This window comes from Apium graveolens, chromosome 9, assembly GCF_009905375.1.
Source record: "Apium graveolens cultivar Ventura chromosome 9, ASM990537v1, whole genome shotgun sequence".
Lineage (NCBI taxonomy): Eukaryota > Viridiplantae > Streptophyta > Magnoliopsida > Apiales > Apiaceae > Apium > Apium graveolens.
In genome coordinates this window covers 143,015,605-143,087,693 of record NC_133655.1, presented here as the reverse complement: position 1 = coordinate 143,087,693, position 72,089 = coordinate 143,015,605, and the positions used below count along the sequence as shown (strand labels likewise).

Here is a 72,089-nt window from a genome sequence, read left to right as displayed (position 1 = left end):
GTGAAAAATACGTTATTAAAAAAATAAATTCAAAAGTGAAAAATACGTATATGATATGGTGCAGATTTTCAATCATTATATAGATGATCAATTCTTGTAGAAAAAGTTATTTTAATCAAATAAGGTTCGGATGGTTTGAGTTCTTAAAGAAGAAGTTTCTTGCAGTGCGAGAAGCTGTATAAATTTTAGCATAATAAATTTTGGAGAATACAAGATATTGTAGTTTTTGAAATTTATTAATTCAAAAAATTGAGAAAAACAGAAAATTAGAATGAGGTGATTTGAGGGGCGCCACATAAACACCGCCTTCTTATTCTTTATATAAGTACTAGTCGATAAAGCCGCGGCGCTAAAAAAATATTTTTGAAAAATTTCACATGAAGATTATTTAAGAAAAATATAAACTATAATAAATAAAAAATTAATTATTCATAATTATTGACCATTTTGTGTCATGTTTTGTTAGGTCGACACCCGTTATAATATACATAATAAAGCAAAACTGCGTACATAATTTTTTATGATACCAATTTATATCACGTTTTCTAAAGTCAATAATAATTGTAGTAATTGTGATGTTTTGTTAGCCTAACGCACGTTATAATAAAAAAAGAGTAATTAGATAAATTCTAATATGAACTAATATTATAATTTAGATAAAAATTAGTTTGAGCCGCTCTGGAGTCAAAAATAATAATTAAAATTTATTATGATTCCGATAAATTAGTTTGAGCCACCCTCCCGTCAAACACAATACTAAAAAATATTAAAATTTAGATAAGATTTAGTTTGAGACGCCTACCCATCAAACACTATACTAATAAAATAAAATTTTATAATTTAGATAAAATTAGTTTGATCTGCCTACCATCAAATACAATACTATTAAAAAAATTATTATAATTTAGATAAAATTTAGTTTGAGCCGTTCTGTTGTCAAATACAATACTAATAAAAAATTATTACACTTTAGACAAAAAATATTTAAATATTGAAACAATAAATGAATGCAAACCCTTACAAATAAAGAATATTGTGTTAAATATCTTTATATACACTCGCGAGCCGACGGCCTGCAAAATTTTGAAAAAAAAAACATTATAATAAACAATATTAATTAAGATTTGTACATGGAGGGTCTATGGACTATTTGCATGCAGAGAATGGTGGGTCCCTCCTGACTTTTTTTTCACGCAGATAATTGTTAAAATATCATATATTTTCGAAAACTTTTCATTTATATATAGTTGTTGTAATTTATTTGTTTAAAAAATATTATATGAAGTTTAATTTGATTTAAATTTGAATTTTATAGGCCACTTGCATAGTATACACTATTTGGGCCATATCTGAAATTCTAGAAGTCTGATTTTGACCATTAAACAGCCCACGAAAAGCTTGTGAGAAAAATTTTAATTTAGAAGTAGCTTTGAATTTAAAATCCAGTCGAATCACCTCTGAATTTGAGTCAAAAAGTCAACTACAAAATTTCACTTTCTCAGAATTCCGTTCTAATTGGTAATAAATATTATAAATCAGATTATGTGCTTTAGGTCCTAAATTTTAGGTAAGGAAAGACCTATAATAATTAAAATTTATTTTAACATATTCAAAATAGAAAAAAAAAATTACTATTAACATATTTGAAATGGAAAAAACTTATAATAATTAAAACTTATTTTAACTTATTCGAGATAGAATAGAAAAATAAGTTGATATTAACATATTCAAAATAGAAAAGAGCTCCATGTCTTTTTCATTATATCTCCTTCATACCTACAATAAAATATTAATATTTATTAAATAAAAATCCAAATTAGTGTAAAATAAAAAAATCAATATTATATCAAGATAAAGTGCATACCCATTTGTTCAAAAAAAACCCAAAAAAAGTACGTACCCATTTGTTAGTGTAGAAGTGTAGATGAGTTATAAAGAAGAAGCCTTGCAAGTAATGAATAAATTTAGATTTAGTTGTTTCTCGAAGCATAAGGGTTGGGAAACATTATAATGAAACCCATATCCAAACTTGTAGATGTTATTATACATATAGCTTAAAATAAATTACATTCTCTAATATATATCAGCATAGATTTTAACTAACCTTCAAATTGAGCTATTGCACCACCGAAACATCTATATAGAAACAAATTTATAGATAATAAACATATTTATGTTCATATATGTAAGTCCCTTATCATTTTAAAAAAAAGTAATTTCCTGTACCTGCAAAACGAAAAAACAAAAAGTTAATAAAAATATTGAAAGAATCATCAATCAACCAAAAGATTTTTTAAAACCTATTTATGTCCATATATATATATAGGATCTTAATAAAACTTTATTCTTGAATTGAATAGAATTTTAATTAAATTATATTTCTATATAAACTTGAATTTTATTTCTACTTCTATACGAATTTGGATTTTATTTTCTAAAATATAGGAGCTAAATAAGGATATTTTGTGACGCACTCAATCTCGGGGCTAGGAAAAGAGGATCCACACACCTTTAATCTACTAATTAAATAAAAATAAACCCCGATTAGCTACTAACAGGATCAAACAGGATAAAGTATGAGACAAGATTACAACTACCAACCATAAAATATAACTTACAACCCCAAAATAAATCCAAATAAACATAGTCGACCCCGGCTTGGAACCGACAGATAACCCATTGTATCTTTACAACTCTCTGGCTAAGCGCTTGCTCACTCAAAAACATTACTACCTGCTCTGGCAACCGGAAGCCCTCAACACGATAGGGACCACCAGGTACGCTCTTACGAGCAGTGCGCCAAAGTCTGGCCATCTTCTTGCTTAAATGCCATGTTAGATTAAAACAAAACATATGAGTATAAAACTCAGCAAGTAACTAAACAGCAGTTCTACGATATAAAATCCACAATATACTTTACTAATTTCAGGGCATTCTACTTTATCAATTCTAGGTGGCAGATTTCTATTTTTAGGTTATGCAAAGGGGCTATGAAGAAGATTTTTGGGCTTTCAAGGAACAAGGCTCAAGGCAGGGTGAAAGCCGACATTTATCACAAATCATTAACAGGATCACAAATGATCTTTCGAATGGAAAGCGACAATCTTTTCATTATAAAGAATCAATTATATGATCAACAGAATTAAAAATCAGGGTTCACGAGCTATAAGCTTCACAATATCACAATCAACTCTTTTCAAAGCAACATAAACCATTTTCATTTTCAAATAATCAATTACTGAGTAGGAAGTTTTAATTCCTTTTTAAAATCAATATGGAACCCTTGATTGGACCACTTTATCTTTCATTTCATAATAATAATACGGGTGATCAGCCCGTACCGACCTCCATCCGGTCTTTAAGGTACCAATGGCATAATTTCAGCCTTAAACTGGACTAGCCCCGCTAGCCTCTTACTATGACTGGACTAGTCCCACTAGCCTATTACGTCCCAATCCAATCCATCAGGAATTATTTGGAAAACCCTGAGTTGGAAAAAGGTAGGTTTTCTAAATTCATTTTATCATTACCAAGAATATGAAATCATTCAGACTCTTTCAAGTCGAAACTCTTTCTTAAATTCAATTTCGAGAATTTAAAGTTAAGGGAATGAATCAGGAATAAGTAAGGTTCAATTCTAAGGATCTTGATCAATGATAACATAGTACTCAAGTTAGGGAAACCAAAACCATTTCAAGGATCAATAAGGAATAGGGTAAACAAGGAATGAAGCATCATTACAAGGGGTTCGTAAATGTACTTATAGTGTTTATAACAGTTCATGGTATAACAAATAAGTAGAACAGGAAAAAGAGTTACCAAATGGGTGGAATCAATAAGCTTATCAATAACAATTTCACAGAATCAAAGACAGGGTATCTCAAATCAATAACAGGGGTTTATTACTTTAACAGTTCAATACTCTACATGGCATGAACAATATCCTCTCTATAACCATTTACACAAGTAATTAGAGTTACTTGCCTGAATTCGCTTTCCTGAAGGTTGAACTACTGCCACCTAGTATACCTTTCCCTTTCCTAGCCTAAATGTCCTCACGCTCTGAATCTACAATCAAAACCAAAATCTTAATCAGTTTCTCAACTCTCGTTCCCAGAACGTTCACTCAATACGATAGCTCGATTATACTCTTGACTCGAACTATACGAGTATAGTTAATACACACATACACATAGTACATAACACATTCCTTTTTTCAAAACCTTTATACCTGTATATACTCAATAATCAACTTATACTCGCTTAACCTTGACTATTCTTCAAATCAAATGATTATAACTCATACGAGTACACGATTCATACACAACTAAATCTTTACGACCATAACTATCACTTATAGCTTTTAAAATCAATCAACTTAGTTCCCTTTTCTATTATTCCTTAATTCGAACCACATACCACAATCAAACAATCAAATCCATAGATATTCACACATACACACCCAATCAATTTTTGATTACCATAAATCAAGTTTTAATTCTAAGTTCATATGGCCTATTCGGACTTACTGCAAATTCCAACTACAAAATCAATCAATTTCCACTTTAGCTCACATAAACATATAGCACATTTAAAAACCTTTAAAAGAATCACTTTCCTTTATTTTAACATCAAAATTCGAACCATAACCATATATATATATATATATACAATCAAATTTCTCAAAAATTACCTCATACAACTTTAGTTCTAGCATAATCCAACATTTAAACTAACATCATTTTCTTTATTAACAAAATTCGAACCAAATTATATGTATGCTTTTATGCAATTCAAATTCATTTCTTAATTAAATCAAACACTCATTTTAATCACAATTTCGAATTACTCATTAAAACACCGCTTAGTGACTAAATCCCTAATCGAACTTTCCAATTAACATACATGCATTCACTTGGCATCAAACCAATCCCTTTATACTCATTTTTCATTCGGCTATAACCATAAATCATATTTCAAAAATCAAACAATGACATGCATCACTAATTCCTCTTTTAAATCAACATGCAATCTCAATTCTTGCTAATTAACTTAGTTTATACCAAGAATCAAGTCACAAAATCCCATACCATTTCATTAGTATAAAACCCGAACCAAATCTTAGCATGCAACAACAATTTCACTTCTTTTAAACCACTAACCAATCTAATTTCTCACTATTATTCAAAAATAACAATCCACAATCACTTTATTCAACAAAAATCAAATCAATAACTTCGAAGATCAAAACCATTCGGTTTTTAGACAATCACCACATGCAAGTACCGAAACTAAGTTTTAAGTGTATTAGAGCTCAGTAATTACATCATCACTCACCACTGGTTCACCGGAGTTCATCACCGATGGCGGTGGCTTCACGGTGGTGCCCTCATTCGAGTGTGTCCAACCACGAAACCCCCGTTTTTCCATTAATTCCTCAAAATAACTAACATGCACATCTCATATATCATTCATTTTCAAAGAATCATGCTTAAACAAGATGATATCAACAAGAACAACAAGAACTGAGAGGTTCTCGGGTGAACACACACACACATCGAGCACACACAACACACACACATACCTACATGCAAGTGGATATACACACATGCACACTCTTCTATCTACATATCTGTGTTTATCAAGAGGATTTGGGAAGGATTGGTGAGATTTAGCAAAGGAAAAAGAGATATACCGAGAGAGAGAGAGAGAGAGAGAGAGAGAGAGAGAGAGAGAGAGAGAGAGAGAGAGAGAGAGAGAGAGAGAGAAGAAAGCCGAGAGGGAGAGAGAATGAGAAAGAAAGAGAGAGAGAGCCACGGAAAGAAAGAAAGAAAAAAGGGGGGGGAGAAATGAGCTTATATATAATAATGGGCAAGGGTTGTTTGGTAATTTACTAATCCTTTCTTTTGGTTAATTTATTCTCTCTTTTTACTCCAATAAAATAAAAATTGAATATTAAATATATCCCTCTCAGAAAGTTGAAAATTATTGCGAATGACAACTTTAAGACGTAGATCTCGAAATTAGCTTTCCAACCATTACTCATAATAGACGTTTGAGCGTACGGTTGATTTTATATGATTTTTACAAGTTTGTGCCAATAATAGCATTTTATCACATAAAAATCATTTTAAAAACAACGATCATGAAATAAATCAGTCTAACATTTTTAGAAAGTCTCTAGGTCTATTTCGAAGATAACAAAACAAATCTCATGCTTTTACCTTACTTAGAAAATTTTATAAAAATATACAAAGGTTAAATAAACCTTATTTATATCAAGTAATTCCTTTAAAAAAAATATCACAGATCACGTAATCACGCATACAGACAAGCAAGCACGTATACTCACACATCACAACTTATGTCTGATCATAAAATTTCCCTTTTTATCATTATTCCTCTTTTCGCGTACCGGGTCACGTTCAGCCTGACGGCCCGACGTTCAGCGTTTCAATTACGCTTCACAATATCATTACCGACCAACACGTCACTTAGAACACAATACTTTATTTAAACATTCATTTCACATAATAACACATATTTCACATTTTAAACACTTTAATCCCTTTTTAGGACGGGTTCCGTTTTACCTGACGGCCCATTAACACAGCTTAACTCCTAAACTGACTCTTTAAATTGGAACGCTTCTTTCTACGCTCCTAGATATTTATATACCATAAAGACAATTAATCAACACCTTAATCACATGATTTATAATCACATCACATAAATCATACTTTATTGACTTAATTATGTCGCAAAATTCTCAGTCGTCACATATTTTCTATTCTATATAAATTTGGATTTTAATTTATTTATCCTTTTATACGAACTTAGATTTTATTTTCTAAAATATAGGATCTAAATAAGGAATTTTTATTTTTTTGAATTAAAATTTAGGAGCTCTAAAGAAAAGATAAATATGATTGAAGTTATTTTTGAGGTCCCGAGGTTTCCTTTTATATATATATAAAAAATAGGTTACTAAACCGCGTTTCGCAGCGGCTATATAAAATGTCTTCTTAAATATTAAAATATAAGTTATCTAAAAAAATTTGGAAAACATTATCTATAATATCTGGAAAACATTATCTATATATACTTCACCTCTCTCTATGATGTTTCTGTTAATGTATCATGCAATGATTCTGCATCATATACTAACATGTGATCTAGCCAAATTTATGTAATTACTTCTTTAATCATTCTTTTATTGTATTTCACATTATGCATGAAAGTAGAGCTTCTGTATGGAACTCAGAGCAGGGTTCTGATAAAAGCAGCAAACAAAGCATGAATCTGATCTTGTTCTATCCTTACAAAAATTAAAACTTAAGTTGACTGCCATAACTATTATTATAACAGTTTAAAATTTTAGATTGGATAGTATCAAATACCATGTAGCCAGAGATTGACGGGTGCACATCATCAAAATACATCAATATGGGTTCCTGTGTCAAGACAAAAAAAAAAATCAATAAAAACAATAAACACGCATTGTTGAAAGATGAATACAAAACTATAAAATAGAGGCATGTGACTGTGATATGAAAATACTTTGATGCATGCGGTCATATTGGAGCTTCATAGATGAAAATCTGAATATATGGATGCAAAGAAGATAAAGACTTTATATACAACTATACTTGATCAAATCTGATTATGTTTATAATTTGTAATATGTAAGATCCAATGTAATAAAAAGAATCTTCATATCCTATCCAAAATATACAAGGTTTCAATTTGAATAATTGATTTAATTATATAAAAAGAGGGGTTCTACTTACGGGGATATATATATAGGGCGCCCTTCCACGGCCCCGGTGATTCTAGCAACCACGCATTGAGGTATTGCGGCAGCCCCCGCAATGCTACAATCATACTTGCAATACTCCATTCATACATTTCAGTTACTATCTTCGGTTTTTTATTTTTTTCATTAAAACTAATATTTTAATTATTTTTCCGATTATATATCTAATTTATTTTCAAATTTTTAACTCATTATATAATTGATATTAAATGGGAAGTAGTAATAAAATTAGAAAATATAGAACAAATGGTTATTAAAATTAATTATATATTTTCTAACTCTGTTATTATCGAAAAAAATATTAATTCATTAAAATATGATTTTTTGTTATTTTAGAAATTAAATAAAAACAGGTCTCCTGCCGCATTGTTTCATTGCGGCATACCTCCTGCAATGTCCAATTGCGGGAGGTACTTGTCGCAATGAAACAATGCGGGGCACCCGGTGGTTACTACAACCACCCGGGGTTGTAGTATATATATATATATATATATATATATATATATATATATATATATATATATATATATATATACTATTTGACAAAGCCGCGCTGTGCAGCGGCCCTAAAAAAATCTTAAAAAATTTAATAGGAAGATTATTTATGAAAAACATGAACTGTAATTAAAAATTATAATTATTCATAATTATTGCCCATTTTGTGTCATACTTTGTTAGGCCGACACATGTTGTAATATATATAGGGGGTTGTTCCAATAAAAACCAATCTAGAATAGAAACTAGAAACCAAATAATTTTTTTTCAAAAATTACTTGGAAATATAACACATGGTATGAAAATCGGTCGTTGAGAGATGTAAAAAAATACAGTGAAATCAGATTTTATAAAAACTTACGGCTTGACGGAAAAAATCAAATTAAAAAGGGAGGGGAAAAGTGTGGGAGGGTGAGTAGTAGGGTGGGTTATTTAAGACCCGGCAAATCGTTCATGTCGTATACTTTCGTGTCGTGTATTTTCGTATACTCGAAGGTAAAACACAAAACCAACATGTTTAAGTTTCGTGTACTTTCGTATTCGTGTACTTTCGTTTCGTGTTGTGTTTTTTGTGTAAAATTGAATATTAATATTAATTAAAAGAAATAAATTAATTAATTAAAATATAAGTTTTTAGGTAAAAATTTTATGAAATATATTAAAAATATATATTTAGGTTACATTTATATAGATATTATAAAATTAAATAATTATTTTAAAAATAAATATGCATATATCTATTATAAATATACATATATACATTAAAAATATTAATATTTAATTATAATATTTATTTATGTCGTATACATTGTGTCGTGTCGTGTACTCGAAGGTAAAACACAAAATCGACACTAAATTTAGGTCGTGTACGTTCGTGTTCGTGTATTTTCGTGTCGTATGCTAAAAAGGCAAACACAAACACTAAATTTTCGTGTCGTTTCGTGTCGTGTAAGTCGTGTCGTGTTCAAAATTGTCGGGTCTAGGGACCATTAAATTAGGTTGATCTAATGACTTAGATTAGTTCCTAATTTCTGTTTTAATTTTAATTTGTATTTGATCATTATATATAGCATAACAAAGTGGTGTACATTTTTTTCATGATACCAGTTTATATCAAGTCTTCATAATTCGATAATAATTATCGTACTAATTATGACGTTTTGTTAGGCCGACGCCTGTCATAATAAAAAAAATAATTACATAAATTCTAATATAAAATAATATTATAATTTAAATAAAAATTAGTTTGATCCACTCTCTCGTCGAACACAATACTATTAAAAATTTATTATAATTTAGATAAAAATTAGTTTAAGCCGTCCTCCCGTTAAACACATTTCTAATGAAAAAATTATTAAAATTTAGATAAAATTTATTTTGTGCCGCATTCACGTCAAACACAATACTAATGAAAAAATTATTTTAATTTAGATAAGATTTAGTTTGATCCGCACTCCCGGCAAACATAATACTAATAAAAAAATATATTATAATTTAGATAAAATTTTAGGTTGAGCCGTCCTCGTGTCAAATAGAATACTAATAAAAATTTATTATAATTTAGACAAAAAGAGTTTATTATATATATATATATTATAATTTATTTTTTCTTTAATATTTCGAATATGTTAATATTAACTTATTTTTCTTTTCTATTTCGAATAAGTTAAAATAAGTTTTAATTATTGTAAATCTTTCCGAATATGTTAATAACAATATTTTTTTATTTTCTATTTTAAATAAGTTGAAATAAGTTTTATTTATTATAAGTTTCGAATAAAATTTTAATAAAATTCTACTCTTGTATTAACTTGAATTTTATTTCTACTTCTACATGAACTTGGATTTTATTTTTTAAAATATAGAACCTAAATAGGAAAATTTTATACTCTATATAAACTTGGATTTTATTTCTACTTTTACATGAACTTGGATTTTATTTTCTAAAATATAGGACCTAAATAAGGAAATTCCATTTTTTTGGTGAACTTCAAATTTAAATAGAAAATTACAATTTAAGTTATTTGAGAAATAGGTAAAAAAATATATAAATAAATTCAAAATAGAATTGACTTCTAAATATTTATTATTTTTCCTATTCATAGATAAAAAGTATTTAAATATTGAAAAAAAAAATTAACAAACATGTACAACTAAAGATATTGTATGTGATATCTTTATATTCACTCAAGAGTCAACGTGCTACAAATTTAAATAAAAAAATAGGGTTACGATATATAATTTTAAATATGTTAGTAGCAACATATTTTTCTTTTGTATTTCTAATAAATTAAAATAAGTTTTAATTGTTATAAGTATTTTTCGTTTCGAATATGTCACTAGCAAATTTTTTTAATTTGAATAAATTTAAATAATTTTTAATAATTATAGCCTTACCCAAAATATAGGACTTTACACTCGAGAGCCAACGACCTGCAAAATTGAATAATTAAAAAAAAAGAACTTACGATAATTAGTATTAAAGATTTGTACACGGAAGTTCTACCGACTTCTTCTTAACTCCATGGTTATGGTCCTTTCTAGATGTTTGTATGGAGGGAATTGTTTAAATATCATCATTTTCGAAAAATCTTCATATATATATATATATTATAATTTATTTTTTCTTTTATATTTCGAATATGTTAGTATTAACTTATTTTTCTTTTCTATTTCGAATAAGTTAAAATAAGTTTTAATTATTATAAATCTTTCCATTTCGAATATGTTAGTAACAATGTTTTTTCTTTTCTATTTTGAATACGTTGAAATAAATTTTAATTATTATAAGTTTCTAATAGAATTTTAATAAAATTCAACTTCTGTATAAACTTGAATTTTATTTCTACTTGTACATTAACTTAGATTTTATTTTCTAAAATATAGAACCTAAATAAGGAAATTTTATAATCTATATAAACTTGGATTTTATTTCTACTTTTACATGAACTTGAATTTTATTTTCTAAAATATAGGACCTAAATAAGGAAGTTCCAAAATTTTAGTGAACTTCAAATTTAAATAGGAAATTACGATTTAAGTTATGTGAGAAAAAAGTAAAAATTTATTTAAATAAATTCAAAATAGGATTGACTTTTAAATATTTATTATCTTTTTCTATTAATTCTAAATGATTTGAATGAACAAATTCTAAATATGATTGATTTCTAAATTTTTATTATCTTCCCTATTATTTCGAAATAATTTGAATAAATAAATTCTAAATAGGGTTAACTTATTAATATTTATTAGCTTCCCTAATAATTTGAATATATAAAAGGAAATTTTATTTTATAAAATTAAAATTGAGGAGCTCTACAATAAATAATTTCAGACGATTCTCGAGATCTTGGGGGTTTCCCTTTATATATATTAAGATATATTTTTCTAGAGTTCCTCTATTATAATTCAATAAAATTAGATTTTCTTTTATATATTCAAATTAATAGAAAGATAATAAATATTTAGAAGTCAATCCTATTTAGAATTTGTTCATTCGAATCAATTCGAATTAGTAGGAAAAATAATAAATATTTAGAACTCAATCCTATTTAGAATTTATTTAAACAAATTTTTATCTTTTTCTCACATAACTTAAATCGTAATTTTCTATTTAAATTTGAAGTTCACTAAAAAAATTGGAACTTCCTTATTTAGGTTCCATAATTTAGAAAATAAAACCAAAGTTCATGTAGAAGTAGAAATAAAATCCAAGTTTATATAGAGTATAAGGTTTTCTTATTTAGTTTCTATATTTTAGAAAATAAAATACAAGTTCATGTAGCCGCGCTACCAGCGGCTAAAAAAATATTTTAAAAATTTTCATATGAAGAATATTTAAGAAAAACATGAACTATGATAAATAAAAAATTAATTATTCATAATTATTGGTCATTTTGTGACATGTTTGTTAGGCCGACACCCGTTATAATATACATAATAAAACAAAATTGTGTACATATTTTTTCAGTATAACAGTTTATATCACGTTTTTTTAAGTCGATAATAAATGTAGTAATTATGATGTTTTGTTAGTGTGACGCCTGTTGTAATAAAAAAAGACTAATTGGATAAATTCTATTATGAAGTAATATTATAATTTAGACAAAAATTAGTTTAATCCGCTCTTCCGTCAAACACAATATTAATAAAAATTTATCATGATTGAGATAAATTAGTTTGAGCCGACCTCCCGTCAAATACAACACTAATAAAAAAAATATTATAATTTAGATAAAATTAGTTAGATTCGCCTCCAATCAAACACAATACTCATAAAGAAATTATTATAATTTAGATACAATTTAGTTTGAGCCGTTATCCCGTGAAATACAATAATAATAATTAAAACTATTACAATCTAGAGAAAAAATATTTAAATATTAAAATAATAAACAGATGTGCAAATAAATAATATTGTGTTGAATATCTTTATATACACTCGAGAGCCGACGGTCTGCAAAACTAAAAAAAGGCATTATAGTAAACAATATTAAAGATTTGTACATGGAGTGTCTAGCGACCCCTTTTAATTCCCCTAGTCTTGGATCCCTTATGTTTTTTTTGCATGCAGAGAATTGTTGAAGTATCATACATTTTCGAAAAATTTTCATTTATGCATAGTTGTTGTAATTAATTTGTTTAAAAAATAATATATGAAGTTTAATTTGATTTAAATTCGAATTTTATGGGCCATTTGCGTAGTATACTCTTTTGAGCATATCTGGAATTCTAAAAGTCTGATTATGACGATTAAACAAACCACGAAAAACTTGTGAGCAAAACTTTAATTCAGAATTAGTTTTGAATTTAAAATCAAATCAGCTCAGAATCCGAGTCAAAAAGTCAACTACAAAATTTCACTTTCTAGGAATTCACTTCTAATTGGGAATAAATTTTAAAAATCATATTACCTACTTCAGGTCCTAAATTTTAGGTATGGAAATACCTATAATAATTAAAACTTATTTTAACATATTCAAAATAGAAAAGAAAAATAAATTGCTACTAATATATTCGAAATTGAAAAGACTTATAATACTTAAAACTTATTTTAACTTATTCGAGATAGAATAGAAAAATAAGTTGATGTTAACATATTCGAAATATAAAAGAACTCCATATCTTTTTCATCATATCTCTTTCATACCTACAATAAAATATTAATACTTATTAAATAAAAATTCAAATCAGTGTAAAATAACAAAAATATCAAGATAATATCAAGATAAAAGTGCATACTCGTTTATTAGTGTAGATGAGTTATAAAGAAAAATCTTTGCAAGTAATGAATAGATTTAGATTTAGTTGTGTCTCCAAGCATAGGGGTTGGGAAGCATAATGATGTTTAATATAAACCCATATCCAAACTTGTATATGTTATTATACACAGCTTAACATAAATTACGTCCACAAAGATATATCGGCACAGATTTTAACTAATCTCTATATTGAGGTATTGCACCACCAGAACGTCTATATAGGAACAAATATATAGATAATAAACATATTTATGTCCATATATGTAACTCGCTTATGATTTTTTATTTTTAAAAAAGTAGTAATTGCTTTTACAAGAAGACAAATAGTTAAAAAATTTGTTGAAAGAATCATCAATCGATCAAAAGTTTATTTTAAAACCTATTTATGTCTATATAGAGAGAGAGAGAATATTAATAAAACTTTATTATTGAATTGAATAGAATTTTAATTAAATTCTACTTCTTTATAAATTTGGAGTTTATTTCTACTTCTATATGAATTTGGATTTTATTTTCTAAAAATATAGGAGCTAAATAAGGAAGTTTTCTATTCTATATAAACTTGGATTTTATTTTATTTCTACTTTTATATGAATTTGGATTTTATTTTCTAAAATATAAGATCTAAATAAGGAAATTTTAATTTTTTGAATTAAAATTTGGGAGCTCTAAAAAAGATAAATATGATTGAAATGATTCTAGAGCTCCGGGATTTTCATATAATAATAAAGATTATTATATATATATTGTATATATATATTAAGATATTGATGATTTGTTATGTCTTTTATTATTAACATCCACTAATAAAAAACGCGTGATTCACATGAATCCCACTAATTAAAATAATCCAAATTATCAGGTACTAATTTCATGTTAGTTGGGAACGTTTTTTTGATAATGATAGGGATAAATAAATTATGATTGTATAATTAAATACTGCATTAATTGTACAAGCTGTGGGCTGCTAGGCCCAATAAAAAGATATATGAAACTCAGACCAGAAAGGTTAAGCCTGATGGACCAGATCAGACCTGGTGGAATAAAAAAGGCCCAAAAGCCCTGATTATTAATTAATTTCGTAATTAATTAATAAGGGAAAAATCAGCTGTTGAGAAGAGTCCCGATAAGGATATAAATCCTTATAGATTAGCCTCAAGGGGACCTAAAAGGATAAGGAATCAGCTTCCTACTTCCTAGGACTCCTAAGTCTATCCTAATTCAGAGGCTTGTCCACCAAATCTCCTATACCAAGTCCAATTCAAGGACTCCCACATCTATATAAGGGGCCTCACCCCACAAATCAGAACTACGTTTTTTGACTTGATCCTTGGCAATCAGCAAGGTACGTAGGCATCTTGTTAAGGCAGATTGAGTCACGAAACACAAGAGCAGTCAAATCGAGCCTCGAAGTTCACGTTCCTTAGTATTAAATACAGCAATTATATATATTAGTTTTTAACCCATAACATTTGGCGCCATCTGTGGGACAGCAACAACAACCATGGCGAGAACACGGAGAACAATTGGAGCTCTAGAGGAAGGAACACCATCAGAGGCAACCCAGGTGATTTCATCAACCGTGGAGGTTCCTCCCCATTCAACTTATGCATCTACTCAGGGGGAAGCCCAGACAGGGGCAACTCATCCTCAGCCACAAGGGACAACTCCCCCGACTATTCAAGGTACGAATCCTCAAGTTCAACAAATACATATACCTGTGAATTCTCGACCCGTCGGGTATGAATATTCAGCTATTGTTACTACTAACCCCCCTTATGGGATGCCCCTTCGCCCTGAGGTTGGAGAAAGCGGATATGCTAGGCGAGGCGAAGCACGAGGGCAGTCACCCCCCTATATACGAGGTTTGGGTCCTATTCCTGAGGATCGGGAATTTTCTGGTCCTTATACTGAGAGAGACTCCGAATCTTCGGATGATGAAGTGGCCCCGAGAAGGAGGCGTCCTGGAAAAGAGCCAATGACCGACGGAAGGCAACGCCCCCAAAGCACCCCAGGGGCGAATCCCCAAGAAGTGCAGGAAAAGATCAGGGCTCATGAGGCTGAAATCCAAAGGTTGAGGCGTGATTTGGAGGCTCACCAGGCCACCAGACCCGAGATATCTCCTAGGGGGAGAAATCCTCCTCCCGTCATAGACCTGGATGGTCCGGTAAGAAGAAGGGCTGCTGTCCCAAGAACTGATCCAAGCAATCTCCTTCCCCTTGGAGATCCTGATGATCCAACTCCACCCTTCACAGAAGAGATAATGAATGCCCATATCTCAAGGAAATTCAAGATGCCCACTATCAAAGCCTATGATGGCACGGAAGACCCCGCTAATCATGTTAGGACATTCTCTAATGCACTGTTGCTGCAACCCGTGAATGATGCTATAAAATGTCGGGCCTTCCCTCAAACCCTGTCAGGTATGGCTCAAAGATGGTACAGTCGCTTGCCCCCAAACTCTATTGGATCGTTCAGAGAGTTAAGTCAGGCTTTTATTAAGCAGTTCATCAGTGGAAAAGTTCATGAGAAAAGTTCAGCATCTCTTATGAGTATTGTGCAAGAAGCTAAGGAATCCTTGAGAGATTACCTGAATCGTTTTACAAAGGAGGCTTTAAAAGTCCCAGACCTTGATGATAAGGTAGCTATGATAGCACTGCAACAAGGAACTAGGGATGAGTTTTTCAAGATGTCCTTGGCCAAACGTCCCCCTGAAAATATGTTGCAGCTCCAAGAGAGGGCAGGGAAGTATATCAAGGTTGAAGAAAGCATGAGGAAGACCGTAGTAAGTAATGAGCCCACTGGAGGCAAGAAGCGGAAAACTGATCTGGAGTATATCGCTAAGGATAAGTATCCTAAAACCGAACAAAACCCTGATTCAACCCCCAAGAAGGGAGGACCTGGGCAAAAGTTCACCGAATACGCTAAGCTGAATGCTCCCAGAAGTCAGATTTTGATGGAGATTGAGAAAGATAGAGATATTCGCTGGCCTAAGCCCTTGAAGGCTGATCCCGCCAAGCTAGATAAGGGCAAGTATTGCAGGTTTCACAAAGATGTTGGCCATGACACCGATGAGTGTAGGCAGTTGAAAGATGAAATTGAGTTTTTGATTCGAAAAGGAAGATTGAACAAGTATACTGGAGATGGAGGAGACAGAAATAATAATGGAAGGAAGAACTTTGAAGATCGTAGGAGGGACCAAGATGATCAGGGGCGGAATCCCCAACCTAGAGGACCAGTTATAAACACCATTTATGGAGGGCCGAGACCTCGAGGGCCTGTGATAAACACGATCTTTGGAGGTCCAACTGCTGCTGGATTGTCCAAAAATTCCAGAAAGGCATATACTAGAGAGGTTATGCATATTGTTGGAGAAGCCCCGAAGAGGGCCAGGACAGAAGTAACATTGGCTTTTGATGATTCCGACCTAGAGGGTGTGAAGTTTCCCCATGACGACCCGCTGGTCATAACGCCGATAATAGGAAATAGCCCGGTTAAGAGGGTCCTTGTGGATAATGGTGCTTCTGTGGATATCTTGCTCCACGACACCTTTCTAAGGATGGGGTATAACGACTCCCAGTTGACACCAACCGACATGCCGATATATGGATTTGCTGGAGTAGAATGTCATGTGGAAGGGATAATTAAATTGCCAACCACCATAGGTACGGAGCCAAGGCAAGCAACGCAGATGCTGGATTTTGTGGTGGTAAAGGCTAGTTCAACTTATAATGCTATCATGGGGAGAACAGGGATACATGCCTTCAAGGCAGTCCCCTCTTCCTACCATTCAGTCATGAAGTTTCCCACCCGAAACGGGATTGGAGAAGAGAGAGGAGATCAAAAAATGGCTAGAAGCTGTTATGTGGCCTCTTTGAGGGCAGATGGAGTCGGGGGGCAGGTTCTTCCTATTGAAGATATGGATGTTCGAGAAAGTGATGAGAATAGAGGAAGGCCAGCAGAAGAATTGGTTTCGGTTCCTTTAGATCCCAAGAATCCTGAGAGGATGACTTTCATTGGAGCTACATTAGAGGAGCCCCTTAGAGGGAAGTTAGTGAAATTTTTGCAAGAAAATAGTGATGTGTTTGCATGGTCAGCAGCTGATATGCCAGGCATAGACCCGGAGTTAATTACCCACAAGTTAAACGTGGATCCAAGCCGGAAGACAGTGAAACAAAAGAAAAGAAATTTTGCCCCGGAAAGACAAGAGGCTATAAAGCAGGAAGTGGAAAAGCTCTTAGAGGCTGGTTTCATTGAGGAGATTTAATTTCCGGAGTGGTTAGCAAACCCTGTAATGGTGAAGAAGGCTAATGGAAAGTGGAGGATGTGTATAGACTTCACCGATCTGAATGATGCATGCCCCAAAGACTGTTTTCCGCTGCCTAGAATTGATACTTTGATTGATGCCACCGCTGGACATGAGATGCTGAGTTTCATGGATGGGTTTAGCGGATACAACCAGATCAAAATGCATAAGGATGACATTCCAAAGGTATCATTTATCACTGATTTTGGTGTTTATTGTTATCTTGTTATGGCGTTTGGTCTCAAGAATGCAGGAGCCACCTATCAAAGGTTGGTGAATAAAATTTTTAAGGATCTTATTGGGAAGACTATGGAAGTCTATGTTGATGACATGCTAGTCAAGAGTCTAGTAAAGACTGATCATATAACCCATTTGAGGGAAGCTTTTGAGGTCCTGAGGTACCACAAGATGATGTTGAATCCCATGAAGTGTGCTTTCGGAGTAGGATCTGGAAAATTCTTGGGATTGATGGTCTCAAAGAGGGGAATTGAGGCTAACCCCGATAAAATAAAGGCAATCCTGGACATGGAACCCCCAAAAACTGTCAAGGATGTTCAGAAACTCACAGGAAGGGTTGCTGCGCTAGGACGATTCATCTCCAAGTCAGGAGACAAGTGCTTGTCATTCTTCAAGTCATTAAAGAACATTAAAGACTTTGTATGGAGTGAGGAAAATCAGAAGGCATTTGAAGAGTTAAAGAAGTATATGGGCCAGGCCCCGTTGTTGGCCAAGCCAGTTCTGGGTGAAGTTTTATTCTTGTACTTGGCTGTTTCAGAAAGCGCCTTGAGCGCGGTGTTGGTTAAGGAGGAACTGAAAGTCCAGAAACCCGTATACTATGTCAGCAAAATTTTGCATGGTGCTGAGTTGAATTATTCAGCCATTGAGAAATTCGCTTTAGCCTTGGTAATGGCTTCAAGAAAGCTGCGTCCTTATTTTCAAGCTCACCAAATTGAAGTGCTAACAAATCAGCCACTGAGAAATATCATTCACAGTCCCAAGGCAAGTGGGAGACTGATTAAGTGGGCAATAGAGTTGGGAGAGTTCGATCTCAAGTATAAGCCACGTATGGCCATAAAAGCCCAGGCACTAGCTGACTTCGTGGTGGAATGTACCATACCCAACCAAGAAGTCGGGGGGCAGGAAGATACCATACCTCAAGACAAGGGAGTCAACAATGGGGACAAGGAGAAAGAATATTGGGTTCTCTATTTTGATGGAGCATCAAAAACAAATTCCAGTGGAGCAGGGTTGGTTTTGCAAAGCCCTGATGGATTCTTAATTGAGTATGCCATGAAGCTAGACTTCCCAACCACAAACAATGAGGCAGAGTATGAAGCCCTGATTGCTGGCCTTGGTCTAGCTGGGACACTTAGAGTCAAAAACTTAAAGGTCCGTGGAGACTCGAAGTTGATCATATCCCAGGTAAAGGGAGAATTTGAAGCAAGGGATGATACGATGGCAAAGTATGTTCGCCTAGTAAGGGCTGTGATGACCCAATTTAATGAATGCCATGTTGAACACATTCCAAGGGAAGAAAATGCTAAAGCAGATGCGCTATCAAAGTTTGCTTCATCTGAGATTGAAGAAAGTTCAGGAAGTGTGTACTTCCGTGTTTTGAAGACACGAAGCATAGATGTTAAGCTTGTGGCTCCCGTAGGCTTGGAGACGTCATGGATTGATCCCATCAAGGCTCACATTCAGACCGGTTGGTTGCCAAGCGATACAATTGAGGCACGGAAGTTAACTGTTCGAGCACTAAGGTACTCTTTGATAGATGGGATTCTATATAAAAGATCTTTCGTGGTTCCTTACTTGAGGTGTCTCAGGCCCGATGAGGCACGCTTAGCTCTTGAGGAAGTGCATGGAGGTATTTGTGGGCAACACTTGGGGGGCAGGGCCTTGGCTCATAAGATAACTCGTTTAGGCTTCTATTGGCCAGAAATGATGGCTGATGCCAAAGAATATGTAAAGAAGTGTGATCGTTGTCAGAAGCATGCACCAGTCGCCAGACAACCCCCCGAGATGCTGACCTCTATCAACTCACCTATTCCCTTTGCTATGTGGGGGATGGATATTCTAGGGCCTTTTCCTATGGCCACAGCACAAAGGAAGTTTCTGATTGTAGCCATTGATTATTTCACCAAGTGGATCGAAGCCAAACCTTTGGCCAAAATCACAACTAAGCAGGTTGCACAATTCCTGTGGGAAAACATTATGTGCCGATATGGAATTCCCCGTATCCTCGTCACTGACAATGGAACACAATTCAACAACGAGGAATTCAAGAAGTATTGCGAAGAAAATGAAATTGAGTTACGGTTCACCTCTGTGGCTCACCCGCAAGCCAATGGGCAAGCGGAGGTAGCAAATCGGATAATCCTGGATGGACTAAAGAAGAGGATCGAAAAGTCAAGAAATAACTGGGTGGATGAGATACTTCCCATATTGTGGGCCTATAGGACTACCTGTAGAGTCACGACAAATGCAACTCCTTTCATGTTGGCATATGGGGCGGAAGCAGTAGTTCCCGTGGAGATATCACATTCTTCTCCAAGGATTCAGGCTTTTGATGAAAAAGAAAATGAGGAAGGGCAGAAGTTAGCCCTGGATTTAATCGATGAAGTGCGAGATAAAGCACACGCAAAGATAGTAGAATATCAGAAAAAGACTTCATTCTACTACAACCTAAGGGTTAAAGAGAGGTTTTTCAAACAAGGTGACCTAGTCTTGAGAAAAATAGAGGCTTTTGGTGTCGGACAGAAAGGAAAGCTTGCCCCAAATTGGGAAGGGCCGTATAGAGTCAAGAGCGTTCAGGGTAGAGGAACCTACAAGCTGGAGACTATGGATGGTTTTGAAGTCCCGAGAACCTGGCACGCACAAAACCTGAAGGTTTACTACGTGTGAGATAATCGAAATACGATTCTCACTCGTCAGGATGGCGAGTAGGTTGAAAAGCACCTTGAAGCTTTGCTTGCTTAGGGTTTATATGTTTTAGTTTTATTACGAAATTTATTAAGACTTGTGTAAGGGATGAATCCCAAACAATTTTTGAAGCTCAGAGAATTTTTCGAAATATGTTTGAATCTCTATGGCATGGCAATTAAATTAGATGCATGATATGAAAGCCCTATAAAAAGGCCCAATTCAAAAAAAAAGGTTAAAACTTGTTGGGCCTGGAAGTATGTCAAGCCCAGATAAGGGCCCTAAATATTCAAAGCCCAGCACCCGGGGTCCAAAAATTGGAAGAAAATATATATGAGTATTATCTTCAAAAACCAGAAATAAGTCCCAAATCCAAAAAGGATTTGGATAAATGAAGGCCCAAAAATAAGGCCTAATCCTACTTGAGTTAGAAAAAAACCCAGTATAGGGATCAATAAATCAAGCCCAGGGTCAATACTAAGTGCCCAATTAAAGATCAAAGCCCAGAAGGGCCCAAGTTGAAACCCAATACAAGGTTTCATAAATCTAGCCCAGGTTTAGGGCAAAGATCAACCCAATAAGAGGTAAGCCCAGAAAAGGGCCCAATTAGCAGAAAATTAAATGACCCCAAATTAAAGACCAATTTAGGGTGGACCAAAGAAGCCCAGTTAAAAGTAAGGGGCCTAATACAAAAAGCCAGTCAAAAAAGGGGAAGGCCCAAGGTAAAGGCCTGGTTTGGAAAAGGCCCAGGGTCAAAAATAAAGTACCCATAAAAGAATTCAGGCCCAAATCTTAGGCTCAAATTTGAGATTGGAAAAAATCCAGCCCAGACTTAGGGCCCAAATCAAATATATGGAGTCACAGAAAGTAATATATCCCAAATCCCAGACCCAATTCGATCAGGTTTCATGTTGTATTCATTGTCGAATTAGTTGAGATCGAAAAGGCTTCGACCAAGGCTAGAAAAGGAGGTTAATTCGGTCAAAAATATTTATCAAGACCAAAATGTTCCTGAGGAAATAATAAAGCCCAGCTAAGGGCCCAAGTGTTTAAAATGCCCAGAAAAGGGCCCAGATATTTAAGGTTAACAGTCCATAACCCAAAATCCAGTCATAATGGGCCAAAAGAATGAAGGCCCAGCTAAGTGAAGGTGGCCCAAAAATAAAGTCCAGGGAGAAATGGATAAAAAGATCAGGAATATGACCCAATTCGACCAGGAATCATGGGGAAATCCTGGTCGAAATACAGGAGGTCGAAATTGCTTCGATCAAGGCACGAAATGGTACTTAAATCGGTCAAAATATTAGTTCCTGACCGAAATGGTCAGAATTCTGATCGAGAATGAATAAAACAGAAGAACTTTCGACCAGAAAGCAAGGCAAGATCCTGGTCGAATGGATCCTGCCCGAAATTGCTTCGACCAAGGCATCAAATGATGGCTAATTCGGTCAAAAACCAGGACTCCTGACCGAAAGGGACAAAAATCCTGGTCGAAAAATTTCTGGTCGAAAATTGTATAAAAAAAAAAAAAAAAAAAAAAGGGGGGGGGGAAATCCTGGCCGAAATTCGACCAGGACCTCTGCTCGAATATTCCTGCTCGAAAATCCTTCGACCAGGGCTGAAAGAAGGTTAATTCGACCAGGATCCTGGTCGAATGGATTCCTGGTCGAAAAATTGCATAAAAAAAAAGGAAGAAAAAGGGAAGAAAAAGCCTGGAAAATTACAAAAAATAATAATAAGGAAATTCCTTAAATAATTTCTGAAAAATGTTAATATTTTCAGAAATAAGGAATAAATCCAGAAAATTAAGGATAAATCCCAGAAATTAGGGAAAAAATCCAGAAAAATAAGGAAATTCCTTAAATTCCTTAAATAATTTCTGAAAAATGTTAATATTTTCAGAAAATTAAAGGAATAAATCCAGAAATTAAGGGAAAATCCCAGAAATTAAGGGAAAAATCCAGAAATTAAGGGAAAAATCCAGAAATTAAGGATAAATCCCAGAAATTAAGGGAAAATTCCAGAAATTAAGGATAAATCCCAGAAATTAAGGGAAAAATCCAGAAATTAAGGAATAAATCCAGAAATTAAGGATAAATCCCAGAAATTAAGGGAAAATTCCAGAAATTAAGGGAAAAATCCAGAAATTAAGGGAAAAATCCAGAAATTAAGGATAAATCCCAGAAATTAAGGGAAAATTCCAGAAATTAAGGATAAATCCCAGAAATTAAGGGAAAATCCCAGAAATTAAGGGAAAAATCCAGAAATTAAGGGAAAATCCAGAAATTAAGGATAAATCCCAGAAATTAAGGGAAAATTCCAGAGATTAAGGATAAATCCCAGAAATTAAGGGAAAAATCCAGAAATTAAGGAATAAATCCCAGAAAAATAAGGAAAAATCCCAGAAAAATTAGGGAAAATCCCAGAAAAATTAGGGAAAATTCCAGAAATTAGGGAAAAATCCCGGAAATAAGGGAAAAATTCCTGGAAATCAAAATAATTCCTAAATAAAAGGAAAAATTCGTTGTAAACGTGTAGGTCGCTCCACACTTTACGGAAAAACGAAACCCTGTAAGGAAACAAATAGACTTAACTTCTGGGAAACCTATTCAATGTTTCCCAAAAGTTGGGGGGCAAATGATAGGGATAAATAAATTATGATTGTATAATTAAATACTGCATTAATTGTACAAGCTGTGGGCTGCTAGGCCCAATAAAAAGATATATGAAACTCATACCAGAAAGGTTAAGCCTGATGGACCAGATCAGGCCTGGTGGAATAAAAAAGGCCCAAAAGCCCTGATTATTAATTAATTTCGTAATTAATTAATAAGGGAAAAATCAGCTGTTGAGAAGAGTCCCGATAAGGATATAAATCCTTATAGATTAGCCTCAAGGGGACCTAAAAGGATAAGGAATCAGCTTCCTACTTCCTAGGACTCCTAAGTCTATCCTAATTCAGAGGCTTGTCCACCAAGTCTCCTATACCAAGTCCAATTCAAGGACTCCCACATCTATATAAGGGGCCTCACCCCACAAATCAGAACTACGTTTTTTGACTTGATCCTTGGCAATCAGCAAGGTACGTAGGCATCTTGTTAAGGCAGATTGAGTCACGAAACACAAGAGCAGTCAAATCGAGCCTCGAAGTTCACGTTTCTTAGTATTAAATACAGCAATTATATATATTAGTTTTTAACCCATAACAGATACCGATAAAAAATTATAACAAATTCTCTCTAAAAAATCGTGGTCATCTTTAAAATATCACGAGATTTTAAGAAGTTATATTATACCAAATTTCTTTTAAACAAAAGTGGAATAAATTTAATAATAAAAAATCATACGACATCTTTAAATATCATCGAATTTAACAAACGCTTAAAAAATATTGTTGTTGACTCTTTCATTCTTGAAGAAGAAATTAAACGATATTTTTTGAAGATTATAGACATATATATGTACTTGTTATGAAGTGTTTTGAGCAATCGATCATTTTTATGAGTGAAAACCTATATCAATGACTAAAATCCACGAAAAATTTATGATTCTGAATATGAAGAATGCCAAAACACACCAAAATAAAACAAACACAACTAAGGAGAGACTAAATAAAAATCAAATAAATTAGGAGAGTATTGAAGGAAAAAAAAAATTTAATAAAAAAACAAACAAGAAAGAAATGATTGAGACTTATCACTGATAAAAATTGATGAAATTCCCTCAAAATATTATGAGATGGCTAATTAGTGAATAGAGAAAATATTATGTTATGAAAAGATCGAGTTTGCCCAAGTTTTTTAGTATATAATTATAGAATATTATAATAAAATCAAATTTTAAAATATTTTTAAGAAAGTGGTGTTAGGTACCCATAAAACTTGCCCGCAAGAGTTGGATCAATTGGTTAAAGAGAAATTATCTTTTTAGTTGTATGTTCCAATCACACGGAAGGAAGGAAAATTTATGATTATGTACAGAGGTATTTATCTTGGTTCACGTGGTTGTATGCAAAATTTCGTATTATTATTAAAAAAATTGTTAACTACTCATGTGACAAATCATATTTGATAAAACAATTTGTGGAGTTTTTTTAAAAATTTCAAGCCTTTTCCTTTTTAAAATCCTGATATAATATCCCAAAATTTGAAAATCTGGATAAAATACTCAGGATTTTAATGAATTATTAAGATTCCAAATTAAACAATATCTAAATTTTCAATATCCAAAAAAATCTGTCAAAATTGAAAATTCTAATTCAATAGCAGAGTCTTTAAAGAGAGAGGGATAAACATTTCAGCATTTGACTGGGGCTAGGGTTTGAGAAGAGAAGCGAAATGAATAGCGAGTCAGAGAGGAGGAAGAAGAAAGCCAGACTCAAAATCGAACTTGATCATGAATACGAAGATGATTACGAAGGAGAAGATGATCGATACCAAGGAGAAGATAGACTCAGCACTTTACCTGATGAATTGCTTCATCGAATTCTCAAATTTGTTGATACAAAATTGAGTGTTTCAACCAGCGCTCTTTCGAAACGGTGGAAGCCTGTATGGACTACTCTCCCTTTTCTTAAATTTGAATGGGATCAACGCTTTTCTGCTGCCAACACCAGTAATTTAGCCCGTCATGTTTTGAAACATCGAAACCATGAATCTCAGATTTCGCGTTTGGAGATGACTTTGTTACCTGCAGGTTTAATTGCTAAGTTTGTCGATTATGCTATTTTGCATCGTGTTAAGTGTTTAAATGTTCAGTTTCGAACGGATCATAAGCCGTTTAGTTTATCAATTTTTAATTCTAGTACTATTAGGGAACTTGAATTGCATATGAAAGCTGATGATGATATGTCGGAATTTAACTGTTGGAATTTATGGGATTTACCTGCGTTATCAACTCTGCGCTTGATACGCTTGACAGGCTACTTTTATTATGAATCTCAGGGAATTGAGTTATCGGTACAAAATTTCACTTGCTTACCTTCCTTGAGAAATCTGTTGCTTGAAAGTTGGGATTTACTGTCCTCTGCTTTTAGTCTACCTGAATTAACGACTCTTGTTCTGCGTAAGTGCAAATTGCCCACTAATGTTTGGAATTTGCCAGCTCTAAAAACTCTAACTCTTGATGATATATCATTTCGCGACAATATGAAGGAATATTTTACTGCACTTGTCAATCTACAGAATCTCAAACTAATTTACAACAGCGGATATATACATGCTTGTTCTATACATTGTCCTAAATTGGTGAACCTGGAGATTGAGACCCGGTACAATGAGTACAAAGGGATTCCTGACAGTACGATTGTGGTGTTTGCTCCAGAACTCAGTACTTTCACTTCTGTTGGTATCTTTCCGATCACATTTGAAGATTCTAAGTTGGACATTGTAAATGTAAAACTGCGGGGTTGGATAGATGACAAGAACTTCTCTCGGGAGAAGTTGAAAGAATGTTATCAACAATTTACAGTTATGCTGCCAAAACTTGGTAGTGCCAAGATTCTTTATCTTGATTTGGAGACCATTGAGGTATCAAAATTTTCATTTAGTAAATATGACGTAGTCACCCTTTGTTTCCTTCTCTCAATTTATATGGCTTTGGTAAATCTAATTTTTTTTAACATGTATCGTACATCTTTAGCAAATTTAGTTATTCATTGGTAAGCTGTCCCACCCTCCCTAGTTCTTGTGTAATATGATCAGTCAAGTAATCATATTACCTTGTTCGTGTCCAAGAGACTTTGTGTTTAGGATTTTTAAGTTGGAAGTTTAGGAGGTATGAACTGAAAAATAGCTCTAAGAGACTCCTGGTACCTATTAAGAAGCTTCCCTTTGCTCTTCATGTTTAAGGAGTCTTCTCCCACTCCCAAGACATATTTAATAATAAATTAAATAGAAAACTCTCTTTAATGGTTTTGAAATGGTGAGCATCATTGTTCCATACCAAGTTTACAATCAAAATTGGACACGCATTTAGGCTATTTTGTTTGATGAAAACAAGTGTACATTTTGTCCTTTTTGAATTTATGCGGTTTACGGAGTTGCCCTTGTTTTACTTGCCCTTGCGGAAAGTGATTATGCCCCCTTGTCATGAGAAGGCTTCTCGTGAATCTTGCTTTCTGCAAAATATGAAACCCTGGGAAAGAAATACATAGCCCAATGAATTATTACATTCTTTTTTATGTTGTTTGACTTTAAATTACATATGTAAATTACAATTCATTCGACCGATGTTGTCTAAATAACTCTTTGTTATTTTATTATCGATGTTGTATATATAACTCTATATTTTATTATTTCGTAGGCACTTCTCTCGATTTTCGACTTTCTTTTAGGTTTCCCTTCTCCATTTTATGACTTGAAATATGTAAAGCTGCCGTGTGGATGTAACGAGGGAAGTATATCTAGTACTCTGAAAAGCTACTTACTTGGTGGCTCGCCAACAGCCACCATTGTCGCAGCACTGCCCCAGGTAATCATAATATTGATTATCCTTCTTGCTAACTTGATACATTCATTGTCTTTTTTCTTGTAGGCGTAAACAGTGTGTGTAGGCTGTAGCCTTTATATAGTAATACTCGATATTTTTTCTTCACATTAACTTCTATTGATGGGTGAGCATGAGCATAGAATGGTGGATCTACATGTTTTGATTATCAAGTTTCTGTAAAAGGAAATGAAGTTTTGTTTATTTGTGCCACTAATTCCAACAAACTTCCTCAGAAAAAAGTTGTATTTCATTTGATTAGCTTCTGGTATTATTATGAGTAAGCCTTAGCTTCAAATTAATGTACCTGTGAACAAATAGGTTTAGTGAAAACAATTATACTAGAAAAGTGGATAAGATAAACAATTGAAATGTATGAACTTAGGCATCAAACATTGTTTCCAGCTACTTCATGTCCATGTATATCTTAATAACAATTAGGTATTTGACAAATTCTTATCTCTTTTAGATTGAGGTCAAATTTTATTCACCTATTGGTCATGTATGCACACATACGAAAACAAAAGCGATTGAAAATTTCTTTTAGTTTAGGCCTAATTTGCAGTTACTTTGGGAACTTGCACTTCATGGATTTACATCAGATAGTTCCATGGATAATGAAATTACTATGTTTGGTTTGACATATGTAGCTTAAGTTACTTTGCTAATTTTGGGAACACTATGTAACTTGTGGGGACCACGGGGTACCTGGGTAACTAAGTTCCTCTGTTTTGGTGTAAATATAAGTACCTGGGAACTTGAATTTACTTTCTCTAACTGAAAATCTGTTGAACCAAACACATGGTCTAATTTGAGTTCCAGGGAAGTTGTAGTTGCATGGCTGGGTTATATCGAAACAAACAAGGCCTTAAAATATGAACTTGCAAATACATAAAACCATAATACTTTTACAAGGCATACTTTGATCTGAACGTTATTTATAGGAGATATTTCGTATCCTTACAATTTTGAGCTTTAATTGTTTGGGCCCTAATTATGGCTATTGATTTTCTTTTGTTTCATATTTACCAATGTTTTAGAGTATGGATTTAGCTGTGTCTGTATGTACCACAGAAGCTCACACATACAAACGCACATTTAGATATTAAAATTTGAATTAACGTAAACTTAGAACTAATTTCAATCATAGAAGAAGAGGAAGATGGAGGCAGTGGAGTCAAAATAAAAGGAGTACTAAAATGGAGAGGGTCGGCACAAGAATCTCTTGGGTTAGGTTAGAGCCGGAAAAACAATCTTTGAGTTCAGCTACCATATTTTTTCGCATCAACTATTAAAATGGAGAGTATGGTTTGAGTATTAAATATTTTTCGCATCAACTATTGACGTAATACCATCTTGCTAGGTGTTCTTGCTGTTATAAAACGAACGGCTGACTGTGGAAATTTTTAGCTAAAATATTCTTGTTTCACTTCATAGAAAAAGTTGACTATGGTAACTTCTCAGTCAGAATGTTTCTCTAAACTTTCTGGGTTTTTTTTTATTTTTCCAGAACACGACTCCTTATACAGTGGTGGCTACTGTAAAAGCTCCAAATGTGGTGCTACGAGAGCCCTTGGGAGTTTCTACCAAGGTGTTGGTTAATTGTCAACATATACATAGAACTGTGAGCGTTGACACTGCAGACACAGGAATGCAAGAAGAGCCCGTGGGGCAGGATTCCTTATCAGATGTTGACAGGGTTAGACAAATTCGTTCTCCAGTTGAAAGGACAGGCAATGATCGGGTAAGTTTTGCTGGGGGTAATAGTGAGTTTGGGTTATGGCGGGGGCATGAGGTTAACTGCGAGTTTGTATGCCTGCTCGATCTCATTATGGATAAATACCCGGAAACCTTTGAGCACTTTACTACCAAAAACAAGAAATTTTGTTCAGTTAAGCTGAATACGTTGTGCACCTTAGTGAATGACTTTACCAGAATCTCCATGACTGATGTTGATGCGGAGATGATTGCGGAGTACAGGGATGCATTTGCAGAGTTGCAGAAATTCGGATTTAATGTGAGTTGGCTTGTGAGCCGTTTGATCTATATAGAACAAGTGCGGTTTTCACGGCCCCTACTTTCAGAGCTTCATGAAATTGACTCTCATATTGCCGATGCCAAAAGTAAGTTACAAGAGTTTCAGGTTCATATTGATGATACTAAAACTAAATTAAGGGATTTAGAAACACTTCGTGCTGAAAAGATGCAAGAGATTCAGATTGCTTCTGGAACTATGGTTACAAACCTTGTTGTTGGCTACATAGGAGATGATCTCTTTTCAAGTCCTTAGTATTGAACTGTTCTCGTAGACTTTTTATTGAATTATTATCGTTTTTGAATTCCTAAAAATTGTCATGGAATGTTTGTATGATTTTTTGGCATCTTGTAAGATGTTTTACTTTCAAATAAGAATTTTCATGGATATGTTTTTTTTTGCTAAATATTCATGCATGTGTTATTGTGTTTTGCTAAACTGTAATTGTTGCATTACTTTCCCCACACTTTCTTCAGTTTCCAACTTGCGCTCCATTCTGTTACTCCAAGTCTGTTACTCTAATTACTCTAATTGTTGCATCTGAGTAGCTACTTGCTTGCCCTTTGCCATAGAAACTGAATGACCCCTTTAACCCGGTTCCTTTATTGTCTAATACGATTTATAATCCAAACAAGAAACCAAAATTAACCCAATACGCTTGAATTTAGCCGAGACAAAACATGTACCCTAAATTCATGCAGCTCCACAGAGCACCAAATTTCTTTAAAGCTTCCTATTATTTTGTGTTGCCACTAAAATTATCTAAAAAACTAATGCTTTGTATTACACATTTTGTTTCCTCTTCTCTGAAACTCATATTCTTCACTCTTAATTTTCCTCAAATTCATTGTACTCTGCATTTATTACTATATACTTCTGATCAAAATCTACAGCAAGTTCTTCAACAGATAATTAGATACATGCATGTAATTACATTTTCTTGAATGTTATTTAGCTACATTGCACACACAATCCATTCATCAACATATTGTTCAGAGGTGTTTTTTGGCCAAGTTATATTTTGTTTACAAAAAAAAAGAACACAAAATTTCTGCCTGTGTGACTAGTGAAAATTTGCAAGGATGCAAAACTCAGTTCAAGGCAGAAAAGGCTATGACAGAATGATCAAGGTAGATTCGACAGACGAAGAATTAGAATATTCATTTCGAATAAGCAACACCATGCATGATAGTGCTAATGATGCAAATCATTCGAATGAAGAAGTTACTTCTCCATTATCTGTTGATATTCATACATCTTCTTCATCACCTCCATCTACAACAACACCACCTTGGGATAAGTCATTGGCCACATCACCAATATCGAAATCTCCGTGGTCATCTCATGTTGAAGAATCTTCGAGTAGTCAAGAAGAAAGTTATAAATACACAGGCCTGATGGGGTCGCTCGTTCGCGAAGAAGGCCACATTTATTCATTGGCAGCAACAGGGGATTTGTTGTATACAGGATCTGACAGCAAGAACATTAGGGTGTGGAAAAATCAGAAGGAGTATTCGGGGTTTAAATCAAATAGTGGACTTGTTAAGGCGATTATTATTGCTGGTGAAAAGATTTTTACCGGTCATCAAGATGGTAAAATTCGTCTCTGGAAAGTGTCTTCCAAGAATCCAAGTATTCACAAACGAGTGGGATCTTTACCCACATTTAGAGCTGTGTTTAAAAGCTCGATGAATCCGAGTAGCTACAGGAGAAGCCGGAATGTGATATGGCTAAAACATTTCGATGCCATTTCGTCCCTTAGCTTGAATGAGGATAAAACACTTTTGTATTCAGCATCGTGGGACAGAACAATTAAAGTTTGGAGAGTTTCTAATTCAAAATGCTTGGAATCTGTTAATGCTCATGAAGATGCTGTCAACTCCGTGGTTGCAGGCTTTGATGGGCTCGTATTTACAGGATCAGCTGATGGAACTGTCAAAGTTTGGCGTCGGGAATTACAAGGAAAAGGCACCAAGCATTTTTTCTCACAGACATTGTTGAAACAAGAATGTGCCGTGACAGCATTGGCAGTGGATCCTCTGGCTTCATTTTTATATTGTGGATCATCAGACGGTGTTGTTAATTTTTGGGAACGTGCAAGCCTTTTGTCACACGGGGGAGTATTAAGGGGCCATAAGCTTGCAGTTCTGTGTTTAGCATCATCCAGTAACCTGATATTTAGTGGATCAGCTGATACAAATATATGTGTTTGGACTAGAGATGCAGAAGGCAAGCATTCATGCTTGTCTGTGTTAAGTGGTCATACTGGACCAGTGAAATGTTTAGCGGTTGAAGATGATAAAGAACAGCAAGTTGGTGGTGATAGGCGGTGGGTTGTTTACAGTGGGAGCTTGGATAAGTCGGTGAAGATCTGGAGGGTGTCAGCGAATATGGCTCCTATACAAACTCCCCAGCAAAAAGATCAACCACCATTCGTTCCGTCTGTTCAACACTTTAGCAAAAGCAGTCAAAAGAACTAGTTTGTAAGAAGGAAAATATCAATGCAGATGCTCCTAAAAGGCTATAAGTGAAGTCGTGTCATCTGATATATGTCCAGAAGTTGTAACTGTACATTGTAATGATCCACCTGAAACCCACAATTATTATGCGTGTTGTAATTTTGTCTTGGTTAATGTTCTGCAACAAACGGAAGTCCATTTGATCTTTTGAATACCACCTTATTGATATCATTTGAGGGGATGAGCGATGATGTTGTAGATTAACGCGAAATGAGCTTGTAGTGTGAGACTGTAAGATAGGTAGTACTTGCAGAAACTTTGTTCTCAGATGAAGAACGATAAATTCTTAGATATGTCCTTTTTATTTTGTGGTTATTTTCTCATTTTTAATTTTACTATTAGTGCACACATGATATGTGTCACTCTTACTGCATAAATAAACTACTCCTGGAAGCCAAAGGCTAAATACATAAAATCTTGGTGGCAAGAATTTGTACTGCAGAACTAAATATTTTCACTTCACATATTCTGCATAAATATCTCAAGGGTTCTTTAAAACATAAGCTGTTATAAATAGAATCAAGATATATCTTGAGTGAAGCAGTAGGCTTTAGCTTGTTATGTAATATATTAGTTTCTCTTAGCCTATGCATGTTTTGACATATACTACACATTATTAGTGTTGCTGACCTACCTTTCTTTAAATTCCTGAATTAATTTATACATAGTACTAACTTCCATGGATTCCAAATCCATTAGTTGTCGGAGTTAGAAGCCATGGCCACGGACAACTGTAACATTGCAGCTTCAGTAATTTTTTTGACAATTATTTATCTGGGCCTATTTGGGAAGGGAAATGATGAGGAACTCGAAAATGGAGCTTTATTCATTTTCGGTGATTCTTTGGTGGATGCAGGAAACAATAACTATCTGCCTACATTGTCTAAGGCTAATGTCAGACCAAATGGTATTGATTTCAAAGCATCCGGTGGAAATCCCACTGGCCGGTTCACCAATGGAAGAACCATCGGAGATATTGTTGGTAAGCCCATCTTACATACTACTGATATTTACATTTGGCTTCATCTACTTGGATATTATTGAGATTGTTTCTTTTTCTTCAATATCTATATACTTCAGGGGAAAATCTAGGGCTACCATACTATCCTGTGCCATTTCTGGAACCAAATTTTACCAGCAAAAATATATTGCATGGAGTAAATTATGCATCAGGAGGTGGTGGAATTTTGAATGCCACTGGATCTATATTTGTAAGCTTATACTTGTAACTCCATCATGTAAACTTGTAAAAATTACATCCAAGATTATACGATATATATTGCTAAAAATATTTGATTTTGCAGATAAAAAGGCTTTCAATGGATACCCAAATTGATTATTTCAACATTACCAGGAAGCATATTGATGAACTGTTGGGTACAACCCAAGCTAGAGAATTCATTATGAAAAAATCCATGTTCCCAATTGTAGTTGGTTCAAACGATATTCTCAACAATTATCTACTTCCGATCCTCTCAGCAGGCGAAAGAAAAGTAATAAGCCCAGATGCTTTCATAGCTAAACTTCATATTAAATTTTACCAACAACTTAGTGTGAGTACTACTGAAAATTTCCCAGCTTTCTAATATTTTGATCATTGAATCTGCTTTACATATCTGGTTTTTGTAACAGAGACTTTACCAGTTAGACGCAAGAAAGTTTATAATCGGGAACATCGCCCCACTAGGTTGCATCCCTTACCAGAAGACATTAAATCAGTTAGGTGAACTTCAGTGTGTGGGATTACCAAACAAAATGGCCCGTCACTACAATGCCGGATTAAAAACCCTTGTGCTTGACCTAAACAAAACTCTCCATGGAGCAACATTTGTTCTTGCAAATGTGTACGATCTAGTTATGGAAGTCATAACAAACCATGAAAAATATGGTAGGCATAATATTTTTTTATTGATAAAAGGACTTTGTAAGAAGAATCATAAAAATCAAATGAAGCAAATTTGCAGGTTTTGAAAGTGCAGGCAGCGCATGTTGCGGAAATGGTCAGCTTGGGGGAATCATGCCTTGCAGACCAGGGTCTAGCATGTGTTTGGATCGCGACAAGTATGTGTTCTGGGATCCTTACCACCCTAGTGAGGCTGCCAATCTTATTATTGCCAATCAATTGCTTGACGGAGACGGCAATTATACTTTTCCCATGAATATCAGGAAACTTAGAGATCTCTAGTCAACTGCAATATCTTTTGGTTGCATACATGTACATTTCAGGCTACACTTTGCTTTCTATGAAAATTTTGTTTACTTCTTCTCTCGTCCCCATCTCTATGCTTTTTATCCAACACCTCCTGTCGTTGCAGCCGACGCTGATCCTCCAATTATATTCGGATGGGTCACCACTCACTACCATATTTTATCAATACATCTTTATATTTTTTTAATTTTCAGGTACACTTTCATATATATTTTAACGGTAACAAAAGGTGAAATTTTGTTTCCAGATCCTCCCCTAATTGCAGCCATTTCAAAAATACTCTATTGCTGGTTGGTCCTTGTTGTACCATATATAGGGCTCAGTAAAAAACTGAAAAAAAAAACCGAAACCTGTAAAATTCGTAAAAAACCCAAACCGATTTGAAATCAAAAAGTTTAAAAACCGATCCGATTCAAGAAAAACAAAACCAAATTGATTATTTAAATACATATATATATATAAGTATTTAGAATTAACAAATACATATATATATATAAAAAATCAAATTAATTAACATTCAGGCAATAGAAATAGTATACAGTTAGTATTAGACCTTTTACAAAAAATAGAGACCGGACTATTGGGTCTTACAAAATATTAACAAGTCCAATAACATTGTTTAGTTACTACTTTAAAGCATTGTTTATTTAAACTATAGTGAAAGCTTGGCGATGGTTGTCGGTCCATGCCTGTATATTGCTTTTGCATTTCTACAGGCTTGAAGATATTCCCGTCCTATTTCCGTTATTGCTTCTAATTAATGTTTCCATGTAAAATTGTAAATAGGTGGGCACAAATATATGTAAAGAAAGTTAATTGGATCATATGTGAATCAATTTACTGTTTATTTATTTAGTTTTGTTTTTTATCATTTAATATATTTTTTTAACCGGTTTTACAATTGAAACTGAACCGATATAAACTGATCTAGAGTTTTTAAAACTAAAACCGATTCATGGATCAGTTGTGATTACGGTTTTTAATTTTAAAAACTGAAGACTTCCGATTCAGATTTCGATTTTATCTAAAACCGTTCTAAGATTTATTCCCCTAAACATATATGTCAAGGGTCGCTGCTCTAAAACATGTACACTAGGGTTTTTTTGCGTAAGAAGGGCTAAAAGTAAAACACATATAGGCTATAAGTGAAGATCACCTAATTTATTTATTTGATAATTTGGAATAGCATTACTTTCAAATCTCATTTTTATGATAAAATTAAGGTATTTTTTTAAAAATGACATATTTTTTTAGAAATATTTCAAAAATATTGTCATTTTTAAACTTATTTGTTATTTTTTAATTTATTTTCAAAAGTACATTTTTTTAAAATTTAATTTTCAAAAATACAATTTGTAATCCTTCAAAACGTTTATTTTATTTTTCATTAAAGTTTATTTTAAGATTGTAAATTTGAAAGGCAACAAATGCAATTTTGAAATCAATCTTTTCAAAATTGGAAATTAAGTTACATAACAGGTTGCACAGCAAACCGTTTTTCTAAAATGAAACTTTTAATTCTTTTCCTACACTAAATCAATTATTTTTTTCATTTAACTTCACCTTTTTCTAGTGTGATTATTCTTTTTATTTCAAAAGAAAATAATATTGTACGAATAAATAAGGAACAAATTTATATAACTGTTAGGTTAAATAAAAATAAACCATATTAAAGGATTATAACAAATACATACACAATAAATAAATGTGAACTGCATTATTTTAAAGTAAAAATACCATTAAATTTAGAAAAAAATATCCAAAATACTATGTTTTAAACCTATTTAAAAAATACCGTAGATTCTTAACATTTAAAATGGAGAGCTCGACACACATTTTAAAACTCTTATCTATTATAGTTCCATAACTTATTTTTAAGATTTTCTTTTTTTAATAAAATTTTGAACATTAAATTTTTGTTCAAACTGAAAAAGTTTTTAAAATAATTTATGTAACTATGGTAGAAAGAGTTTTAAAATACGTGCCGAACACTCAATTTCAAATGTTAAGAATTCATTGGTACGCAGGGAGTAACATTTTTGAAGTTATTTTCAAAAATACAATTTTTTATATAAAATTATAAATAATAAAGATCAAGGTATAATAAGAGTAAAGTTAACTAGTTTGCAAATTTTCAGGAACGTTATTTAATATTTAGTTAAGTTAATAAATAAATAAATTTAAATTTGTAGGATTGAAAAATAAATCTGTTTTTATGTAGAGTATAAAATTTTCATAAATCATTAAATTTATTTTGAAAATAAATAGTTATGCAGAAATTGAACTAAATTTCTCTGCTTTAGCTAAGTAGAATTTCTGAGTATTAAATTTATCAGAGAGTTTTAATAGTAATATTTGAAAAGGAATTTTTTTTACCCGAATTATAGGTTTATAGCCCACCTTAGCCCACATGTAAGAGCAAGTACAAAGCAGGCACCGGGTGAGTTGACGGAGAGAGAGAACGAGTCAGGCTTTGCATCTATATTAGGGATTTCACTAAACGTCCGCACCAGCAAACAGGAAAATTATGTTGTGCCTTTGTAGGAAGAAATTAAGTAATGAATGATTTTTTTTTATTCAAACATGGTGAGATGTAAATGTATATCGATCTATGTTAGTCGGGAAAATGAGTAAAAGTTTCATCCTAAATTTGCATATCAATAATTAAAATTTTATTGTTCTTGTAAGTTGCCACACTACTGAAAATTAAGCTACTGGATAGAAAAAGATCACATAAATTTGAAATGAACGTGTACGTACGATGGCAGCCACCAGAGAACTCCACCATGATTTTGTTTTTGCGACAATCACCTAAAAATCCGCCATTTTTAATGCAATATAATTCATTAGGTCATAAGTGATCTACAAGTGTTACAGGCAGCATTACAATAGGTAAGAAATTTTTGTTCTATTGTAAAATCTCTTAATTAATGTTACAATAGCAATAAACTAGTGTTGCACAGAAATACCGGTATTGCATATCATGTAACACTTGTTGTTACATTAGTTACTTTTTTATTTTTTAAAATATTAAAGTGAAAATATTATTATAGATTACTATTAAAATTATTTTGTGGTTCTTTTAGTGAATAAAAAATATAACATATAATATAATTCAAATTTTATAATTTCTTGTACATAAATACAAAGATATATTTATTTTATATAATAAATAATAATTAAATAATTAAAATAAAAAATTATGCACCATTCCCTAAGTGAAATATTTGGGCGGTATTTTTCCCCCCAAATGAAAAGACACTTATATACCTTCCCAGAGAAAATACTTCGGAAAAATCTCTCTCAACCCGCTCTCAAACACTCTCTCTCAATCCCCTCTCTTTGCTCCGTCTCTCTTCAAACAGCGTCTCAAAAGTAAGATCGGCCATCCTTGTTCTCGGTGTGTACACCCTCTCTCTCCCTCCTTGACTGAATACAAAAACAGTTACAAACTTTTCATTCTTCAATCTTGTTAGACTTCTCATTATTATTTTTTTATTTGATTTGGAGGTTATATTTAGGGTTTTGTATTTCTTAGCATCTTTTTCCCTCCGTTTTGATTAGTAATTTATTTATATTTGACTAATTAGGGTGTTTGAGTAATTAGGTTACTAACTATGATTTTTTGAATGATTAGGCGTCTCAATTGATTTCAGGTACTGAAAATTTGATGAAAAGACAAAAACTCGAGGTATACAGTTTTGGGATTGGGCTACTTTGCTTCCTTTCCATGGGATGATGCCTGTACAATCTATTTTTGTTGTCTCAGGAAAGGTAAGCTTCATTTAAATTGAACACTTCAGTCTTTGAATTAATGAGAATATGCGTGAATAGATACATAAATCTATGCCCGACACTTCACCCAATTTTTTAAAAAATATAGAATTTTTATGTCTTTTGCTTGCTTTTCTTATTTTTTTCAAAAATTTGGTAGAACGAACGACCACCACCGCCACAAATCTGTCTACCTGCGCTTACGCATCTCATAAACCACTGTTGGGCGTTTCCTAACACTAGTTGGATTGGTTTTCATTTATATGCATTTATATCTTTTATTTTGATATGAATATTTGTGCCCTTTTAATTAGATATCTCTTTGTAGCTTTAATTTTATAAAAGTGTTACTTGTTGCCGTATACTATTGTTCATGCTTTAGAGAAAATAAAATATTCTAGTTCGGACATCCATCGAGAGAAATTTAATAAAAAATATCACTTCACCGGTCAATTCACAGCTGAACTTATTGCTATAAATCATACTAATCTCATCATTAGCATGTACATTCTAGCCTCTAGGTAATAGCTGGAAGGTAGTACTTAACTCAATTTGTTTGCTATTACTAAATATATTTATTGACAAGATACATCTTTAACTATAAGTTCTGTTTTTTGTTTTTAAACATTGTAGCAAGGATACTCTTGGACAGTATGGGAGTCATACACCCTTTAAATAGCAAACATTGTAATTTTCCTTTTTCTCACTAGTGCACACCTTTTAGCCTAAATTATATAACATCTAACTCGGTTATTATTATTTTCCATTTTTAGTTGTGTAATAAAGAATTTACTATTTACTATGGCAAGGTTGGATAATGTGAAGAACTTAACATGATTTCTTGAGTGGTATGCTAAAACTCCCAAGCTACATATCCGGGAGATGTATACCCAAAGTCATTTTATGTTTTTAATGAAAAGTTTATGACCTTATATTACTAACAATATATTTGTTTTCATAGATATCGCTGACAATAATTTTTTCTTTCTTTATTATTTTATTATATTTTTGGTGAGTAATGCTCACTCAAATCTGAAATGCATGTTAGATGTGTGAATTTTTAACCGTTATTTCAAGAGCTTTTGATATGTCATTTACAGATTTCATTAATTTTTGAAAGCAGGATTTAGTCTCTAATAACATTAGTTAGTTTCTTGTTAATTTATAAATAGATATATTTTTTATTTGAGTTGAGGTGTCTATACAATTTTGTTCTTTTAAACATAATATAAATAAAAAAATTTGTAATGTATTGTTTAATAATAACAATGCAATTTTTTTAAAACTATTTGACGATAACATAAATTGCATGAGAAAAAATGTCACACTTCAAATTTTGTTGCCAGTGTTTTAACTGTTTAAGTTGCATTATTTCAAGGATAACACCTGATTGATTCTTCTGGGCTAATTGTTGTGGTGTTCTGAACTGCCTCACTTTTTTTATGCGGGAGGAGAAAATACAAAACATACAAAACAGGGTCATGTATAATTTGTTATACAGCACTCCTTATCATTCATTATCTCTCATATAATCTCATACTACAACTTCGTTAACTAAATGCATGTAAACCAAAGAATTCCCTGGCCAATCGACTGTATGTAAGGTTAGTGTCTAACTTTTGTCTACTGTGTTTTCTTGCAAAAAATTAATAAATTTGTTTGATTATACCTTAATTTATTCTTTTATTTGTGGCAATATTGTAGTAGTGGAATGAATGGATTGATTTTTTGGTGCGAGTGGAATGGATGTAGAATTATAGTTCCTTCCTGTGTTCATGAACTACTAGACATTAGTAATAAATGTGTTCTGTACGTTCTTGGATTGTGGTTACTAAACCAAACACTAACATTTTTTTATTTCTGAATTTTTTATTTTTACTGGATAGTAAAGTATCATTTTTTAACCTGGCACCTCATCAACACCTTAACTTTCCTCCTAAAGGGGTAGCCACGCCCGAAAAGGTATGTGCATCATAAATTTTTGTGAATAATTTTTGGTAATCTCTGTAAATCAAAGTGATGTATTTGATAATATAAGCTCTTTTTGACTAAAACCAAATTGAACATTTAACTAATCTGATGGGTCTTTTAGATATATAAGTTTCACGCGGTTACGCTAATCTATTATTTTAAGTAGCAACTTCTTAGTTCTGAAGAGTTCAAGCTTAACTTGTAGAAGTAAATCTTTTTTCTACAGATTTTAAAATTGTTCAACATAAAGTCGTTGGTTGTTCTATGGCATGATGATGATACTCGTCGGCGTTAACAAAGCCGAGATCGGTAATTATAAACATTGGCTTATACACTCTCCCTATACGTAAGTTCCTTATATATAGCCATCTGCTTTTATGCCACAATTACCAGAGTCAGGTTTTATAAAGAGATTTCAACCCCACATATTATACTTTACATTATTGAATTGACATGTCAACCTTGTGCTAATTCGGCTTGCAGGTACAAGTTTACAAACCATCAGTTTTTTTCATTAAATTTGGTTTGTTACAACTGAAACATCTACCAATATGAAAAAAGGATGTATTTTGAACTTTTTATACATGAACCTAGACCCACAACAGACTTGTTACAACTTACAACAATGCCTAACCGACACTTAATATTATATTAATTCTTTCTTTTACTTGTTTTTGTTTACCTTTTTCTCGTTCGTATTCCAATGTGCAGATTCAGGGACAAGGTCAAGAATGGCACAATAACAGGACAGAAGCAACATAAAAAGAACTTGGATAGAAAATATTTGTATACGTGGAAAGAAAGTCAAATGCAGCAAAGAAATATGGACGTAGCAAGGCTTTTCTTTTTCTTCTTGTTTTCTTTAAATCATAGAAAACTTATGTAAAACATCTGGATATGTAATTTTACTTGTTGGGTTGTTCTTAGTTATGTTCAAGTAATTTTACTTGTTTTTCTTGTCAATACATAAAATTGCAATGAAATGGAAAGCTAGGCTACTGAGAATAAGATTTAAAAATAATAATAATATATAAAATTAATATACCCCCATTAGTCGTGGGCCTCATTTATGCAATCTTGATCAAAGTATTGTATCACTCATTTTGTGTTACATTTGGGTCTTTTAGTGTTACAGTAGTTGTCTATTGTAACGTTTTCTTCTCTGTTACAATACATCAATGAAGTATTACATTAGGGTGTCTATTATAATGCTCGTATACGTAACACCCCCTGGTGTTACAATAGACCTATTGTAACGCGTTTGGGGCCTATTGTAACACCATTTAGGCATTACAATAGCCCACTTATGGCGTAGTGATTCATACTAGTCGGCGAGAACAATTAAACGTATTGTTAGGCATATATGTGCTACTCTGAACAACTTGGAAGTTTAGAATATGACCAAGCCAGATTTGAAATATTTATAAAGATTTGCTCATTAAATTCCACATAATTTTGAGATAACAATAACAAAATAGCATAACTTGTATATTATTAAAGATAAAATTCCGTTAGATGAGGCTGCATACTCATCTAGCTTTTTGTCGATGCTTTCTCTTTTAACTCCCAACCAAATAAAATGATAGAGTTTGCAACCATAAAACCAGTAAAGACACAATATCACTAAAAACTAAATGATTTGTTGATAAAGTCTACACCTCCAGATCGAGTTATGCCCTCCAGATCGAGTTATGCCCTGCAACCAAGTTAGATAGTGGTGTTAGAATTAATATTAATATAAATATTATTTCTATAGTTTGCTTTAAAAGAAAAATCTAGAAAAATCTTCAAGACTTCTAGAAAAAACTTCAAGACTTTTCAGTTTGTGACTTTTCACTTTGGAGCCTTTTTACCTCCTTGTATTAATGGTGTCTTTTGGCCATTCTTGGAGTTACAAGTTTGAGCTCTTATAAAAGGAGGTCTCCCCCTCATGTTTGCACACACAAAAACAATTTTCCTCTCATATAGATATAAGTATATTTTTGGGCAATGATCAAGAGTGTTTTCAATCTATTTCTTTGTACTACACCAAAGAAATAGAAGTCGTGTAACCTTGGAGGTTGATTGCCAAGAGGCCGTGTGTACGTAGCGGGGCAAATTCAACTTTAGGGCAGTGTTAATTCACGCCACGACTCCTTCATTCTCTCAAGTTCTTTTCGGTTTGCTCTCTTCTTTTCCTACATTCTAAAGTTGAAATTTGTGTTAGCATATATCTTATCTGCCACCATGAATTCCAATACTTTTATTCCTGATATGTCTAAATTAGACCCTTTTGATGGGAAAAATTATAAAATGTGGTCCGATAAGATGGAGTTTTTCTTGAGTCAAATTGGAGTAGATTATTGTCTCACTAAAGACTCAGCCCCTGAAAATTCTGGAAAAGATTTCGAGAAGGATAATAAGACTTGTCGTGGAATGTTATTGCATTATATGACATCTGCTTTATATTTAATCTATAGCAAGTCCTTAAAGGCCAAAGAAATTTGGGATGCTTTAAAAACCAAGTATGGTTCTGATGATTATGGGACTAAGAAATATGCATGTAGTCGTTGGTTAAATTTTCGTATGTCTGATGATAAGCCTGTTCTTCAACAAGTTCATGAGTATGAATATTTATGTGCTGATATTATTGCTGAAGGAATGAAAATTTGTGAAATATTTCAAGCTAATTGTCTTCTTGAAAAATTACCACCATCTTGGCAAACATATGTTCATTCTATGAAGCACAAACAGAAGGACTTCACTCTGCAAGAGTTAGTGTCTCACATCAAGATTGAGGAACAAAATCGAATTCAAACAAATGAAACAACACTTGGTCATTCTTCATTTACTGCTAATCTTGTTGAGTCAAAAGATGCAGGTCATACGAAAGGACCAAAAGGTAAAGGTCCAAATCAGTTCCATGGCACTAAAATGAAAAATAAGAACTTCAAAGGGAGAAGGCAGTTTAAAGGAAATTGCTTCACTTGTGGAAAATTCGGGCATGCCGCAAAGGAGTGTAGGCAAGGAAAGGGACCTGGTTCAAAAACAAAGGAAGACAAATCTCAGACTCAGGCCAATCTCACTGAAGAAATCATAGCTGCTGTTGTATCTGAAGTAAATTTGGTGAGCGATATTTCTGAATGGGTGGTGGATACCGGTGCAACTCGTCATATTTGTTCAAATAAGGATATGTTCCAGGACTATGATAAAGCATCTGATGGAGAATGTGTCTTCATGGGCAACTCAAGCACTGTGAGTATACTTGGAAAGGGAAAGGTTTCTCTTAAACTTACTTCTGGAAAAACTATTGCTTTGCATAATGTTTTGCATGTCCCTGATATTCGTAGAAACCTGATTTCTGGAGCCTTATTGAACAAATCTGGTATTAAATTAACCTTTGAATCTGATAAACTTGTTCTTACTAAAAATGGTGATTTTGTGGGCAAAGGCTTTTGTAATGGTGGGCTGTTTGTACTCGATATTTTGACTGATAATAAAATTGCTACTGCTTCTGCTTATATTGCTGAATCTGTTACCTTATGGCATGCTAGACTGGGTCACGTAAATGTTGCTTCTGTGAAAAGGCTTAAACAACTTAGGCTAATCCCTGAATTCAGCAATACATCTTTTGATAAATGTGAAGTATGTGTTGAAGCAAAGCACCCTAAAAAGGCCTTTAATAAAATCGGAAACCGGTCTTCGACATTGCTTGAATTAATTCACAGTGATTTAGGTGACTTTAAGAACACTATGAGTAGAGGAGGTAAACGTTATTATATTACTTTTGTGGATGACTTTTCACGATTCACCAAGCTCTACTTGTTGAGTTCGAAAGATGAGGCCGAAGAAAAATTTCTTATTTATAAGGCTGAAGTTGAGAAACAATTGAATAAAAATATTAAAAGGTTAAGAACAGATAGGGGTGGTGAATATGATGGAGCAACTCTAAAGAAATTCTGTGAACTTAATGGGATTATTCACGAGGTTACAGCACCATATACGCCTGAACAAAATGGGGTAGCTGAACGAAAAAATAGAACTCTTAAAGATATGATGAATGCTATGCTTATCAGTTCAGGAATGCCTTCTAATATGTGGGGTGAAGCTATTTTATATGCTTGCTATGTGCTTAATCGTGTGCCGCATAAAAAATCTGATAAAACTCCTTATGAATTATGGAAGGGTTTCGCGCCCAACTTGAGTTACCTTAAAGTGTGGGGGTGTTTGGGAAAAATTGGGCTCCCAGATTTTCAAAGAAGTAAAATTGGTCCCAAGACTGTTGATGGTATTTTTGTTGGTTTTAATGGTGGTGCATATAGACTTATTCTTAAAGATGCATATGGTTTTGGTCCATTTAAAGAGTCAAGAGACGTTGAATTTTTTGAGCATATTTTTCCTATGAAAGCTAATGTGCAATCATGTTTAGCATCTGGATCTTCTTCATCAGTGTCACATCATAATATTACATCTACCGATGCAAATCATGAGCCTAGAAGGAGTAAAAGAGCTAGAGTCGAGACTAGCTTTGGACCTGATTTTCTAACTACTTTTTTGACTGAAAAAGAGTTTGTAGGTGAGCAGGAGATAAATGTTTTCATTCTTGAAGAAGACCCTAAAACCTATGAGGAGGCTATGAGATCAATTGATTCTAATTTTTGGCGAGAGGCTATTAATAGTGAAATTGAGTCCATTATGAATAATAATACTTGGGTTTTATGTGATCTTCCTCGAGGTTGTAAAGCACTGGGAAGCAGGTGGATTTTTAAAAAGAAAAATAAATCTGATGGATCAATTGAAAAATACAAAGCCAGGTTAGTGGTTGGTGGACATCGACAAAAGAAAGGTGTTGATTTCTTTGATACTTACTCTCCCGTAGCAAATATTTCCACCATTAGAGCCTTAATAGCTCTTGCATCTATTCATAATCTCATTGTGCATCAAATGGACGTGAAGACTGCCTTTTTAAATGGAGATTTAAATGAGGAGATATACATGAAGCAACCAGAAGGATGTGTTGTCCCGGGATATGAAGACAAGGTATGTCGGCTTATAAGATCATTGTATGGCCTCAGACAAGCTCCGAAAGACTGGTATGAAAAATTTCATCAAACTATCATCTCTGATGGCTTCCAAGTAAATGATTCTGATGCATGTGTTTATTCTAAATTTGATCAATTTGGTTGTGTGATCATATGTCTATATGTTGATGATATGTTAATTTTTGGTACCAATATTGATGTGGTAAATACTAGCAAGGCCTTCCTAAGTTCCTGTTTTGATATGAAGGATTTAGGAGAGGCAGATGTGATTCTTGGCATAAAAATTACTAGGAATTCATATGGGTTGTCGTTAAACCAGTCTCATTATGTTGAGAAAATTTTAAAGAAATTTAATCAATTTGATTGTACCCCTGTGAAGACACCATATGATCCTAGTATTCATTTGAAAAAGAATAAAGGTCATAGTGTTTCCCAAGAAGAGTATGCCAAGATAATTGGAAGTGTAATGTTTTTGATGAATCATACCAGGCCTGATATAGCATATGCTGTTAGTAGACTGAGTAGATACACTCACAATCCTAATCGTGATCATTGGGGTGCTTTGATTAGATTGTTGAAGTATTTAAAGGGTACTATAAATTGGGGTTTGCATTATCAAAGAAGTCCTCATGTTTTGGAAGGATATTGTGATGCAAATTGGGTGTCGGATAATGATGAGATTCAATCTACTAGTGGTTATGTATTCACTCTTGCTGGAGCTGCTATATCTTGGAAATCTTCAAAACAAACTTGTCATGCTAAATCCACACAAGAATCTGAGTTTATTGCGTTGGAGTTGGCTGGTCAAGAAGCTGAATGGCTAAGATGTTTACTTGCTGATATTCCTTTGTGGGGGAAGCCAGCTCCATCAGTTTCAATGCATTGTGACTCACAAGCTGCAATGGGACTAGCGAATAATCAACTCTACAATGGGAAGAAAAGACATATTCGCTTGAGGCATGCTATAATTCGAAGTCTGATCAGAAATAATGTGATATCACTCGAGTATGTAAAATCAGAGAGGAATATTGCAGATCCTCTCACCAAAGGCCTTTGTAGAAAATTAGTGTTGGAGTCAGCACAAGGAATGGGTTTAAAGCCTATTGTGGAGTGAATTGTGATGGACACCCATCTTAAACTTGTTTAAGTTCAATGGGTCAAACGAAATCATAAAAGAACTCATGTTTATATACTACTACCATTCCTATTAATAAAGTGATGTAGTATTTTTATTATTGTCACATGTGTTAGGATGAGCTAATGCTCTTAATAAGTTCATAGTCTCGTAAGAGGTGGTTTGCGACAATACAAACTTGATGAACTTACCTATGTGAATGTGGGGCTATTGCCCAACCCCTTATGAGAGTCCTTTGGCGAAGGACCTCTAGAGCGTTCACGAAAATCCAGGTACAATGTGGGGGCACTTAATATAAAAATATAATTTGCGAAATCACTTCTTGATTTGAGAAAGGTTAAAGTGCGCAAATATGTTTTCACTAACTTCCGTGAGAGGTTCAAGGATTTTTCTACCTCACATGGTTTTGAGGCATGTTTGTATGCACCGATATCAATTCAAGTCCACAAGACATTGGTGCTTAAGAAACCGACTATCCATTGCCCATTAAATTACTTAAATTATTTTTCTTTTGCAGCATGTGGGGGAATGTTAGAATTAATATTAATATAAATATTATTTCTATAGTTTGCTTTAAAAGAAAAATCTAGAAAAATCTTCAAGACTTCTAGAAAAAACTTCAAGACTTTTCAGTTTGTGACTTTTCACTTTGGAGCCTTTTTACCTCCTTGTATTAATGGTGTCTTTTGGCCATTCTTGGAGTTACAAGTTTGAGCTCTTATAAAAGGAGGTCTCCCCCTCATGTTTGCACACACAAAAACAATTTTCCTCTCATATAGATATAAGTATATTTTTGGGCAATGATCAAGAGTGTTTTCAATCTATTTCTTTGTACTACACCAAAGAAATAGAAGTCGTGTAACCTTGGAGGTTGATTGCCAAGAGGCCGTGTGTACGTAGCAGGGCAAATTCAACTTTAGGGCAGTGTTAATTCACGCCACGACTCCTTCATTCTCTCAAGTTCTTTTCGGTTTGCTCTCTTCTTTTCCTACAAGTGGTGTTGGAGTGCTAGTGATGAGAGTGTTGAACAGAGGGTCGACAGGTGTGCCTTGTTGTAGAACACTTTCGCTCCTTTGCCCTGGATCATTTTCAACAATCTTTATCCAGCATTCCGTTTCCTGGATAAAGTTATAAAATTAATTAATAAAATGAACTGCCTGGAAAATTTGTAATTTGTACTATTATAAATCAAATAACAAAATATAGTCACATAGAGAATATGAGTGTTTTTAGCCACGTATTATCGGAATAATGGAAGCGCTAGATTTTACGATGACAACACCTGTACCGATTCTGTTTTTTAAGAACCATCCTCCCAATCAAGTTTCCTATTTTTTGAGAGATAATCGAAAATATACCATTGGTAACATAACGCTTGAGTATCTAATCCGTATCTAGACAACCTGGTTAACATAGTGGGCACCGCTACAAGGCTAATATTAAAATTTACATACCAATTGCTTTAATGAGATACCAGTAGCTTGTAAATCCCAGACCTTGTCATCTCTGATTCTTTGTCTACTAACCTCCTAAATTGTACTATAACCATCCTCGACTTTACCTTGAGGTTGTTAAATCATGTACCTGAGTTGAGGACCAAAAACCAAAGCAAATATATATCAAAATTCGAAAGCAAGCACACTAGAATTTCTAAAGGATATACCTATCAAAAAAATTTCACCAAAGATATAACTATGATATTCTTACTCGGCTTATTGGAGAGTAAATTTAGAATCTAACTATGAATTTCAGTGAATATTTTCATTTTTATTGTATAATTGTTACATTTCTAAAAAAATGAAGATAATCTTCACATTTAATCAAATATGACTTGTAAACTGTAATTTTTAATTATCAAAATTTGTGATTTACTGTTTAAATTAGGCATCAACATGAGTTTAAAGGTATGTAATGGATCCTTTGCAAATTCAGGTAACAGATCTTTTGCAAAAAATGTTAAATGAAGTCAAGTACATTTGCGTAAAATGAAAACCAAATAAACAAAAGTTTCCACACAAACCAGTAACAAATATTTTATCCAACCTTTATTTAAAAAACCTCTTAGCTAATAAATCTTCAGACACTCTAGATTTTACACCACCATAGGAAACAATCATCTTGGACTAACAGTTCTGTCTATATATATAAAAATCTTGTAAGTAAGTAGTCTTTGTCTACTAAAATTTGAAGAACAAAACTGATAATTGGGCACCCTAAATAATTGAACAAAATATAAGGAGAATATAACTTCTATACAGAAAGTTGGACAACCTAATTAATTGAACAAAATATAAGGAGAATATAAGTTCTATACAAATAGTTGTGCAATCTAAATAATTGAACAAAACAGATAGTTGGGCACCCTAAATTAAGTTCTATACTATTTTTTAAGTCCAAAATATAAGAAGAATATTAAATAATTGAACAAACCTAAATACGGAGCTCATTATAAACTCCAATAAGATCGATAAGACCAATTAACTATACTAATAAATTTACCATTTTTTAATCCCAAAATCACCATTTATTAATATGGAAGCATGTCATTGATTCCAAGCCCTTGTAATTCATAACACGTTGATATTTTTTTATAAGAAACACACATATTACGCCCATGGAAGCATGCCATAGATTCTAATCCCCTGTAATTCATAAGCCTTGATATATTTGTAAAAGAAACACACTATTAAGCCCTTGTCGCATCTTCATATAGTTGTGAATACAACAAACCAACATGTATTAGAGCTCTTCATATCCCTTATCTCAAAACAACACAATCATAATAGTCATCATTCATTAATCAAATATAAAGCTAAAATCCTAAAACATTCCTAGTTGATACATCTAAGAAATACTTTTTGAGCCAAAAAGCCCAAAATTAATAAATGTAAATAATAAAATCTTCATGAATCTGGTACGTAAAGCAATGTTAACTAAATATCAAGAACCAATGCGAGAATTGCAAGAAAAAGATTAAACACAGAAACACATGCTAAATTAAGTTCTATACTATTTTTAAGCCCAAAATTTAAGGAGAATATTAATTAATTGAACAAACCTAGATATAGAGCTCATTACAAACTCCAATAAGATCGATACTACGCAAAGATCGATTAATATAGAATTGAATATAAACCCCTATAAGATTAATATGTAAACTGAAAAAAAGAAACAGTGACAATAGGTTTATTGATAGCATGAATATCGTACCTGCCGACTTATGGAGAACATCAAGGACCACACACCCATTTCTTGAGAATTTCATTTCAAATCCGCCTGCAAAATGAATTAATAGGATAATAGATAATGAAATCAGATAGATAACATAATAGATGCATCAAAAATGACACATGTAAATACATACAGATTTATACATTCAAAAGAAGACAGAAGTAATTACACATATAGTTTTCCAGATGGAATCAACTGTGTGAAGAACATAGCATCACCATTGACATTTTCTTCGTTCTATAGTTTGATTTGATTATTCGATAAAAGGGTATGATAATATATACACACGGCGTATATATAACACAACCAAAATATTGTTTCCGAGATTAGATCATTTAGTATTTATAGATTATAGATCTCTAACCGAGGTGGAGTAATTAGGATTAGGATTAGGATTAGGATTAGGAGTAGGAACTTTCAATTTCTCAAAAACCTTTCAATTTCTGCCAAAACTTTAAAACTTTAATTAATTTTTCAAACACCGAAAAATTAGGAAACACAAGAGAACAACAATACAAAACATGGGAATTTGGAGGAGTCACGTCATACACGTGTGATTTTATAAAGGAAAATCACCTGATTTTTCACACAAACCAGTAACAAATATTTTATCCAACCTTTGTTTAAAAAACCTCTTAGCTAATAAATCTTCAAACACTCTAGATTTTACACCACCATAGGAAACAATCATCTTGGACTAACAGTTCTGTCTATATATATAAAAATCTTGTAAGTAAGTAGTCTTTGTCTACTAAAATTTGAAGAACAAAACTGATAGTTAGGAACCCTAAATAATTGAACAAAATATAAGGAGAATATAACTTCTATACAGAAAGTTGGACAACCTAAATAATTGAACAAAATATAAGGAGAATATAAGTTTTATACAAATAGTTGTGTAATCTAAATAAATGAACAAAATAGATAGCTGAGTATAACGACTCGTGTATTTCTGTATTATTTAAATATGTGAGTATGGAATTATTAGATAAGCAAAATATGTGTATAACTTCTATCAGCTATGTGTTGTTTTATTATTATGTATGCTTTTGATATACTGGAATTGTCCTCGTAATTAATTGAGGATTTGTACTGAATTATTTTTACTTTTAAAGGTGGATTTAATACAAGTTTATTTGTGTAAATATGTGGATTATCTCTAAAATTGTTTTTAATACTTTATAATCTCAATAATTATTTTTGGGATTTTATAAAATTTAGAAATCAATATTTCATCAATTATTTAACCCTGTATGATTTTCTGATTGCATTTATTTGTAAAATCTGTATTTAATTCCCGAATTTTTCAAAAATTATGAAACTCATATTTAATTAATTTGGGAATTTTTGAGATTAATTTTACCCGCGCGTTGATTCGTATATTTGTTAAAAGCGGGTATAAATTACGTTTCAGAAATTATTTTAAAAATTATGAAATTTATGTTTCTATAAACTTCGGGATATTTGTGACATTTTAAAACTATTTTCGTAATTTTATGAAATTGTTTTGCGGGCACCTCGGTCCGTTAATTTCGAATTTCGGAATAAACCGAGTCTCAGAATCTTCGTGAATATCTATTAGTACACGTGTTAACATCACAGAATTTCAATGGCTACGTGGCCTGTTCTCACAAAACTGTATTATGCAGTTTTTTTATTTTATTTAAAATATTAATCTCTCTTTCCCTCATCTCAATCTCTTTATCTCTCTTATTTCTCTCCCTCTCATAATCTCTCTAAAACTCTCGTCTCTCTCATATCCCTTCCTCCTCTCCGTTTTCTTCCCTGCTCTCCCCTGTTCTTTCCACTTTCCGGTGGCCCTGTATTTTTCGGTAAAGTTACCGCCTGCTCCGGCGGGCTTGGTGGCATCAATTCCGTTTTCGTCGAATCCGCATGTATATACATATATTGTTAGATATATTTGATAATGTCATGGCTAATATGTTTTATGTTTAGATTTCAGATCTTATTTGAACAGGACAAATCAGTACTTAACTGATCAGTACTTATACTGGACGTCAGGACTTAAGGGATATCAGTACTTATGTTATCAGGAGATAAGCATCAGGAGATAGATATCAGAACTTAAGTGCTGAAGGACGGTCAGATAAGGACAGTAGCTGATTAAAGTTAAGAAGATCAAGATAAACATAAGAAGAGATATGCATGAAGAAGGAATTCCGTAAAGAATGGAATACTTGGAAGAAAAGATATCTGATTGATATATATTAGGAAGCAGAATTATATTCCATATCAATTAGCGATTATCTTGTAACTGTGTAATATATAAACACAGACATAGGGTTTACACTAGAAGTGTTATAATTATCGAGAATATTATTTACTGTAACCCTAGCAGCTCTCGTGATATTTTGTTCATCACTGAGAGATAACAGTTCCAGATTGTAACAGAGTTTATTGTTTCAATAAAGTTTGTTTTCTGTTACATAAGTTCTTGAAGTTTGATTTGATTGTAATAAACACTGTATTCACCCCCTCTATAGTGAAAGTGTGACCTAACAAGTGGTATCAGAGCCTTCTGTTAACACACATACAGTTAAAGATCCAAACACAATCATGTCTGACACAGAAACTCCAACTAAGCCTACCAAAACTGAGGAATCATCAAAGACATCAATTCAGAGTCGATATGAGACTATCAGAGTTCCCATATTGAGACCATCTGAATATCCCATATGGAAGGTAAGGATGACCATGTTTCTGGAAGCAACAGATCCAGAATACCTTGATAGAATCAAGGAAGGGCCTCACAAACCTACCAAGCTCGCTGTTGTAGTTGCAGGTGAAGCAGCAAAGACTGTACCAAAGGAAAAGAGTGATTACACTGCTGAAGATATAGCATCTATTGCTAAGGATGCCAAGGTACGACACTTACTGCATAGTGCCATTGATAATGTAATGTCAAACAGGGTAATCAACTGTAAGACTGCCAAGGAGATATGGGATGCACTGGAGACAAGGTGTCAAGGAACTGAAACAGTTAAGAAGAACAGGAAGACAATACTCACTCAAGAGTATGAGCATTTTGACTCAAAATCTAATGAGTCATTGAATGATTTATATGATAGATTTGTCAAACTTTTGAATGATTTGTCATTGGTTGATAAAGAGTATGATCTTGAAGATACCAACCTAAAATTCCTGTTAGCTCTTCCTGAATGCTGGGATTTGAAGGCAACAACAATAAGAGACAACTACAATCTTGATGAAACAACTCTTGATGAAATCTATGGAATGCTCAAGACTCATGAACTTGAGATGGAACAAAGAAGCAAGAGGAAAGGAGGAAAGTCAAGGACAGTTGCTCTCAAGGCTGAAGAGGAATCCCCCAAAGCACCTTCCTCAAAGAAAGACAAGGGTAAAGCTCTTTTCATAAAGTCTGATACTGAGTCATCAAGTTCTGAGAGTGATGATGACTCAGATTCTGAAAGCTTGCCTGAAACTGATGCTGATGAGGAGATGATGAAGCTGTGTGCTCTTATGGTGAAAGGAATCACAAAGATTGCATACAGGAAGTTCAGGAAGGGAAAGAAGTTTTCCAGGAAAGGCATAAGTTCTGATAAGAAGAATTTCAGAAGATCTGAAGGAAGAGGAGGAAAGTCTGACAGAGGAGATTACGCCAATGTTAAATGTTATAATTGTGGTGAGAAAGGCCACATATCTCCTGATTGCAAGAAGACCAAGAGTGACAAAGGCAAAGCTCTTGTCACAAAGCAGAAAAGCTGGACAGACACCTCAGACTCTGAAAGTGAGGAGAACTATGCATTGATGGCAAATGCTGATAAATCAAGTTCTGAGAGCAGTTCTGAAGCTGCTGAAACAAAGGTACCTCAGACTACTTATGCTTTTCATACTGATGATATTAATGAGTTGAGAAGATATCTTAAAACCATGTTTGTTAGTTATAGAGATCAAACTTTAACATGTGAAAGATTAACTTCTGAAAATCTTGCTTTTAGGAAAAGAAATGATTTCTTAGAAAAAGAGTTAGTCATGTTCCATCAAACTCAGAAGGATAGAGATGATGCTTTTTATGTTAGGGATGAAGTGCTAAAAATGAATGAATCTCTAAAAACTGAGTTAGAAAAGGAGAGAGAGATTATTAGGACTTGGACTAACTCTGGCAAAACAACTCAAAATTTGCTAAGCAGTGGAAACTGGAAAGAGGGCTTAGGTTATGGAGAAAATAAAAATGAAAAAGGAACTGTAGAAATTAAGCCTGTTGATAAGCAAAAGCCGAAGTTAAAACCTGTTAAGTTTGTAACTGAAAAATCTGAAAATGAGAAATCAGAAGTTAAAAAGGAATTAGCTTCTGACAAACTAAAACAGGAAAAGACAGCTGAAGTTAACATAGGCTTAATGACAAAGAAGCAGCTTAAGCATAAGCTGAAAGATGTTAAGAATGCAAACAAGGTAAAATCACCTAGGAAAAACAGGAATGGAAAGGAAGGTGTGAATAAAAGCAATAACTATAAATCTGTTCCTGATGCTCCTAGGAAAGCATGTCATAACTGTGGAAGTTCTAACCATCTGGCTTCTTTTTGCAGGAAGAATAAGAATATTAACTCCTTATCTTCAAAATCAGGAGTTAAGAGTCAGTCTGTTAGATACAAACCACAAAATCCTTATTTTCATTGTGGTAGTTTATGGCATTCCATTTATACTTGTAAGGAATATCATAGTTTGTACTATGATTATTATCAAATAAAACCTTCTTTAAAGAAAGTTTCTGTTGTTCCTTCTAGTGTAAGTTCTGATTCAAAGTCTGGTAGTATAAGTTCTGATAAGAAAACTGTTAACATAAAATCTGATGCTAAATCCGCTGCAAATGTTAACAAACCTAAAAAGGCCAAAGGATCCAAGCAAGTCTGGGTCCTTAAAACTAATAATTAGTGGTCTTTTTGATTGCAGGGCAACAGGAAAAATATTTTAGTTCTGGACAGTGGATGTTCAGGACATATGACTGGAAATAAGGCCCTGCTATCAGACTTTGTGGAGAAAGCTGGCCCAAGTGTTTCTTATGGAGATGGCAACATTGGAAAAACTTTGGGATATGGCAATATCAATCTTGGGAATGTCATCATTAAAGATGTAGCTCTGGTCTCAGGACTTAAACACAACTTACTGAGTATAAGTCAAATCTGTGACAGAGGTTATCATGTTGATTTCTTTGCAGAACATTGTGAAATAGTTAGTAAATCTAAAGGAAAAGTTGTTCTGAAGGGATTCAGGCGTGGTAACATTTATGAAGCTAAGCTTTCAACAAGTTCTGATGGTTCTGCAATCTGTTTAGTGAGTAGAGCCTCAATTGAAGAAAGCTGGAATTGGCACAAGAAACTCTCTCATTTAAACTTCAACAAGATAAATGAACTGATCAAGAAAGATCTTGTGAGAGGACTGCCAAAATCAGTGTTTGCTCCTGATGGTCTTTGTGACTCATGTCAGAAGTCCAAACAAAGAAAATCTTCATTCAAGAGCAAGACTGAATCATCAATTCTTGAGCCTTATTATCTACTTCATGTTGATCTATTTGGTCCAGTGAATGTCATGTCTATTGCAAAGAAGAAATATGCGTTGGTCATAGTAGATGAGTTCACCAGATACACATGGGTGTATTTCTTGCACACAAAAAGTGAAACTGCATCTATCCTGATTGATCATGTCAAACATCTGGATAAATTGATCAAAGATTCTGTGAAAATTTTGAGGAGTGATAATGGCACTGAATTCAAGAATCTGATAATGGAAGAGTTCTGCAAAAATCATGGAATAAAGCAGGAATTTTCTGCTCCTGGAACTCCACAGCAAAATGGAGTTGTTGAAAGGAAGAATAGAACTCTCATTGAAGCTGCACGAACAATGCTTGAAGAAGCAAAGCTTCCAACCTATTTTTGGGCTGAAGCTGTGCAGACTGCTTGTTTTACTCAAAATGCAACACTCATTAACAAGCATGGAAAAACACCATATGAGATGGTGAAGAACAAGAAGCCAAATCTGAAATACTTTCATGTATTTGGATGTAAGTGTTTTGTTCTCAAGACTCATCCTGAACAGCTATCCAAGTTTGATCTAAAAGCTGATGAGGAAATCTTTGTTGGATATCCACTTTCCACAAAAGCCTTCAGAGTCTATAATTTGAGAACAAAAGTGGTCATGGAATCTATCAATGTCTCTTTTGATGACAAGAAGATCACTGGACTTGAAGATTGCATTGATCATGATCAGCTGAGATTTGAAAATGAAGATTCATATTCTGATACCTTAAATCCTGACAGTCTAAGTTCTAATACTGTAAACTCTGATGGATTAAACTCTGATGTTATTGAAACTGTGGTGACTACGTCAAAGGAAGATGCACCAATACAGGGGGAGCATACTCAAGATATTATCACATCTCAAGAAGCATCAGAACACACATCTGGCTCTTCAAGTTCTGATTCGTCAAGTTCTGATAAGCCAAGTACTGATAGTGCTGAAAATCTAAATGCTGAAGAATCCAACTCAGAGAGCATAGTTTCAGGGGGAGCATCAGAAAATGAAAACGAAGACAGCATGAATCACGGGGGAGCATCCAGTTCTAGAGAAAACCTTCCATCTGCAAGGAAGTGGACAAAATCACATACACCTGATTTGATAATTGGAAATCCTGATGCAGGTGTCAGAACTAGAACAGGTACTTCTAATGAATGTCTTTACAATTCTTTTCTCTCTCAGTCTGAGCCAAAGAAAGTGGAAGAAGCTCTTCAAGATGCTGATTGGGTGCAAGCAATGCAGGAAGAGTTGAATGAATTTGAAAGAAACAAAGTCTGGACCTTAGTGACAAGACCTAAGAATAGATCTGTTGTTGGTACAAAATGGGTATTCAGAAATAAAACTGATAGTGATGGCATAATTACAAGGAACAAGGCAAGGCTGGTTGCAAAAGGATATTCTCAACAGGAAGGAATTGACTATGATGAAACATTTGCGCCAGTTGCTAGGTTAGAAGCCATAAGGATATTCATGGCTTATGTTGCTCACAAAAAGTTTACTGTCTTTCAAATGGATGTGAAAAGTGCTTTTCTCAATGGAGAATTGGAGGAGGAAGTATATGTTGAACAACCTCCAGGCTTTGTAGATTCCAAACATCCAGATTATGTCTACAGGCTTGATAAAGCACTTTATGGACTTAAGCAAGCTCCTAGAGCATGGTATGAGACTTTAGCTCAGTTTCTTCTGGAAAGTGGATTCAACAGAGGAACTATTGACAAAACACTGTTCTATCTCAACCATGGCAAGGACTTACTTTTGGTCCAGATTTATGTTGATGATATCATTTTTGGGTCTCCAAATGACAAACTTTGCAAAAAGTTTGCCAAACTAATGCAGTCAAGATATCAGATGAGTATGATGGGAGAACTTAGTTATTTTCTGGGCCTTCAAGTCAAGCAGAGTGAAGAAGGCACTTTTATTTGTCAATCTAAGTATACCAGAAACTTGCTGAAGAAATTTGGAATGCAAGACTGTTCAAGTGCATCCACTCCCATGGCCACTGCAACAAAACTGGATAAGGATACTGGTAATTCAGTAGATATTACTGATTACAGAGGTATGATTGGCTCACTTCTCTATCTAACTGCTAGTAGACCAGATATCATGTTTGCTACCTGTCTTTGTGCAAGATTTCAAGCAGATCCAAGAGAACCTCACTTAACAGCTGTAAAAAGAATCTTTAAGTATCTTAAAGGAACAGCTGATCTAGGATTATGGTATCCTAGAGAATCAGATTTTAAATTAATAGGTTACTCAGATGCAGATTTTGCAGGTTGCAAAATTGACAGGAAAAGCACAAGTGGAAGCTGCCAATTTCTTGAAGGCAGATTGGTTTCTTGGTATAGCAAGAAACAAAAGTCAATTTCCACATCAACTGCAGAAGCAGAGTATATTGCTGCAGGAAGCTGCTGTGCACAGATTCTTTGGATGAAGAATCAGTTACTGGATTATGGGTTAACATATTTCAAAATCCCTATTTACTGTGATAATCAAAGTGCTATTGCTATGACAGGTAATCCAGTTCAACACTCTATGACAAAGCACATCAGCATCAGGTACCATTTCATCAGGGAACATGTGGATGAAGGTACAGTGGAATTGCATTTTGTTCCCACAGATCAACAAGTAGCAGATATCTTCACAAAACCACCGTGTGAAGCTACCTTTACAAGATTGGTAAATGAACTTGGAATGATTTCAGGTTCTTTCTCTAAATCTGCTTAAACTTGTTCTATGTTATCAGACTTTATGATCAGTATTTACAGAATTAATCTCTTTGTGTATTCTGTGCTTAATTGATAAATGTTTTTAAGTACTGACTGTTGTCTGATATATATCTCTTAACTCTAATAAGTGATATATCTGTTTAAGTAATCATTCAATCCTATGAGGATAATTGTGCTAGATACTGACCTACTAGTCTTCAATAAACAAATGATCCCATGAAAGAAGTAATTATTTCTGTGGAAATCTTATGACACAAGCAAATTCTGATACTTGAGCTTAGTTTAGTTTACTTTATTCATCTTATTACTAAGTCCCAAATTAGAATAATGCTACTCATCTGTTTAAGTTCTGATTCTAGTAAAACTGCTGAATGTACTAAGTGCTGATAAACCTCACTTATCAAAAGAAGAAGAAAAAGAATCAAAAAATAATATCAGGTACTCCTTTGAGATCTAGAGTAAAAATGTGAATGGGACGACCCAAGTGCATAGCTGGTATTAAGTAAATATGCATTAGAAAAGCAAAATATTTTCTTGGTGACTTTTCACACTCTATGATTACTGGAGAAATACTCTGATAATAGCATAAATTCTGATAAGCAGTCGTAACTCACTTACACTGAGAAGCCACTGTAAAATAGAATTTAAAAAGATGCATAAAATTAGCACAAAAACAGTTGAGGTGGACTCATGCATGAACTCATTTATCAGTAGGTTTCAGGATAATGACAGCTCTTTAGCAAAATTTTAATTATGACTTATTTCTAAGATGTACTGAAGTAAATCAGACTTTACTCTTTATTAGTTATTTAGCTTAATGCACACACAAATCACTCCATATGAATGATGAAATTTTTGTGGTGGTCTATGTTCTTTTAGACAAACAGTCACTGTGTCACCTTGCACAAATTCTGAGGACACGTTCTAGTTATATGTTCTGATGATTAAGTTCTGAAGACTATAACTCAAAACTTGTATGAAAACTTACTAAGATAGATATTCCTTGTTCGAATTAAGACATTATATTCTGATGACTGTTAAGTTCTGGTATAGGTCTAAGTTCTGATTTTTCAGTCTAACCCTTTACTTGACTTATCTGTGAGTAAAATTTGGTAACAGTCTCAGATTAATTTAGAATATGTTGAAGTGGAAGATTAATAGTCTATGTTCTGTCAAACAAGCCTTAATCACCTATGATCCTGTTAAGTACACTGCACTTTATCCTGATGTTCAAACATCAGAACCTGGTTCATCAGCACCTACCACCTCTACTCAGCCACCTCAAACCTCTCAACCATCTCTCAGAACATATCTCAAGTCCTATGTGAAGCCTACATCTTCTAAGTCAAAGAGAACAAAAACTGTTTCTCAAACACCTCAGAAGAAGAGGAGGATTACTTTGAGAGATGAATCAGATTCTGAGGAACAGATTCTTTCTTCAGAACCTGTGGTAACTGCAGCTGAGAAAAAGATTTCTCAGAAGGATTCTGAACTTGGAGGATCTAAGCTTCTCAAGAGGCTTAGAAAAATGACAATTCCTGAAACTTCCAAGGACTCTAAATTACCAAGGAAATACAAGAAACAGAGGGCAAAAAGGCCAGTTTCAGATGATGAGGAGGAAGCAGCTAAGGAAGGGGATCAGGAATCTCTGATCTCACAAGAAAAAGAATTTGATCCAGTTACTTCTTCTCCATCTACTCCATCTCAGGAAACTGTATCTGACAAGGCTAATTTCCCATCTGTGTCTCTTGGTAATCAAGGCACAAGTGCTGATAATGCTGATCAACACTTAGTTGTGCCTGGAGTAATTTTCTTAGAAGCTCCAACAGCAACAAATCTTTTGCCAACACCTGTTACTGATGCTATTCAAACTCCGGAATTATCTACGTCACCTTCTCTGCATCTAGACACTGATGATCAGACTTTAGGTGAGCATCAGGATATGGCTGTTGATCAGAACTTAGCATCAGATCAGCAATTAGAGGATGTTGACGCCTCCATTGCTACTCACACTGCTATTATATCAGATGATACTGATTCTATAAGTTCTGATGCTGCACATGCTGGAGATACTGGTGATGCTGCTCCAACTGCAGATATTGATGCAGCAGGTCCTTTAGGACATATTCCTCTTTCTAAGTCTGAACTAGTAAAGAAGTTTGTTACAGAGGAACCACCAGTGCCTTGGAGTGAAACTCCTGCCGGTCAGGAGTGGACTAAGGAATGGAACTCAGTTTCATGTATTCCATCTGCGTTACATCTTACTGAGCACTTAACTAAAGCTGATGAAATGTTAAATTCTGATGATTTCAAAATCCAGCTTCGTGTCACTGCATTGAGTACTAAACATCTATAAGGTCTTCATTCAACCACTCATGCAGAAATACACAAGATTCAGGAGAACTTTATCAAGCAGGAACAAGTTTGGAAACTTGATAAGAAAAAGTTCTTTCAAACTTCTATTGACAGGATTGCTTATATTGAGAAGACTCAAGATCGTCAACAAGCACAGATTGATCAAATTCTGCAAAATCAAGCTTCTCAACAATCACAATTGACTGAAATCCAATCTTCAGTGGAATTGCTTATCTCTCTTCTACTTCCTGCTGATGCCAAAAAGGGGGAGAAAGTGATTAAGTCCAAATGCAAGGATGACAAGACACTGCAAGGAAAGGATGATGAAAAAGATGACCAAGGAAACTCTGGAATGGGTGGAGGTCATAGTCAAGGTAAAAGATTCTCATCAAGAAATGCTGAAATTGCAAGTCACAGGATAAGTTCTGATACTGAGAAGAGAATAAGTTCTGATACTGGTAAAAGAATAAATTCTGATGAACTTCTAGATCTTGATGAAGAAATGTTAAGACAGTTATTTCTTCAAGAAAATCCAGGAATGGACTTGGAAAGTTTAAAGGAAGAAGAAGCTAGACTTAAATCAAAGAAAGCCACATCTAAATCTGAAGCTTCTGGTAAAAAATCACTTCCAAAACTGAAAGGTATTGTGATTAAAGAAAAGGCACAAACTGAAGCAACATTTGCTAAATCACAACCAAAGATAGATCCAAGATCCAAGGGTAAAGAAAAGGTTGGTGAACCTTTTAAAGTTTATGTACCTCCTGAAGATGAAGAAATTACTGATGACAAAGATAATCTTGCTCTAACTTCAAGAAAAGTTCTTAAAACAACCTCTGACATGGCTCAAGTTGTTCAGAGTCAAGAAATTGTAAGTTCTGATATTCAAAAGAAGCAAGTAACCTCTGACACAGCTCAAGTTAACTTGATATCAGAAGGAAGATCAAAAACACTCCTACCAGGATTCACTAAGGCAAAACAAACTCAATCTTTGAAGACTACTGCAAGTCGTTTTAAAGCTAGAGTAGTTACTGGAAAGGAAGCAAGAGATAAAACTGGATTGGGAAGTACTGATGAAAGAAGAGTACACAACACTACCAATGATCCAACTTCCTTGAGTGAACCAGGTATTGGAGCAACTCCTGAAAGATTGAATCAACTGGAATCTGTACAAATGGTTTACCATACCTACTTGAAGGAACACATCTTGTTGTATTTCATGACAGATGGTAGGGTTTATCATATAAGACAAAATGCCATTCCATTGAAGTATTTTGAAGAATTGGAGCATGTATTATTCTTACTTCAAGTGGATGACAGATTGACAGGGACTGCTGCAAACTATTTGAAAGAACAGATTCAGAGACAGAAAATACTTTATTCTGTTAAGTCTGACAGCATATATGTTCCAAAGTACAGAAATCACAATGGTGATATTGTTGATATGAAGCCTAATACTGCACAGATCAGAACATATCTTGGTATTAAGGGGCTTGAATTCAATCTAGAGTCTGACAAAGCTTATGTCATAAGACTAGATCAGGAGTTGAGAAAAGCAAAGATTAATGATCTCAGAGCTGCAATATTTCAAACTGGTGAAGATACTGCAGAGCTTAAAGATGTCAAACGGAGAATGATTGATGAACTCAGATATGCTGAGAAATGTTTGTTGAAGAATTATCTCAGAACAACTCCTGACATCAGAGAGATCAGAAAATGATGAAGCCAAGTCGAAGATCTACAACTGCTTAAATTCTGATGTGTATACAGACTAAAGTTGTTATCAGAAGTTGAATTGGTAAAAGCTTTAAGGACTGTAAGTTGTAGTTATCTTGTCTAATTCTCATGCATTTGTACTTAATGTTTTTGACATCATCAAATATCTGTTAAACTTGTATATTTTGCTAATTTACAAGTTGGGGGAGATTGTTAGATATATTTGATAATGTCATGGCTAATATGTTTTATGTTTAGATTTCAGATCTTATTTGAACAGGACAAATCAGTACTTAACTGATCAGTACTTATACTGGACGTCAGGACTTAAGGGATATCAGTACTTATGTTATCAGGAGATAAGCATCAGGAGATAGATATCAGAACTTAAGTGCTGAAGGACGATCAGATAAGGACAGTAGCTGATTAAAGTTAAGAAGATCAAGATAAACATAAGAAGATATATGCATAAAGAAGGAATTCCGTAAAGAATGGAATACTTGGAAGAAAAGATATCTGATTGATATATATTAGGAAGCAGAATTATATTCCATATCAATTAGCGATTATCTTGTAACTGTGTAATATATAAACACAAACATAGGGTTTACACTAGAAGTGTTATAATTATCGAGAATATTATTTACTGTAACCCTAGCAGCTCTCGTGATATTTTGTTCATCACTGAGAGATAACAGTTCCAGATTGTAACAGAGTTTATTGTTTCAATAAAGTTTGTTTTCTGTTACATAAGTTCTTGAAGTTTGATTTGATTCTAATAAACACTGTATTCACCCCCTCTACAGTGAAAGTGTGACCTAACATATATATCTATTGATGTGTGTATTGTGTGCGTGCATGGCCAGGACTCTCCTGTGGCTGTGCCACCATCGTGTTTCTGTGTTTTCCGGCGACTAACGCCGCCGTCTTCTTGCCGTCGTGTGTGTGGGTATGGGTGTGTGCGTTAATAATATGTGTGTTAATTGTGTATGCGTGTTCAGCCGCTGTGTGCGGTGCCCTGTGTTACTGCCGCCTGTGCGGTGCTATTCCGGTCATGTTTGTGGATCGTATTCCTGTGCTCCCCTGTTTCTCTGTTTGGGCCTATTTTGTTGGGCCTCGTTTGGGCCTCTGTTGGGCTAACTTGGTGCAGATTGGTTTGGGTTATGATTTTTAATTATTGATTTATTTATTTACTGCAGGAAATCTGTTGAATAATAATTTGTGATGTTAAATTCAATTTGTGCGGATAATGATTTTAAAAATCGGTGAAATTTCGTGTGGAAACCCGGAATTATTCGGGCACCGACGAATTTTACCGTCGTCCGCGATGACTTTTACGAGCGGATAGTGGACGGTGATGATATAATTCTGAGTCCTAATATTTTAAAATAAATAAATTAATTCATGAAATTATTTTCGAAAAGAGAATTTGATTTTACATTAAAGTCGAGTACGTAATTTAGTTGACGAATTGTGATTGGATTGTTGTTATTGAATTGACGTCGACTGATGTTTCGACGGGTAGTCTGATAAACAAAGGAGACGCTGCCCGATTTCCGGGAAACTGAATTATGTAAATACGGGAACTTATCCGATGAACATCGGGACGTCGAGAAACTATATATATATATGTGTGTGTGTGTATGTTTTATACGAAACCTGGTTGTACGATGTGATGTAATATTTTGCCAAATCGATAACCCTAATTCCGTAAAATAAAAAGTATATGTATTTTTTCGAAAACGAACACCGAACCGATCTTCGAGATTGTGAACCCTATTTGTTGCGTGTATTATTATGATATTCATAATTACTAGTCGGGTTTGAATATCGTTGGGTAATAATTAGTATCGAGGATATGTCAAGCATACCTAGACATCTAACGTAGGGTATTTCGACCCTGTAGGTTATAATCGGGAACCTGAAAGTGGACAATGGACTAGAGATGACCTAGTAGTCAGTCGACAAGCTCAGTAGAGTTTCAACAGAAAAACCTGAGTGTCGAAGTCGAATCCAATGGGATCTAGTGGTTGGACGTTAAAGCCTGAGCGACAGAGTCGGCTCAGAGTTGATCAGTAATAGTTATAAAGCCCTGTAAGGCAAGTACTTCCGAACTTTCCTTCAAGATATATTGCCAATATTTTCGAACTGTTTCATAACATGTCGCTATTATTCAAAATAACTCATGTTTTATAATGCAAGTGCTATAAACTATTTAACTTTGAACCCTGGTTTTTCTTGATCTTGAGCCATAAGCCTTATTCTTTGTAAACCATCCTTTGTTGATCCTCAGACACCAAACCACACAAAGATGATACTACATCCCAAATGTATAACTACCAAACACTGAAATAAAATTGTGTGAAGACACAGAAACTTTTATACTCCAACCATTATTTATAACATCAAAGAACTATACCTTGAAAAACCATTATTTGTCTAATACCTGATCCTTTTACAGGCTGAAAACTGTTTCTCATACATACCTTGATATACCCTTATGATACTCATGAATCGCATTACGCTTTTGTACAAATGCTTTATCAATGTTGATGATGATCTTGCTTATTGAATTGCATTGTTCATTACACTGAATTGTTGTAGAATTGGATAATTTTCTTATGTGGACCAGATTCGTGGTCAGACCAGATTCGTGGCCGAATTAGGCCAATGTGTGCCTTGGATCCAGTAATTAGAGCAGTGCTGTGTGCTTTGCTCGGGGTTAATACGTGACTGATCAGCAGCCTAACCTTGGTTTTAAAACTTAAAATGAATATCCAATTCTAATGATTAGTTAAAAAGAAACTTGATTAATCTGAATTATCCCATTTAATCATTGTTTAACCTTAGTTATCGTTATTATGACTTGCTGAGCTAGTTAGCTCACTCTTGAGAATCTTTTTATGTATTCTACAATTAAGAAGGATATGGTTGATAGCGAGGTTTCCCAGTTCAATGTACGAGCTAGGATTCTAGATTCAGTTGGATCGATCTAGCAGGAGCTTATTGTGGTAGTGAGATAGTAAGATTGTAAGGATAATTTTATTGTCAGTTATAAGTTAAATTAGTTGGGATTTGGTACGTTGTAATAAAAGTTAAGGTTGTGGCTTATTTTCATACTTTAACCTGTTGCGATCCGTGGTTATATAGAGCAGGGTCATTGCAATTAATATTTCATATACAGGTTGATATATTGTGTTTGTGTTGTGGACCCCAGACTTCTGACCCGGGTTTGGATGGCGCCACAGGTTGGTATCAGAGCTACAGGCTATAAGTCACTGAAACAAGCCTAGATTGTCGGGATTGGGTAGAGGGTTAGGATTAGGAATAGGAAATAGAAAGATAAGTCATCGTGAGGTTGAGTGCGATTGTATAATAGGTCTCCGGCACAGTTCGTGTTGCGATTCGGGATTCTTAATTTGTGACGTAATTTCCAGACAACGGCAATGGCAGATCCTGATTTCCCTGTATCGTCGAATCGTTTGGAGTTTTCCGTTCAAGGATCGTCATTTTCTATCAGATTTGACTTGCACCTTTTTCTTTCATCAGTATTAACGGTACTATCTTCTGTTATGGCAGTTGCACCTCTTTAAGCTATTCTACGCTATTCTACCACCTTTTGATACGAGACTACTTATTTAAGAACCTCCATCTGTTTAATTTTGTTTTACTGGACATTCAGCCGTGAGTGTATCTCTTTAGTTTACCCTACATCATATTCTATACCCTCGGTTTAAAACTTGTCCTATAAAGCAACAGTACCTACGAGGATGAATTCGGAAGTTACAGTGAATGGTGAGTACTGTAGATATAAATAAAGGTGAGAAGAAGCCATTAGAGATTAGACCACCCATGACTAGCTGGTGGAATGGATTAAATGAGTATTGAAAAGGGAATTAGAGGAGATTATGAATCTGGAGATTTCTTGAAGTTAGATAATGGTGTTATGACGATGTGATATATTTGTAGTAACAATGTGATGTATCGTCAGTGGACTTGTTGACTATTGGATAACCTGTTCTACTTTACCACTGCAAAGTTGATGACGGGAGCATTACCAGTATGAAAGTGTTGACGTGAAGCTACGAATACAATAACATGCAACGACAATTGAAGTGATCGTCGATTAAGGAAGGCATATGGACACGATAAAGGAGAAAAGGTAGGTTGAAGTGAACGGACCTTTATGTGATTGTTTCTTTGGTACCTTGTTATAGGTCGGAAGGACAACAACCAACTCATATAGTAAGGACAACCAGATTTGTGATTTTCAAAATTTTTAACAAGTTTTCGAAAAAGATTTTTCCTTACAAAATTTCTAAAAGCCTTTTTGAATGAAATAAGTTTTAAACCTTGGTTATCAAGTTACTACTTGAGTTTCTAGTTTGTTAAAAGACCCGGATTGCCTGGAAGGATGTTTGTTTTAGACTTAGTATTGTTAATTCGGAGAACGAAGTAACCTGCGATTATGAAGAAGTTGACTATTCCTAACGGTTTGACAAGGTTAATAACGGGATTCCGCGTACGGAGTAATTATTCATCCAGTGGCGGAGACCATTAAAGTTTAAAGAATTCATTGATGTAAAAGGGGCCTGGGCGTGATCGAAGAAGATTGGGAAGATTTTCGAACTTTTCTAAAAGAAGAATATCATTAACGAAAGGATTATTATGTTGAATGATTCGTGGTTATTCTAAATTAAAAAAAAAAAGGAAACTCGAGGTTATCTGGTAAGAACTCCATTATGATCGAATTGTTAAAATATTGTACGTGTAGGCGTGATGTTGTAGATGAAATACTTAACCAGTAAGAATCTACTATAATGCTTAAATTGGGAAGGCATTTCAGCGTATTTTCTAAAGTTGTTATCTGATACAACTGGGATATGATCGAACAAGATCGAAATATGAATACAAGTGAAATATGGATGGTTACCAACGGTATCATTCTTGTCTCCAATATTATAGTGTATGTTCCTTTTTTATTCCTAAATATTATGAACTTCTTTTCCTAATAAATTCTTTATGATGATATCAAAAAGGAGGATGTTGCATTCCTTTCAAATTTAATTTCCCCCCCCAAATTTGCTTCTGAGTGGAACAAACAGTATTATGGCGAGACGCTTTGTCGGAATGACAAAGAGTCAGGTGGGACGCCACCTAATCATATGTTGTATGCCATATGGTATGAAAGACTGGCCATCTTAAGTACCAATGTGGTTGTCTCATTCATATCCAAATCCTTGTTTCTTCTTTCTTTTCAACTCTAATTTTTGTTGAACTGTGAATCCTTCTGGTTGTTTCGTTGTACTGTCGTTCTTTGCAAGAGTTTTTCTAACAGAAATCAACATATTATGGACCAAGCGGGCAAAGTTCCATCTAACGTTCATGCATGGAAAGCAAACAAGGGCATATGACGAGAATTGCAAATCACTAGCCCCAGTCAGGGATGCACTAAGAATCAAGGGAATCTACTCCAATAAAGAATACGTCTTCGAGAACAAGAATATGCGATTTTCCTGTGAAATATATTATTCAGAATACGGACGTGATGACATAGATGATTATGGTGAATACCTTACACGTTAAAGTATTAAAAGATGTGAGAGAAACTTAATTGTTTATCTCTCAAGGTTTTGTTGATAAGATGAATTACCCTGTTGAATTGATAAGATTAGGAACAAAGGACTAACAAGTCAAGAATGTGAAATTGTTGAACAAGTGAGTACCAATGGTGGAATTGAGGTTCCTGGCAATAAGTTGTGAAGAATTGTTATCATGGAAGATAAGAGGATTTGACAATATTCTAAGTCATGGATTAACTATTAAAACGTGATGTCCAGACAGACCGTTGTGATGAAAAGATAATTCTGAGGACACCAAATGAGAAGGTGATGAGGTTCAGAAGATGAACGAAAGTAAATAATTTGTTAATGATGATTACGGTGATCAAGATATGAGCATTATGGTGATTATGGGATAAATAAAAGTCAGACGCAAACAAAAATTTGAAGATTTTATAGCAATTAAGGAGTTTTAAGATATGTTTCCAGATGAGTTATCAACATTTCCTCCCGATAGAGAAATAAAGCTCGCGATTAACTTAGCACCTAAGACGAAGCCAGTGACCAAGGCCTTACACAAAATGGCACCAGTTAAAATGAGGAAGCTAGCAAAGTAGATGCAAGAGACGTTAGAAGAAGGAGCGATTAGACCTAGTGTACCCCATAAGGTGCACCGGTATTAATTACTAATAAGAAAGATGGAAGTATGAGATTATGCGTCGACTAGCGAAAGCTCAACAAGTTTACTATCAAGAGCAAGTATCTGTTATCTTGACCCAATGATTTGTTTGATGAGACGAAGGAAGCAAAATACTTTTATAAGACTGATTTAAGACTTGGTATTTCACCAATTGAAGATTAGACCTATGAATATATCAAAGATAATTTTCAGAACTAAGTATTGTTCTCGTATTGTCATTTGGATTAACCAATATACCAGTAATATTTGAACTTGATAGACAGAATCTTTAAGGAATATCTGGATAAGTTGTAGTGTAACACTTAAAGTCAACGGAGGACCATGCAAAGCATTTAATGATAACTGAGAAGTTGGAGAAGAAGGAAGTGGTATGTAAAATTTACAAGGTGAAAGTTTTGATGGTAGAAAGCATAAATAATTAGTGAGAAGGAGACCAAAGGAGATCCAGTAGAAATTAAAGTTACTATGAATAAAGAAAGGCCAAAAGCACCAACAAAAGTAAGAAGTTTTACTCTGGACCGGTTATTACTAAAAATTGTGCAGGATTTCTCGAAATTTGCAACACCTTTGGCGAAGCTAACCAGGAAAAGCAAGAAGTTTATATGAAATGAAGAAGGGTGAAGAAAGTTTTGCGGAGTTGAATGAAAGAATGGTTACGTCACCTGCTTTATCACTTTGAAAGTATCAATGAGATTTATAGTTTATAGTGATGCTTCTCATAAGGGAATAGGATGTGTGTTGATGCAGCAAAAATAAAGTTATTGTATATGCATCCAGACAACCAAAACCTTATGAGCGGAAGTATCCTACTCATAATTGGAACTAGCAGTAATGATATTTTCTTTGAGAGATTGGGAAACATGATATGTATGGAGAAAAGTGTAAGATCTATATGGACCATAAAAGTTTGAAGTATGTACTCACGAGGAAAAGAAAATGTAGAGGCAGGTGATAAACAAAATGGTGAGAACGAATATAGAAACTGTACCAGAAGAATTATCTATGGAATTTTAGAAGTTGGAGTTGGAAGTCAGATATATAATCCCAAGGAAACAAGGATGGGTAGTATGACCTTTCAGTCAAAGTTGTTAAGGGACAGATAAGGAGATGTCAAGAGAAGATAATGGATCACGATGTTAGCAGTTAGTAAGAGGAAATTTATGCGCCCAGGAGAACGATCACGATATCCCCAGGTTTTCTTCCAGCACTGGATGCTACAAGTAGAAGGATTAAAAAATGAGATCCCACGGGGAATTCACCATATAAAGTATTTAATTTATTGAAGAAATGCCAAGATATACGGAAATTTAAAGAAAAATAGTGATAACCAGGTATAAGAAGCGAATCGTAAAGTGTACCAGTAATGTTGATGGAGAAAAGGAATGAAATTATGAGAATATGTACTGATTGTCGGGAGCTGGACAAAACAACAAATAAGAGTAAGTGACCCCTACAAAGAATAAATTACCTACGAAACCTAATTCATGAAGTGTGTTATGTTTCAAGAATTAACTTAAGATCCGACCTGAGAACCTATCAGAGATTACGATTAAAGTAAGTTAAGAGCATTGCAAGCTCTCGTGATATAATGTGAAATAACAAGCGTATCAGGTGATTATAAGGAATTAAGGATCATGGTGTATAAGGAGTACTTAAATAAGCAAACTGTATTTATTGATAACATCCTCAGCTACTCAAAGAACAAGAAAGTCTGCGTGAAATGCCCAAGGATTTTTCTCCAAGGATCAGAAGGAAAGCAACTATGCGTTGAGTTTCAAGGATGAAATTTTGACTAAGGTTAACAAAAGACTCTGGTTAATCCGTTAACAACTACCTGAGCAAAGCCGTATGGTAACAGATGCCTTATGCCGATAGAAAGGATTGGATGTAATTAAGACCACTGAGGAGTTAACAAAATTGGAAAGAGTGGAATATGAAGTTCAAATACCTAAGAGTGATAATAAGTGAATACATGAGATTACTTTTCAACCTTAACAGATAAAGATGAATAGAAGATGTTTAAATGTCTGGAAGCTAAAGTTGAAAATGAGCACCGCCTATCATCCTTAAACGGAGAGTCAAAGTACGGAAGTGATTCAGGAAATGTAAGATATGTTGAGAGATTGAGTTTTAAGGAAACACTGGAATGATCATTTATCATCGATGTCAGCTTTGGAATGCCACTTTACCAAGCTTCATGTTAACGCAAGTGTAGGTCCCCATTTTTATTGAGATAAAGTGGGAGAAAAGAAGTTGTTAAATTCTAAGTTAATTCAGCACACCAAGAGCGTAGTGATATTGGTTGAAGCAGCTCGGAGTAGACAAAGGAAGAAGGCGAAAATGTATAGAGAGAGAGTATGAATATAGAAACAGGACCAGTAATGTTAATATAAGTTTCTTCTTGTAAGAGACCGGATAAGTTTGAGTAAAAAGTGACATGTTAAGTCCTAAAATTTAGTAAACCATCTGAGATATCGATAAATATGGATAAAATTGTTCATGAGTTGATGTTACCGTCACAATAGTATGTACATATAATGTGTTTTGCTTGTCAAGGTTAGGGCGATATGTATCTGATTCGAACCAAGTGATTGATCAGAAGCCAATGGGCTCTGGTCCAAGTTGTTTTGCATATAGAGATCGATCTAAATTCTTGATCGTAAAGGCAAGTCATTGAAAATGAGTGTATATCTATAGTAAGTACGTTTGAAATCCTCGAGTAGAAGAGTATACTTGGAAACTAGAGTCAGATATGCTTGACAAATATCCTCATGTATAGTAAAATCAGATTATGAGGATATAATCTTTTTAAGGGGGGAAGGATATAACAACTCGTGTATTTCTGTATTATTTAAATACGTGAGTATGGAATTATTAGATAAGCAAAATATGTGTATAGCTTCTGTCAGCTATGTGTTGTTTTATTATTATGTGTGCTTTTGATATACTAGAATTGTCCTCGTAATTAATTGTGGATTTGTACTGAATTATTTTTACTTTTAAAGGTGGATTTAATATAACTTTATTTGTGTAAATATGTGGATTATCTCTAAAATTGTTTTTAAGACTTTATAATCTCAATAATTATTTTTGGGATTTTATAAAATTTAGAAATCAATATTTCATCAATTATTTAACCCTGTATGATTTTCTGATTGCATTTATTTGTAAAATCTTTATTTAATTCCCGAATTCTTCAAAAATTATGAAACTCATATTTAATTAATTTGAAAATTTTTGAGATTAATTTTACCCGCGCGTTGATTTGTATATTTGTTAAAAGCGGGTATAAATTATGTTTCAGAAATTATTTTAAAAATTATGAAATTTATGTTTCTATAAACTTCGGGATATTTGTGACATTTTAAAACTATTTTCGTAATTTTCTGAAATTGTTTTGCGGGCACCTCGGTCCGTTAATTTTGAATTTCAGAATAAACCGAGTCTCAGAATCTTCGTGAATATCTATTAGTACACGTGTTAACATCACATAATTTCAATGGCTACGTGGCCTGTTCTCACAAAACTGTATTATGCAGTTTTTTTATTTTATTTAAAATATTAATCTCTCTTTCCCTCATCTCAATCTCTCTATCTCTGTTATCTCTCTCCCTTTCACAATCTCTCTAAAACTCTCGTCTCTCTCATATCCCTTCCTCCTCTCCGTTTTCTTCCCTGCTCTCCCCTGTTCTTTCCGCTTTCCGGTGGCCCTGTATTTTTCGTTAAAGTTACCGCCTGCTCCGGTGGGCTTGGTGGCATCAATTCCATTTTCGTCGAATCCGCATGTATATACATATATATATGTTGATGTGTGTATTGTGTGCATGCATGGTTAGGACTCTCCTGTGACTGTGCCGCCATCGTGTTTCTGTGTTTTCCGGCAACTAACGCCGCCGTCTTCTTGCCGTCGTGTGTGTGGGTATGGGTGTGTGCATTAATAATGTGTGTGTTAATTGTGTATGCGTGTTCAGCCGTTGTGTGCGGTGCCCTGTGTTGATGCCGCCTGTGCGGTGCTATTCCGGTCGTGTTTCTGGATCGTATTCCTGTGCTCCCCTGTTTCTCTGTTTGGGCCTGTTTTGTTGGGCCTCGTTTGGGCCTCTGTTGGGCTAACTTGGTGCAGATTGGTTTGGGTTATGATTTTTAATTATTGATTTATTTATTTACTGCAGGAAATTTGTTGAATAATAATTTGTGATGTTAAATTCAATTTGTGCGGATAATGATTTTAAAAATCGGTGAAATTTCGTGTGAAAACCCGGAATTATTCGGGCACCGACGAATTTTACCGCCGTCCGCGATG

General features: G+C 33.9%; 3 protein-coding genes and 1 long non-coding RNA gene across 8 annotated transcripts; all 4 read left to right on the top strand.

Annotated features, from left to right (window-relative positions):
• The first annotated feature begins 25,061 nt into the window (after positions 1-25,061).
• On the top strand, positions 25,062-29,727 carry LOC141683527 (uncharacterized). The gene is made up of 3 exons (XM_074488265.1): positions 25,062-26,328; positions 27,104-27,271; positions 28,797-29,727. Exons 1-3 carry the CDS (start codon positions 25,138-25,140, stop codon positions 29,574-29,576), a joined length of 2,139 nt encoding a protein of 712 aa, XP_074344366.1. The 5' UTR covers positions 25,062-25,137; the 3' UTR covers positions 29,577-29,727.
• Positions 29,728-30,203: 476 nt separating this feature from the next.
• Positions 30,204-31,932, top strand: LOC141686944 (protein JINGUBANG-like). The gene has a single exon (XM_074492056.1). It carries the CDS (start codon positions 30,404-30,406, stop codon positions 31,799-31,801), a length of 1,398 nt encoding a protein of 465 aa, XP_074348157.1. The 5' UTR covers positions 30,204-30,403; the 3' UTR covers positions 31,802-31,932.
• A 518-nt stretch (positions 31,933-32,450) lies between these two features.
• LOC141686996 (GDSL esterase/lipase At2g23540-like) lies at positions 32,451-34,224 on the top strand. Its single transcript, XM_074492126.1, has 5 exons — positions 32,451-32,822; positions 32,921-33,051; positions 33,145-33,393; positions 33,473-33,728; positions 33,805-34,224. Exons 1-5 carry the CDS (start codon positions 32,558-32,560, stop codon positions 34,023-34,025), a joined length of 1,122 nt encoding a protein of 373 aa, XP_074348227.1. The 5' UTR covers positions 32,451-32,557; the 3' UTR covers positions 34,026-34,224.
• Positions 34,225-37,314: 3,090 nt separating this feature from the next.
• LOC141684254 (uncharacterized) lies at positions 37,315-40,720 on the top strand. Of its 5 annotated transcripts, none has more exons than XR_012560597.1 (5): positions 37,315-37,449; positions 37,706-37,823; positions 39,715-39,785; positions 40,021-40,140; positions 40,506-40,720. It is a non-coding gene; the product is annotated as an uncharacterized LOC141684254 (long non-coding RNA). The 5 variants fall into 5 exon arrangements; XR_012560596.1 differs by having other exon boundaries at positions 39,710-39,785; XR_012560599.1 differs by having other exon boundaries at positions 37,687-37,823.
• The last annotated feature ends 31,369 nt before the right edge of the window (positions 40,721-72,089 follow it).

What these genes read in the sequence shown, in the direction of transcription:
- LOC141686944 (XM_074492056.1), top strand. Translation starts at nt 30,404, where the DNA reads ATGCAAAACTCAGTTCAAGGCAGAAAAGGCTATGACAGAATGATCAAG.
- LOC141683527 (XM_074488265.1), top strand. Translation starts at nt 25,138, where the DNA reads ATGAATAGCGAGTCAGAGAGGAGGAAGAAGAAAGCCAGACTCAAAATC. An exon ending in TTGATTTGGAGACCATTGAG is followed by an intron (nt 26,329 to 27,103) that starts GTATCAAAATTT and finishes ATTATTTCGTAG; the next exon opens with GCACTTCTCTCGATTTTCGA. An exon ending in TTGTCGCAGCACTGCCCCAG is followed by an intron (nt 27,272 to 28,796) that starts GTAATCATAATA and finishes TTATTTTTCCAG; the next exon opens with AACACGACTCCTTATACAGT.
- LOC141686996 (XM_074492126.1), top strand. Translation starts at nt 32,558, where the DNA reads ATGGCCACGGACAACTGTAACATTGCAGCTTCAGTAATTTTTTTGACA. An exon ending in AATTTTACCAACAACTTAGT is followed by an intron (nt 33,394 to 33,472) that starts GTGAGTACTACT and finishes TTTTTGTAACAG; the next exon opens with AGACTTTACCAGTTAGACGC. An exon ending in AACAAACCATGAAAAATATG is followed by an intron (nt 33,729 to 33,804) that starts GTAGGCATAATA and finishes GCAAATTTGCAG; the next exon opens with GTTTTGAAAGTGCAGGCAGC.